Genomic DNA, 72089 nt, shown 5'->3' with positions numbered 1-72089 from the left:
TTGCTTTTAATTTATTTAGTTCAGCTAAAAGTATGTCAGATAGAGAAGTGACAGGCCCTGCACAGGGGAGTGTCAGAGGCGCAAATGATTGTGGCGCAGGCACAGGTCGCAGCAGAGTAAGGGGGAGTGGCAGCAGGGGTTTCTTCCCGAGGCCTCAGGTCCAAATGACAGCTAGCTGTCGTGTCTTGACCAGCAGCCCATCGGTTCTTGATTGATTGACTGGATCTTCGACTTTGTCGCAAGTGACAGCAGCACCAGCAGCCTGAGTCTAGAGTTGCTGATGAGCAGCTTTCTTCACCCGCATAGTGAATAAACTACTCACCAGCAGCAGCAGGTAGACCAGGACCTGAACGAGCAGGTGGTGGCATACTTTGACAGCACCCTGCCAGCCGTCATAGAAGATCCACTGGACTACTGGGCAGCCAAACTGGATTTGTGGCCCCAACTGGCTGAGTTTGCCCTGGAAAAGCTGTCCTGCCCGGCCAGTAGTGTGGCATCAGAGCGGGTGTTTAGTGTGGTGGGTGCCATAGTTACCCCAAGAAGAACTCGCCTGTCCACCCACCCATGTGTAGAGACTTACTTTTGTCAAGGTGGATCAGCCAGGATTTCCACCCACCAATGCCTGATGCATCAGATTAGATCATCCATCTCCACACTATGTCATCGTGCCACTCTGTGGTATCATGCTGCTGTTGCTGCCACCTCCACACTATGTCACCTTGCCACTTTGTGGCCTCCTGATGCTGCCATGTCCACACAATGTCATCTTGCTACTCTGTGATATCATGTTGCTGCCATCTCCACGCTATGTCACCTTGCCACTTTGTAGGCTCCTGATGCTTCCATGTCCACACTATGTCACCTTGCTACTCTGTGGTACCATACTGCTGCTGTTGCTGCCATCTCCACACTATGTCACTTTGCCACTTTGTGGCCTCTTGATGCTGCCATGTCCACACTATGTCACCTTGCCACTCTGTAGTATCATGCTGCTGCCATCTCCACACTATGTCACCTTGCCACTTTGTAGCCTCCTGATGCTGCCATGTCCACACTATGTCACCTTGCCACTCTGTGGTATCATACTGCTGCTGTTGCTGCCATCTCCACACTATGTCACTTTGCCACTTTGTGGCCTCCTGATGCTGCCATCTCCACACTATGTCACCTTGCCCCTCTGTGGTATCATGCTGCTGCCATCTCCACACTATGTCACCTTGCCACTTTGTAGCCTCCTGATGCTGCCATGTCCACACTATGTCACCTTGCCACTCTGGTATCATGCTGCTGCTGTTGCTTCCATCTCCACACTATGTCACCTTGCCACTCTGTGGTCTCCTCATGCTGCTTTCACCTCACTACTATGTCATAGAGCCACTCTGTGGACTTCTCATGCTGTCCCCACCCTCCCAACTCTATGACGGGGTCACTATTGTCCTTGTTTGGCCTTCTTGAAATCACCATTTATTTTTACCTTTCTTCTGATCGGTCAGAAGGAAAGATGAGACTTACAACGGATCCTGTCTGTGTAGCAGCTGTAAGGCCTGTATGGTCTCATCAGAATTGGCTTATGATTTGGTAGCCAAAAGCAGGAGTGGGTACAAAACACAGAAGACATGCAAATATTACAATCACGTGTCATCTCTGTTTTAGATCCACTCCTTTTTTTTTTGCATTACCAATACTGATGGATTACTGACCAAATGCTGACCGAGTGAAGGCGGATGCTCCACAGACAGGATCCGTTTTTTGTGGGTTATTGTTCTGACGGAACAGAGGAAGGGCAAAATAATCAGTGACATCAACACAAACTTACTGCTGACACCCTCTCCACTCTGTCAGGGGGGCTCTACTTGTATAAGCGTTTAATAGAACAGGTTCTGTAGACACCTATGTGGAATCAGCTGAAGACGGTGTAAAAGGAGTGCACATATTTTTGACGGTAACATTGACCTGTAAGGCTGAGTTCATACTTGAGTTATTTGGTCAGTTTTGGCCCCGTGACTGCCCTAATAAGTGAAGTGTGCAGTGATTCTAAGAGCGACGCCTGTCATCTGCATGTCATACGGACTCACAGTATTATTTCACTACCACAGCAGACTCCCTATGCGTGTTACTGCAAGGCACGGTGTTCCACACCGCTATAAAGGCTCTATGCAGCCAGGAAATAGCCGTTTTTTATTGCGATATATTCGGATTGAAGCAAATTTTGGGGGGAAAATTCGGCGACCCGGCTGAATCAAATTTTTTAGAAATTTGATCATTTCTACCCATAGGTCTCCAAGACCATAGCTTTCTAGATTGAAGAATGGGAGTGCAGGACATGTGGAGCCTAAAGAGGCTGTGCAATAAATGTTGCTAAACTAATAGAGCTTTAACTTTTAGGAGACCATGATTAGAGGAATGTGGGAGAAAATGACCAGAATTTATACATCGTTCCCTATCTGTTAGGGGGTGACCCCTCCATCCAATTCAGATATCCCATTTAGAGGCATAGGACGGAATGTACCCCGGGTGCCTGGTGCCAACATGGTTGCCCATAAGCCATTCAGCATTGGCCTGGGCATTTAGATACAGGGGTAAAGCCCTCAGACATTTAAGTTCCCCTTTAAACAGGTGATGGGATTCATATGGGAAATTGATAACCCATTTAATGTACTTACCAATACCATTGTGATCCAACATTATTGCTCCCGCTTTCTCAAGTTGCACATGTTCCATCATCATGATCATTTCTAGAGATGAGCGAATCGAATCCAACGAAGTGGAATTCGATCCAAATTTCAGGATAAATTAGATTTACTGCGAAGCCGAATTTCCTCGTGCTTCAAGGTAGCGAATCGATTTAACCTGAAATAGTGTAAAAAACTAAAATAAATCATACTTCCCTCCTCCATTTGCTAGTGACTGGCCGGCCACCGCCGCCATCTTGAGTGAGGATCTCGTCTGACGTGATGACGTAATTTCGGGCCGCGTGAGATTTCGCACAAGATCGTCAAGCAAGATGTCGGTGGCTGGCCCATTGCGAGCAAATTGAGGTGGTAGGTATGATTTAAATAAAAATAAAAAATGTTCATTTTAAACTGTATTATTACTATCGTGTATGAACGTGGCATCTGAGGGGTACAATGATGGGGAGCGACTCCTTGTCATTGTAACCGCTACTTAGAAAAAAATGCTCTTCGTGACGAAGGAAGTGATTTGTAACGAAGCTAATTTTTCTGTAAAATTCAGCGAAGCAGATGATTCAAATTTTCCAAAACTTTGCTCATCTCTAATTATTTCCAAAGAAAACTGGCTCCGGATCCAGTGAAGAGCAGCGGAGAAGGAACAGAGCATTTTGCATGTTATGGCCACAGGAGTAGTTGATGGCTAAATGGAGAAGGAATGTAAAGAAAGTCTGCAGTAGATCAAATGAACATAGAAGTAAGTGCATGGGCCAGTCTGCGAGGAAGCTGGACAAATGCTTATTACTAGTAAAACATAATACTTGAGCATCTCTGGAGCCAGGCCTTTAAAATCTTACAAATACGATTATATTGATTACTATATTGTTCTTTTTATTTAATTTTTATTGCATTCTCGTTAGGTAAGGCTGCTTTCGCATCAGTGCTAATCATTTCCATTGCTATGCTCTATTAAAAAAGCAGAATAACAAAATCACCTCGCCAGATGGACCTCACTGTCCACAATAGGATCTGTCAGGTCTCTGATAGGGAGTCTGGCAGTTTAGTAGACAAGGTGGGTCTGCATACAGTAGTAGTATTTTTTATGGACTCAGATCCTTCAACGCAAATATGAACAAAGGCTAATATTTATGCCTGTCTTATATCTAATGATCAGGAACATTTGTCCATGGAATGGACAAACCAGATGACTTTTAAAATAATTCTTCTGAATTCCTATGATAATGGAGTAAACTGATTAAAGTTAGGATCACAGATTGTATATATGTTGCACAAATACAGTGCCTTGCAAAAATATTCACCCCCTTGGCTTTTTTCGTATTTTGGTGCCTCACAGCCTGAAATTAACATGCATTGTTTGAGGATTTGCATCATTTAATTTACAGAACATGCCCACAACTTTGAAGATGTTTTTTTAAATTTTTCATTTGTGAAGCAAACAACAAATAGGACAAAATAACAGAAAAAGTCAATGTGCATAACTATTCACCCTCCTAAAGTCAGTACTTAGTAGAGCCACCTTTTGCGGCAATCACAGCTCCAAGTCGCGTTGGATAAGTCTCGATGGGCTTACCACATCTTACCACTGGGATTTTCGCCCATTCCCTCCCTGCAAAACTGCTCCAGCTCCTTCAAGTTGGATGTTTGCGACTGTGAACAGCAATCTTTACGTCTGACCACGGATTTTCTATTGGATTGAGATCTGGGCTTTGATTAGAGGCCATTCCAACACAATTACATGTTTCCCCTTAAACCCCTCAAGTGTTGCTTTACCCGTGTGTTCGGGGTCATTGTCCTGCTGGAAGGTGAACCTCCGTCCTCGCCTCAGATCACGCACAGAGTGGGGCAGGTTCTGCTCAAGAACATCCCTGTATTTAGCACCATCCATCTTTCCCTCAGCTCTGACCAGTTTCCAAGTCCCATCCCCCCAGCATGATGCTGCCACCACCATGTTTCACTGTGGGGATGATGCTCTTGCGTTGGCATAGCATTTTCTTTGATGGTTGAAAAGTTCAATTTTAGTCTCATCAGACCAGAGCACCTTCCTCTATACATTTTGGGAGTCTCCCACATGCCTTTTCGCAAACTCACAACATGCCTTATTGTTTTTAGCTGAAAGTAATGGCTTTCTTCTGGCCACTCTGCCATAAAGCTCAACTCTATGGAGCGTACGGCTTATTGTTGTCCTGTGTACAGATACTCCAGTCTCTGCTGTGGAACTCTGCAACTCCTTCAGGGTTACCTTAGGTCTCTGTGCTGCCTCTCTGATTAATCCCCTCCTTGCCGGGTCCATGAGTTTTGGTGGGCGGCCGTCTCTTGGCAGGTTTGCTGTTGTGCCATGTTGTTTCCATTTGGTTATGATAGATTTGATAGGGCTCCTGGGGATCATCAAAGAATTGGATATTTTTTTTATAACCTAACCCTGACTTGTACTTCTCAACAACATTATCCCTTACTTGTTTGGAGAGTCCCTTGGTCTTCATGGCAGTGTTTGGTTAGTGATGCCTCTTGCTTAGGTGTTGCAGCCTCTGGGCCTTTCAAAAAAGGTGTGTATATGTGATGACAGATGATGTGACACTTAGATTGCACACAGGTGGACATCATTTCACTAATTATGTGACTTCTGAAGGTAATTGGCTGCACCAGAGCTTTTTATGGGCTTCCTAACAAAGGGCGTGAATATATACGCACATGCCAATTTTCTGTTTTCTATTTCTGAACAATAGTTCTATTTATATATTTTTCTTATTTCACTTCACCAACTTAGACTATTGTGTTCTGATCCATCACATAAAATTCAGATTAACAAAACATTGAACTTAAGGCTGTAATGTAACAAAATACAAAAAAAGTCAATGGGGTGAATACTTTTGCAAGGCACTGTATGCACATATTTAATGGAACTTTTGACTTAACATCTACAGTTCTTGCATAAAAGTATTTTTTATGGACCATTGTGCTCTTCAAACCTACAGTTGTTTCATGAAGGCATCCTTAATGGACTTTTGATCTCTTTCATAAAGGTTTTTTATTGACCTTTTGGTTCTTACGTGAGGGTGTTAATCACAGACATTTCTACCGTCCAAACCGACAGCTTCTTTTATGAAGGTGTTATTTATAGACTAGTGTTGAGCGAATTAAAGTATCTGAAGTGCACTTTGATCCGGATTTCAGGAAAAATTTGATTTGCCGAATTTCCTTGCCATTCAACGAATCAATTTTTCCTAAAATGGTAGCTGAAAAAAAAAATATAAACTCACATCACCTCATCCACTTGCTCGTGGAGAGGACTGCAATCAAGAAGGGAGCGGATGGCCTGTGTGCATGAACAAGTGGATGAGGTGAGTATTAGTTTTTCTTTTTTAACCCCTGAAAGGCTGAACGCGAGTAACAGATGCCGTGATCAGCGCATACAATGGAAAGCGATTTGACGAAGTAATGCGTAAGGAATCAAATTTCTTGTTGAAATTCTGCGAACCAGCCGAATCAAATTTTTTCAAACTTAGCTCATCTGTATTGTAGACCTTTGTAACCTCCAAACCTACAGCTCCTTCTTGAAGGTGTTATTTGCAGACCTTTGGACTTTCCAAACCTACAGCTCTTTTATGAAGGTGTACTTCATGTACTTCTGGTGGAGACTATGGACGCTGCACCTCTAGTCCAACACTTCATTGAATATCCTTCACAACTATAGTGAGTGGTACCCAAACAGTTTTTTTAATTGCTTTCCTCCATGGGGTTGCCCTGTGTCGATAATGGTTTGTTCCAATAATCCCCCTAAGAAAACACTGCCATTAGCCATACAGTGAATAGTTAATACAAATTGATAGAATAGTAAAATATTTTTATGAAATGCCACATTTCCATGAGAAAGACAATCTTTAAAAAAATATCTTTGTCAAAAAGATTCAATTCTGTCTTAAAATCCTTGAACGTTTGAAGACTCTTTTGATTTGGACACTGGTGACTCACCAGAACCGCACACGACTCAGCCTTTTTCTTACATTTTTTTGGGTTAGGTGAATCTCGAGTTTTTAATCATCCAGGTTTTTCCAACATATGTCAGACCACACAGACATTCCAAAATGAAGTTCCTCAGACAGTAACACACATGGTCTTACCCTGAAGTGGTGTCTTCTTTTTCCAGTCTGTGGGTGTTATAAAGATGTTCCTGTAATCAGTTTATTGCAGACGCAGCTTTTCAAAGCATCTGCAATGTTCATTCCCTGTCACTGGTAGAAAGGGAAGGACAATCTGGACACTGGTATTTTCCATTAGTATATTCTTAAGGTGCAGTCGAGACAGTTAACTGTTATGTTCCATAGTGCGGATTTGTCATGCCCTTAATTTACTTACAAACATTTAATAGATGGATCTGAAAATATGAGGTAGAAGCATGTTACTATAGTATGCCATATTATTACTCTAAAAATGTAATTGAATAAACAACATAAACAAACTATGGACATTCTGAAACTATTAGGCCTCTTTTAGACATCGGTGAACCATGGACAGCACACCTACTCAGACTCACATATCAGTGGGTTTTCCTGCACCATGGCTCAGTGGTGACACCATGGATGCATATCTTATTTTGTTTATGATTATGGATCCCCCCCATGCACATTATAATCTATGGGTCCCTGAAAAACCACGGACACAACACAGACGACATAATATTTGCATGTACCTGTACTGTAGGGGTTAGGTAATATTTGCATGTACCTGTACTGTGGGGGTCAGGTAATATTTGCATGTAGCTGTACTGTGGGGTCAGGTAATATTTGCATGTACCTGTACTGTAGGGGTCAGGTAATATTTGCAGGTACCTGTACTGTAGGGGTCAGGTAATATTTGCATTTAGCTGTACTGTGGGGTCAGGTAATATTTGCATTTAGCTGTACTGTGGGGTCAGGTAATATTTGCATTTATCTGTACTGTAGGGGTCAGGTAATATTTGCATTTAGCTGTACTGTGGGGTCAGGTAATATTTGCAGGTACCTGTACTGTAGGGGTCAGGTAATATTTGCAGATATCTGTACTGTAGGGGTCAGGTAATATTTGCATGTACCTATACTGTGGGGGTCAGGAAATATTTGCAGGTACCTGTACTGTAGGGGTCAGGTAATATTTGCATGTAGCTATACTGTAGGGGTCAGGTAATATTTGCAGGTACCTGTACTGTAGGGGTCAGGTATTATTTGCAGGTACCTGTACTGTAGGGGTCAGGTAATATTTCCATGTAGCTGTACTGTAGGGGTCAGGTAATATTTGCAGGTACCTGTACTGTGGGGGTCAGGTAATATTTCCATGTAGCTGTACTGTAGGGGTCAGGTAATATTTGCAGGTACCTATACTGTAGGGGTCAGGTAATATTTGCAGGTACCTGTACTGTGGGGGTCAGGTAATATTTCCATGTAGCTGTACTGTAGGGGTCAGGTAATATTTGCAGGTACCTATACTGTAGGGGTCAGGTAATATTTGCAGGTACCTGTACTGTGGGGGTCAGGAAATATTTGAAGGTACCTGTACTGTAGGGGTCAGGTAATATTTGCATGTACCTGTACTGTGGGGGTCAGGTAATATTTGCAGGTACCTGTACTGTAGGGGTCAGGTAATATTTGCATGTACCTGTACTGTGGGGGTCAGGTAATATTTGCATGTACCTGTACTGTGGGGGTCAGGTAATATTTGCATGTACCTGTACTGTGGGGGTCAGGTAATATTTGCATGTACCTGTACTGTGGGGGTCAGGTAATATTTGCAGGTACCTATACTGTGGGGGTTAGGTAATATTTTGATGTACCTGTACTGTAGGGGTCAGGTAATATTTGCATGTACCTGTACTGTGGGGGTCAGGTAATATTTTGATGTACCTGTACTGTAGGGGTCGGGTGATATTTGCAGGTACCTGTACTGTAGGGGTCGGGTGATATTTGCAGTTACCTGTACTGTAGGGGTCAGGTAATATTTTGATATACCTATACTGTAGGGGTCGGGTGATATTTGCATGTACCTGTACTGTGGGGGTTAGGTAATATTTGCAGGTACCTATACTGTAGGGGTCAGGTAATATTTGCATGTACCTGTACTGTGGGGGTTAGGTAATATTTGCATGTACCTGTACTGTAGGGGTCAGGTAATATTTGCATGTACCTGTACTGTGGGGGTCAGGTAATATTTGCATGTACCTGTACTGTGGGAGTCAGGTAATATTTGCATGCACCTGTACTGTAGGGGTCAGGTAATATTTGCATGTACCTGTACTGTGGGGGTCAGGTAATATTTGCATGTACTTGTACTGTGGGGTTCAGGTAATATTTGCATGTACCTGTACTGTGGGGGTCAGGTAATATTTGCAGGTACCTGTACTGTGGGGGTCAGGTAATATTTGCATTTAGCTGTACTGTGGGGTCAGGTAATATTTGCATGTACCTGTACTGTGGGGGTCAGGTAATATTTGCATGTACCTGTACTGTAGGGGTCAGGTAATATTTGCATGTACCTGTACTGTGGGGGTCAGGTAATATTTTGATGTACCTGTACTGTAGGGGTCGGGTGATATTTGCATGTACCTGTACTGTGGGGGTCAGGTAATATTTGCATGTACCTGTACTGTGGGGGTTAGGTAATATTTGCATGTACCTGTACTGTAGGGGTCAGGTAATATTTGCATGTACCTGTACTGTGGGGGTCAGGTAATATTTTGATGTACCTGTACTGTAGGGGTCAGGTAATATTTGCATGTACCTGTACTGTGGGGGTCAGGTAATATTTTGATGTACCTGTACTGTAGGGGTCGGGTGATATTTGCATGTACCTGTACTGTGGGGGTCAGGTAATATTTGCATGTACCTGTACTGTGGGGGTTAGGTAATATTTGCATGTACCTGTACTGTGGGGGTCAGGTAATATTTGCATGTACCTGTACTGTGGGGGTCAGGTAATATTTTGATGTACCTGTACTGTAGGGGTCAGGTAATATTTGCATGTACCTGTACTGTGGGGGTCAGGTAATATTTTGATGTACCTGTACTGTAGGGGTCGGGTGATATTTGCAGGTACCTGTACTGTAGGGGTCGGGTGATATTTGCAGGTACCTGTACTGTGGGGGTCAGCTCTCTCTGAGAGGCCCCTTGCACTTAGATAATGTTTAGGAGAAATCAGGGTCATGAATGATCACTCCATCATTCCTGGCGCTGTCAATCAAAGTGCAGAGGACGCGGTAGTTGCAGAGAGAGCAGAGCCTCTAGGAGTAACAGCGACGCCCCCGTTGTACTGCATGTTTACAAAGAACATGTTTCATACAATCACTTATGGACTTAAGATCTAGTTTTTCTACCAAGAAACCTTCTTCATTTATCTCGGCTTAAGCTGCGTTTCCAAAGCTCGAAGTCATGAAATTCATTGCAATCCGGTTTCAAAATAAATAATTGTATTAGTTCATTGTTAATGTAACGGTATGTCTGCAAATGCTTTGTGCAGCGTTTTATTCCTCCTGTGTGCAATTTATTATATCATGTAACACAAATCTGCAGCAACGATCCATTTTTACATGGAAGTCCCTTTCAAGTTACATGATTAGCCCTGAAGAAATGTAATGCTAAATTCTTGCAGAGATCAGTGGCTGCTAATAGGGCATGCAATGTCTCATTTCCATCTCATTTACCTTGGCAGTCTTCAAGAGGAAACCGTATGGTCACCCCAAGTCATAAAAAGTGCAACCACTGACGACCACTCTGTGACCGTTAGATAAAATAGACCTAATATTTATAGGTCTATAGATCTAAATGTGCAGTCTTTTTATATGTAAGAAGTGATGTGGGTTTAGATTTTGAGTACAAAAACATCTGTAACAACATAACAGAAAGATGAGACATTATAAATCTTATGTGACCCCTTCTTGTTATGATTTTTTGAATTTCTGTGTTCTCCTAAATCTTTGTTCATTATTTTTGCATTGTGACATCACTTTGTTTATTATGTATACTTCTGTATGAAGGTGGCGGGCTGCCACTGAAACGCATAGCTTGTATACTTTGTTTTATATTTTGTATATGTTTTTAATAAATTCTTACTTCTGGTGCAGCGCACTGTTTTGTGCACCTTTGGTAGACTCTATTATCCCTGTTCTGTGACATCACTGTGTGTATTATCCCTGTACTGTGACATCACAGTGTTTATTATCCCTGTACTGTGACATCACTGTGTTTACTATCCCTGTACTGTGACATCACTGTGTGTATTATCCCTGTACTGTGACATCACTGTGTTTATTATCACTGTACTGTGACATCACTGTGTTTATTATCTCTGTACTGTGACATCACTGTGTTTATTATCTCTGTACTGTGACATCACTGTGTGTATTATCCCTGTACTGTGACATCACTGTGTTTATTATCCCTGTACTGTGACATCACTGTGTGTATTATCTCTGTACTGTGACATCACTGTGTTTACTATCCCTGTACTGTGACATCACTGTGTGTATTATCCCTGTACTGTGACATCACTGTGTTTATTATCTCTGTACTGTGACATCACTGTGTTTATTATCTCTGTTCTGTGACATCACTGTGTGTATTATCCCTGTACTGTGACATCACTGTGTTTATTATCACTGTACTGTGACATCACTGTGTTTATTATCTCTGTACTGTGACATCACTGTGTTTATTATCTCTGTACTGTGACATCACTGTGTGTATTATCCCTGTACTGTGACATCACTGTGTTTATTATCCCTGTACTGTGACATCACTGTGTGTATTATCTCTGTACTGTGACATCACTGTGTTTACTATCCCTGTACTGTGACATCACTGTGTTTATTATCTCTGTACTGTGACATCACAGTGTTTATTATCCCTGTACTGTGACATCACTGTGTGTATTACCCCTGTACTGTGACATCACTGTGTTTATTATCCCTGTACTGTGACATCACTGTGTGTATTACCCCTGTACTGTGACATCACTGTGTTTATTACCCCTGTTCTGTGACATCACTGTGTTTATTACCCCTGTACTGTGACATCACTGTGTTTATTATCCCTGTACTATGACATCACTGTGTTTATTACCCCTGTACTGTGACATCACTGTGTTTACTATCCCTGTACTGTGACATCACAGTGTTTATTATCCCTGTACTGTGACATCACTGTGTTTATTATCACTGTACTGTGACATCACTGTGTTTATTATCTCTGTACTGTGACATCACTGTGTTTATTATCTCTGTACTGTGACATCACTGTGTGTATTATCCCTGTACTGTGACATCACTGTGTTTATTATCTCTGTACTGTGACATCACAGTGTTTATTATCCCTGTACTGTGACATCACTGTGTGTATTACCCCTGTACTGTGACATCACTGTGTTTATTACCCCTGTACTGTGACATCACTGTGTTTATTAACCCTGTACTGTGACATCACTGTGTTTATTATCCCTGTACTGTGACATCACTGTGTTTATTAACCCTGTACTGTGACATCACTGTGTTTATTATCCCTGTACTGAGACATCACTGTGTTTATTAACCCTGTACTGTGACATCACTGTGTGTATTATTTCTGTACTGTGACATCACTGTGTTTATTATCTCTGTACTGTGACATCACAGTGTTTATTACCCCTGTACTGTGACATCACTGTGTGTATTACCCCTGTACTGTGACATCACTGTGTTTATTACCCCTGTACTGTGACATCACTGTGTTTATTATCCCTGTACTGTGATATCATTGTGTTTATTACCCCTGTACTGTGACACCACTGTGTTTATTACCCCTGTACTGTGACATCACTGTGTTTATTACCCCTGTACTGTGACATCACTGCGTTTATTATCCCTGTACTGTGACATCACTGCGTTTATTAACCCTGTACTGTGACATCACTGCGTTTATTATCCCTGTACTGTGACATCACTATGTTTATTATCCCTGTACTGTGACATCACTGTGTTTATTACCCCTGTACTGTGACATCTCTGTGTTTATTATCCCTGTACTGTGACATCACTGCGTTTATTATCACTGTACTGTGACATCACTGTGTTTATTAACCCTGTACTGTGACATCACTGTGTTTATTACCACTGTACTGTGACATCACTGCGTTTATTATCCCTGTACTGTGACATCACTGTGTTTATTAACCCTGTACTGTGACATCACTGTGTTTATTATCCCTGTACTGTGACATCACTGTGTTTATTATCCCTGTACTGTGACATCACTGTGTTTATTATCCCTGTACTGTGACATCTCTGTGTTTATTATCCCTGTACTGTGACATCACTGTGTTTATTATCCCTGTACTGTGACATCACTGGGATCATTATCCCTGAACTGTGACATCACTGTGTCTATTATCCCTGTACTGTGACATCACTGTGTTTATTATCCCTGTACTGTGACATCACTGTGTGTATTATCCTGTACTGTGACATCACTGTGTTTATTATCCCTGTACTGTGACATCACTGTGTTTATTAACCCTGTACTGTGACATCACTGTGTTTATTAACCCTGTACTGTGACATCACTGTGTTTATTATCCCTGTACTGTGACATCACTGTGTTTATTATCCCTGTCCTATGGCATTACTGTATTAATTATCTCTGTACTCTGACATCATTGTATTATATCTGTACTGTGACATCACTGTGTTTACTATCCCTGTACTGTGACATCGCTGCGTTTACTATCTCTGTACTGTGACATGAAGCTGGGGGACATTGTTTGGGTCCCAGAAACATGAGGTTGGAGACATTATCGATAAAAGTTCTCTATAGTGTTTTGACCCCTCTTCGTAATTTTTTTGTTTTTCTTTTAGACGCATTTACTTCATTTGCACTCTTCCTATATTTGGGTGGAAAAATTGTTATTGCAGAAATCACATTTAGATGCTGTATCTGCAGTTCTCCTGTCATTCTGCGGCAAATATGATTTGTGAACAGCAGGGGGTGAGTAGAACATTCGGTCAGTACAGACTGTAAAGCCAGAGGCTGCAACCAATTGTCTGGAAACTGTTCCTTGCCAAAGTGTCTCTTAATTTCAAGACTCTGTTGGCGTTTTATCTGCATGGGGGAGATCCTCAGAAACAGAGAAGAAAACATATTTTTTTGTAAAACAAATTAAATGAAACAATAAACAATGTGAATTTTACCCCACACATACAATTAAAAGAAAAACAGAAAAACGCTTAAACATTCTGCTGAGCCCAAGAGGCATTTTTGAAAACCCTTGTGTTATTAAAAATGCACAATAGTTTTCTTTCACAATACAAACATGGTCAGAAATTATCTCCCACAAATACAGTCTATTAAGCTGTACAAACAGCTGCAAGCAATAAAATGGTAGTCAGATCGACCCTATTGTTACTTTGGGCTGCTATGATTGCAAGGCTATGAATTTCAATAGACTGATATTGTAACCGCAAAAGACTGCTGCATGTATTTATGTAGAGTAAAATTATTAACATTGGAGCATTCAATCTCAGACACAGACTTAAAGGGAACATTCACATTTTAGCACCATGTAGGTTGTACTCTCTCTGGCTGACGTGTTGCTTGTGTGCTTGGCGGCTGAAGCCATCTGTGTTGGTCCCATGTTCTTACGTGCCCACATGCCTGAGATGTTTCAATATATGCAAATGAGCCTCTAGGAGCAATGGGGGCGTTGCCGTTACACCTAGAGGCCAAGCGCACATTCAACAGGTCAGCCAGTTTGATAGGTACCAAGCTGCTGACTGATACTCTTTAAAGACATTAATTGTCCTTGTATAAGGGGTTCTAAAGATTACATGGTATCAGTAAGAAATGTCTCTTTCATTCCTTTCATTCCCTGTTAGGTAAGGATCTGTTTCCTCTACAACAAGTTGCTGACCAAGAACATGTATGTGGAGAAGTCTCTGCTCCAGAGCTTACTGGCGAATGAAGCATACAAGAGCCACACCAAGATCCTGCTTATTGCAAACTTGGCCATCAGATCACAAATGAAAGCACTGGAGACAAGATGAATTGACCTTTAAGGTACTGTGGGCGATTGGAGGGGAGGGGGGGGGGGCATTATGGAGGCGACAAGTTCCCTTGATATTGCCTAGGAATTTTGCTATACAACTAGCTTAACCTGAGCTTTGATTGGTTAAGTTTCCTTTAAATGTTGTTGCTTTCTGTTGTTTAGTTGATGAGTATAGTGTGAATTCTGCATTTGCGTCCTACCGTCCTTTTTCTAACCTTTATTTCTTGTGTCACTGCAACTTGGTCCTTCTGCCATACACTGCTTCACTGTGGACTCTGTTATAGTCTATTTGCTGAGTTTCATTTTTGATTTATCCCTGGGTCAGATCCTTGTTGTCTGCCTTGGTTAGTATTGCAGAATGGGGTCGGTGTTTGTCACTGCCTATATTTCTGTTCACTATAATTCATACACTCTCAGCCTGTATATCGTTACCTTCTCCTTTCTGCTCCAATGCCGGACTGCCATCTCCTTCATCCATTTGCTACCATCATTCAGTTCCCGTCCTCTATCGGTGAGTTACTTCTGTTGATACATACCTTATAATGTATTTTTGTGACCATACAGTTGTTGCATAATTTGGAACTGCTGTAAGTCCTTGGAGTTTCTGAGACACTGCTAGTTTTTTCGGAAAGGTGGCTGCTATAGGTGAAGTCTCATGGACAACCGACGTCCTTACAGGTGGTTGATGGACACAACAGGGAGTTCAGGAGCCCCGAGCACTTTCATATCTGGGGTCCAGATATTTCTGATGATGGCCCTGATTTAAGGTTATATTTTGGTTCTGCTTCTGATTCTTAAAGAGCAATTTAACTGTAAACCTAAAATTGACTATTAGTAAATGAGAAGTTAGACCGAGAACTAAAGTTTGACACTTCTACTTTATTGATTTACATATTGTCGTTTTCTAATCGATTTCGGAAATTTTTTGCAAAAATATAATTGTAGCCATATTTGCTGTGACTTACCCAGACATCTCCCATTCACTGCAATGGTCCCACTACTGTAAATGGGAAATTTCTAATGATTACATAAAAATATGATCACATTTCTATTTAATAAAAAAAAAAGAATCATACATGTAGACATTTCAGATTCACCTTTTTAGTTTTTTCCCCCGTTCTTACCCTGCTCTCCTATCATAAAACAATACAAAAACAGCACATAAGACAAGTACAGTATGTGTTGTTTTTTTAAAAAAAAAATCCCCATCCCCTCTGAGGATAGATTTGCCAGCCAATCTGTTCTTTCATTCTGTTTTCATTTACATGGGCCCAACACTTTATTAAAACATTCATCAGGGCTTCAGGACAGAAGAATGTCTCTTCCCAGAGATGGCCATAAAATAAAACAACAGTATTCGACAGTCTTGCGCCTGGGGCAGGAAAACAAGATGAAGCTGAGGAAAAGGAAAAGTTTGTTCATGAGCGCGAGTGGTTCATGTTGGAGACCGCCTCATGGTGTTATTCTATGAACTTGTGACCATCTGATAAAGACAAACACATACACGGGGAATGTTGGCACTTTTACCAAATGTTATTTTTTAGGTAATAAAGTCTCTTTTTGCCTGCAGAAAGTACCATTTAAGGATTTAGGTTGTAGGTCTGGAGACAAAAAGGGTGTAAATCATCGATGGAGCTGCACCGTCTGTACAACACATGTAGAAGAGGAGAAGTAAAATGGCCTACCCTCGAAATCTTGAAGGGGTCCAATGTTTTTCACCAGTGAGAAGATCAATCTAATAATACAGTGAATTGTCTTTGAGATGACCACCCAAACTTGCATTCAAAAATAGACATCTGTAGGGGACGTCCTCTCAAGGAAGAGGACTAGTCCTGGTTTTATCTCTGTAATTTGGACACTAAGGTATGGCGCATCCTACTGCTGCTTGATTGCAGCCTAACAGGACATTTCTGGAAAAAAAATAATAGAAAATAAAAACCGTTTCTCATTCTCTTAAAGGGACACTACCGTCAACAATATGAAATCACATATTAGCAGTCTACATATAAATATTCCTTGTAATTTTTTTATTTATTTTTTTAAGCGATGAATGGTTTTCTGTATATCATTTTTGGAAGTCCCTCCATGAATTCCACTTCCTGTCCTGGCTCTATAACATCCTCCTTTGTTTGGACTTCTAACATGGCAGACAGTCTCTCTAGACTTGCTCAATCAGACCATTCACTCTGACCAGAATGGAAAGGGGATGAGTTATGGTCCGGATCTAGCAGATTGTCAGGATGAAAGCGTTCCTTCCTGACAATCTGCTGATCGCTAGCAGAACAAACCAGTGCATTTTCATGTACCGATCTCCTCCAGAGTATTGGGGGTAGTGATCGCTAATGCCATCGCTCTTCCCCATACTGTCTCGTTGTTTCCCAGCAGCAGATTGTGTTTACACAGCACAATCAGCTTCTGGGAAACAATGTCCTATTGTGCTGCACAAAAGATACAATTACCCAATGAACGAGCATTTTGCTCATTCATTGGATAATCGGCGGTACAGTTACACCGCCAGATCATCGCTAACAAGCTTTACTAGTAACACTGGTTACCCATGATCTGTTCATTTGTTGGCCCTTTACTCAAAGTGCAATGCTCTTCTGTTGACATCTTTATCTAGACTTGCCATAGAGAACAATAGACTTGCCATTCTGTTATCCTAATTCCACCAGTAAACGATTTTACTAACAGATAACATTTTCCCATTACAGCAGCAATAAAGTGTCAATGAGTTTTAACTCTCAGCGCTGACAATAAGGACAATATTTTGTATTCAATTTTCAGTGATATAGTACTGGCGACGTGAAAAAAAAAACAGCCCAAAATTATTTTTCAAAACTGTTTTTGATGAATATTGAGTTAAAAAAAAAATTCTGAATGAAGTATCCCTTTCGATGGGACTAATGGAGGTGATGTCGGCAGACCCCCACCAACCTAATATTAATGACCTTAAAGGTCGTCAGTATTGAAATCCCGGAAAAACTCTTTAAATTTGAGGATAACACTTTTCTTTTTATTGTAGGAAGGATAATAAAACTTGAACATGAAAAATGAAGCAGGTTATTTAATAGGTAAAGTGTGTCACTGCTTTGACGTGTGACCATTGTCCATTACATCTGATTAATATTTCCTTTTCAGATATTTCCCAGATGTCCTTGCTGAATAAAATATTAACACGTTCTTATAAAACCATTTGTTACAAATGGTTATCTTTTCAATATCACAAAAGTTTTAAGAGCAACATTCAGACAGGCTAGTAAATATCGAGGACGTGGAAGAACCGTGAACTTTCTGAATGGAAGTACACAATTAAAGCTGTCTATAGTTCTCAGGTCGAGAAGGAATGCTTTATATAATATTTATAAAGTGGGATGACAACATCCATTCTGAATGTAAATGCTACAGTTGTGCTTAAACAGGACCTATCACCACTTCTGACTTGTCGGTTTTACTAAATCCTTGCATTCCACATCATCTACATCTTTTATTTTGACTCTGTATTGTGCCTCTGTTATCCCTCCTAAAAGTTTATGGATAATTGACCACTGGGTATTAACATTCCTTCTGTCAAAGGAAGTATCCCTACATAGTCTGATGGTGTCAGCTCTATCTACTGTGCTTTTTTATCTATATTTTTTCTTAAATGGGCTTTCGTGCTCCTGATATTGATGACCTATCCTCAAGATATTGTCACAGAAGGTGTACAGAAAACTAGAAGACACAAAATGAAGATCCGACTGACTGGATCCAAAACTAAGGAACCAAAGGGAGAGCCCTGCAACAGACCTGGCTCTCTCCCTAACTGCTCAGCCTATGCAAAAATCTCAATGGTAGATGATCGCATATCTTCGACTGTATGACACCTGAACACCCAATAATAGTGAGGGGACACGACCACCGGCTCCCTACACTTGATAAGGAGGGAGTCAGGGTCACCTGGGATCTAGCAAACAGGAAAATACAAATGAATGAACAAAACTTATCTGTAGAAGACTCAGTAGTAGCATCCAGCATGCACACACTCCAGGAAGTTGTATAAACCGCAAAGTGATGCAGTATGGGAAGGGATTTAAAGGGATGCAATCAGTGCAACTACATGACAGCTGAGAGAGGCTAACGAGATGAGAAAACGAAAGCAAAACAAAAGGAACCTCAAGGAGGAGGTTCTGAAGAACGTCTGTCAGAGCTTCTCAGATGTCTGGTGGTGACAGATATCTATCTATCTATCTATCTATCTATCTATCTATCTATCTATATCTCAATCTCATATTATATCTATCTTATAATGTTTATCTATCTTGTTTTTTAATCTTTCTTTCTTTCTTTTCCTCAATTGGTCTATATCTATCTATCTATTAGTGTTGAACGAATCGTAGTCCACAAAGTAGACTTTGGTCCAAAATTGAGGGAAAACTTGTGGAACGGCAGTAAAAAAATAAAATAAAAATTCTTACCTCATTCATTTGAACGCGACGAGCCGGCCGCCGCCATCTTGATTGAAGATCTCACACGAAATCCTGTGCACGGTGACGTATGACATCACCACTCCGGCCGACGTGATAACATCATCATGGGCTGTGTGAGATTTCGTGCTAGATCTTCAAGCGAGATGGCGGCGGCTGGCTTGTCGGTAAGTATGAATGAATTTTTATTTTTTTGTTTATTTTATACTCTGTTATCAGCTATCTGAGGGGTACAATGCCGTTCCCTGTCATTGCACCCACCACTTACAAAGACATGCACTGACGAAGTAATTCATCACAAAAGCAATTTTTTTTGTAAAATTCTGAGAAGCCGCCAAATCGAATTTTACAATACTTCGCTCATCTCTATTATCTATCTTTCTATGTATTTATTTATTTATTTTTTTACAACAGGCTTCACTTTGCAAACAGAACAGTTTTTACACTTCATCCTTTCTGCAGTTTCATGCAGAAAAGAAGCGTAAAAGAAGCATAAGGAGATGTCTTGACACAGAAGAAGAGGTCAGTGGGCACATGTTGAGTGACAGGACATGCCACAGCAGATGACTTCACTTTTAGACTCTTGTCTCTCTCAGGCTGTTCCTCTGTACAGAGGAGAATTGAATTGATTTTCCAGATTGGGTCTGGTGGCCTCACATGTTGACACAGCAATAATTTTTAATGAGAATTTTTTCAGTATTTGTGTGGGGGAGAAGTGAGTGTTGTATACACAGATGCAGTTCTGCCCACCATGCTGAGAGCCAGGGCACTCCCTAACATGCTGAGTTCAGTCCTAAAACAGATTCCTTTCAGGCTAAAAGAAACATTTAGGCTTACTCACCTTTGAACTGCTTGCAATTATGTTTACTTTGGCAAAGCCAAGAGGCAGCTTTACAGATATTAAATACAGTCCAAAGGGGAATCTGGAGGCCTTCCTAAAATTTAATCACCCAATTTAGCAGATTTTAGCAAGGGGTTACTAGCAAAGAGCTGCTTCTCATCGCACAAAATAAGTTAAGCCTGTGAAGTGTATTTATTTATCTCTTCCTAGGACTGGAACCACATTAGAATTCTGGATCCCAAATACTTGGATGGATTTAAGCAGCAAGATGTTATTCTTGGTAACAGTTGTGCTATCAAGTCATGTACATGTCAGTCTCCGTTACATCATACACCGGGAACAACGGTTAGGAAAATAAATCCTGACAGATAGGAGATAGATCTGAGATAAATAGATTTGAGATAGATATGAGATAGATATTAGATAGATATGAGATAGATATGAGATAGATATGAGATAGATATTAGATAGATATGAGATAGATAGATAGATATTGTGGGGATTCGCTCAGGTAGTTGGGATAAGCGGGTGCAGTACAGAGGCAAAGTACAAGTTCGTAATTCAAATGTCCGTGTTTATTCACACACAAGGTCAAACAAAAAACACTGTTTGCAAGGTTTGGAGTAGAAAGTTCATGCATAACAAAAAAACATCACCCTGTCGGTGGTTTTGCCTCCAGCAGTCTAAATGCAGGCTTTAGGCCTCAGATCACAACACACAGGGTGTTCTCTGCTTCTGAGCCCAGCTGCCTTTTTAAGGATAGCCAGGTGCTGTCAAAACCCCGCCTGGAACGTGGTGAATAGTCACCCACCCAGCACTTTGACTACTCCCAATAAGAGCCGTCCCGGATCAGCTATTTACAGCCATACTAAATAGCATTAGCTGCCGCTGACACATGAAAATACCGGCTCCTACTTCACTGAGGCTAGGAACCTCGGTGACACATACCTACCATCAATGACGACCCCTTGTACCTTCCTACAATATACATGAGATAGATGTATAATAAATAGATAAATGTGAGTTAGATTTAAAATACTGTAGATGAGATAGATAGATAGATAGACATGTTGCCCTTTGTAATCAAGCAGTGGCTGCCGACAAAGTTTCCATATTAATAAATAAAGTTTTCATACTGACAACATCTGCTCCCGCTTTTGTTTACAGCAGATTTGTTACAAGTTTGTGTGTTTATGTTATGCTATCACATACACTGTGTTATATTGTAACCTTCTTTAAATCCCAGCTTTCTCCTATGCTTTGAATTAGAGGTTATTTCTGTAATTGTTGCTTAGTGCTCTCGGTTTAACTGTAATGGTTTACCTCAACAAGTTATTTGAACCTGGACAACTCTTCCACTGAATAAGTACCTTTTAGAGATCATTTGTCCAGAAGATGGAACCCACAGCGATCGGCTGATGTCTGCAGAATGGTTGCACACTTTTTTTTTTGCAGTGACCACTGCTGGAGAAATGTGGTATTGCATAATATTCATGAAGTTATCGGTGTAATATATAATTAATCAGACTGGTCCTCCAGAGCTGAATCTACTCTTTATAGAGATTCTCTGCTATTGCTTATAGAGTGGTTGCCCAAACAGGAGATACCCCCTCTGTGTTTCTGTGTAACATCCATATGCCCAAATAGGATATTTAGACAGAGGTTGCAATACTGGCATATCCCAGTATGACAACCTCTGCAATCTGACACCCAGTGGTCTGGAAATCTTGCCTCCCCATTAAGGCCTGTTTCACATCAGCATTATGCAGATCCGGCAGGCTGTTCTGGCCGGGAACAGCCTGCCGGATCCGTCACTGCCGGAATTGTGTCCAGCCCCATTCACAATAATGGGGATTGGCGGAGATCCGACACAGCAGGTTTCGTCCGGCCGATTCTCAGCATGTCTGCTGGGTTGTGGCTGGATCTCCGCCAGTCCCCATTATAGTGAATGGGGCTGGGTGGTATCAGGTAGCATCCATCAGTGCCGGACCCAGACATCTCCAGCAGGCTGCTCCCTGCGAAACTAGCCTAGCCTGCTATACTTTATATACCTGACAGCTATTCCTCTCAACTTTATCAAAAACATGCATGTTTGGTTCATAAGTGTTTTTTATTTTTACACTTTTTTTCTGGCCAAATTATTACTTTGCGAAGTCGCGCGAGACTTCATGTAATAACTTCAGAAGTTAATTATTACTGTAAAAATCCTTGGTACCAAACTCCAAAAGATTTGGTACCAAGGTTTTTTTTACAGTACTAATCAATTCCTGAAGTTATTACACGAAGTATTAGAACTAAGTTTTTAGTGAATCAACTTTGGATGTACCATCTAAAGTCAATTAGCTCATCTCTACTGATGACCTAACCTCTGGATAGGTCATAAGTATCTGATCGGTGGGGATCCGACACCCGAGATCCCCACAGATCAGCTGTTTGAGAAGGCACCAGCACTGTTTTACCATGGCCATCTCCGTGCGTACCGAGCACAACGCGATAGATTGTATAGTGGCGGTGCTTGGTATCGCAGCTCATTCCCACCCCTTCAATGATGCTGAGCTTCTCCAATACCATGCGACCGATTAACGTGTCGTCACTGGCCTAGAAAAAGCTGTGAGAAGGCCGCAGAGCTACTACGAGCACCGATGATCGGCGGAGGTCCCAGGTGTCAGACCCCCACCAATCTGAGGTGTCTGCCAACAGCTTTCTCCTCTCTTGCCATTGAAAACCCATGAACTCTAATAAATAACTTTTATCCCAACATGGTTAAAAAATAATTACACTGTGTCCATTGTGAGGCAATGACAGGCCTCATAGCTGTTAGAGGAGATGTATGTCAGGATTTTCCATATCTTCCCCATCAGTTGCCAGGTCTGAGGCAATACTAGGTGCCACAATCACCTGAGAATTAAGGCTCGTTCATACAAACCTTTTTTGAGTTCCATATACGGACCATTCATTTCAATGGGTTTGCAAAAGATGCGGACAGCACTCTGTGTGCTGTCCTCATCCGTTGCTCCGTTCCGTGGCCCCGCAAAAATTATGAGTCATGTCCTATTCTTGTCCAGACAAGAATAGGCATTTCTATAATGGGCCTCCTGTTCCGTTCCTCAAATTGCGGAAGGCACACGGGCGCCATTTGTTTTTTGCTCAGACCGCAAAAAACGGCACGGTTGTGTGCATGACCCTCAAAAGATACCTCAGAGTGAGAGAGGGTGGAGAGTGGGATCCTGGGAAGTGTGATCTTGGAGAGTGTGGAAGCAGAGTCTGGCAAAGGCTCTGTATTGGGATCTGAGGCTTGTGCTGGGCTTGGGGGTCTGAGACCAGCGTGAGGGTAAACAGGCCGCCCAGAGTCTGTTCATGGACTCTTTGAGGCAGAACTGCCAGCTGGGTGTAAACTAACACCAAAACCAAAAGGTGACTATTTGTTTATGAACTGCCAAGAGTTTGAATAAACACTGAACTGTTTGATTTAAGAACTGGTTGGTGCCTCTGTACTGCGTCCGCTTATCCTGTCTACCAGAGCGAATTCCCACAGTTGGTGGAGGATGCGGGCAAGACAACAGGTTGCTAGGAGCAATGAAAAGGCAAGGTGTTGCTGGGATCAACGACAAGACAGAAAGAGCAGGTGCTGCTGAAAACTGCTGTGTGGTGGTTTTAAGGGCCAGATGCCCAAGTGAAAGAGACTGACCCGTGGAAAAAAGTTTTGGTCAAAATGGTGACCTGGGTGAAAGATGGTCTGGTGTGGCGGAATCTTCTCATACTGGAGGTGATGTCCTCTGCGAGAAGGGGTCCGGTTTGGCGGAAAACCGAGGTCACAGAGAAAGTAATGCAGCAGCTGGTGCAGGAAACAAATTGCTTGTTGAGGAAGCCAAGTGCTGCACTGGGAGAGGCTGCTCTGAACCTGGCTGAGAGTTGAGTGCCGGAGGAAAAGATGATAGTGATATGTGCCATTGCCAAGGGCAACCATTGGGAAGAAAAGGAGGTGGAGAGCGGCTCTCAGGAATTCCTACGCTTCTGGCATGTGTGAGCAGAGTCCTAGAAAGGATGTGCAGAGGGTCCACGAGGTGGTTGCTAGGGGGGACCAACCACAACAGCTTGCAGCTGTCCAGCAGTTATGGAGCGGAGAAAGGAAAGGTCTCCAGAGAGTTTGAATCCCCGTCTGGAAGGAGGATGGAGTTACGGCGTTTCTCATGCCACCTCCTTTTCTTCCTAACGGTTGCCCTTGGCAACGGCACATATCACCATCATCTTTTCGTCCATCACTCGACTCTCAGCCAGGTTCAGAGCAGCCTCTCCCAGTGCAGCACTTGGCTTCCTCAACAACACTGCAGTAAGGAGTCTGCAGGTGATCGTGTAATGGAGTATCCTGGAGTATCCTCGTCTCCCGGGACTGCCGAACCCGTGACAACAATAGGTAAGATTGTTCCAAATTTTGCATGTGTGGCAAGTACAGTGACAGTGAGCTGGCAGCAGTTGCTACCTGCTGGGCCGGTAAGTGATAACTCGATAGTTGTGAGGGACAATTATGCGGTTACTAAGAACTATCCAGTGGTTCTCGCTGAGCGTGAGACTGCAGTGAGAACTGGGATTTATGGACTTGCTGGTAAAGTACTCGTTCATGAGGTGAAGTGGAGCAGTGGTTTCCTTTTGGCATGAGGACTGTGGGGAAATAGAAACCCCCTCTGCAGAACCTGTACCTGTCCCTTTAAAGTAAAACAGTAGTACCCCTAGGGTGCAAGGTAAAAGTGCCCAGTCGGCTGCAGTTCATAATGAAAACATGATGTCATGTGATGATGTTGATGACATGCCCTTTCCATTGCAGGTTGTAGTCAGGGGAGAAGCGCCCCCTGGTGGTGAAAAGGTGTATGATGAAAAAATGTTGGTTGATGTAAGAGCATTGTTAACTGCTGAGAGTATACAGCTGGGTCAACCCACAGGGGAAAGTGTGGCAGTGCTAGAAAGTGTACCACACGTACCAGAGGTGGATGTGCGGTATCCACAAGTTTCTATGGTTAACGGTACACACTCAGATTGGGTCACTGTCACTAGTGGAGTATCTCAGGGGTCAGTATTGGGCCCTATTCTCTTCAATATATTTATTAATGATCTTATAGAAGGCTTGAATAGTAAAATATCAATTTTCGCAGATGACACTAAACTGTGTAAAGTAATAAACACTGAAGAGGACAGTATACTGTATATATACTACAGAGGACAGTATATTGTATATATACAGCCAGGTCCATAAATATTGGGACATAGACACAATTCTAACATTTTTAGCTCTATACACCACCACAATGGATTTGAAATGAAACGAACAAGATTTGCTTTACCTGCAGACTGTCAGCTTTACCTGCAGACTGTCAGCTTTACCTGCAGACTGTCAGCTTTAATTTGAGGGGATTTACATCCAAATCAGGTGAATGGTGCAGGAATTACAGCAGTTTGCATCTGTGCCTCCCACTTGTTAAGGGACAAAAAGTAACAGTGGGACTAAATAATAATCATAAATCAAACTTTCACTTTTTAATACTTGGTTGCAAATCCTTTGCAGTCAATTACAGCCTGAAGTCTGGAACGCATAGACATCACCAGACGCTGGGTCTCATCCCTGGTGATGCTCTGCCCGGCCTCTACTGCAACTGTCTTCAGTTCCTGCTTGTTCTTTGGGTATTTTCCCTTCAGTTTTGTCTTCAGCAAGTGAAATGCAGCTCAATCGGATTCAGGTCCGGGGATTGACTTGGCCATTGCATAACATTCCACTTCTTTTCCTTAAAAAGCTCTTTGGTTGCTTTTGCAGTATGCTTTGGGTCATTGTCCATCTGCACTGTGAAGCACCGTCCAATGAGTTCTGAAGAAGCATTCGGCTGACGAAGCCTACGTGGCGAAACACGTGTCGAGGTTGAAGCAGTGGGGGAATCGTGTTACCATTCTACAGCAGCAACATGGGTAGGTAACTTGGTAGCTGGATCAGGGTGGGACGAGAGGTTTGCAGTTCATTGTTATATGCCATCTTTATTAGTAGTACTGCACCGTCCACTCAGGGCCGGAATTAAGAGCATCATGGGCCTGGTGCTGAGGATTTTGCTGGGCCTTTTTATGGAACTGCACTCAGTGTCTTAATTACATATATATTTTATCGATACCATTAAAGTATTTTGTTCCTGCAACTACCCCTTCATTTGGCGTCTATCTTAGCAACATGGAGGGGGACCACGGGAGGGGGACCCTGAGGGTGGGGGCACCCTCAGGGCACTATAGTGTCAGGAAAACCGCTTTGTTTTCCTGACACTATAGTGATCATTTAACATGACTATGAAGATTACTGTTTTTAAGCTGCTGTGGACTGTGGACAACAGCAGCTAGAAACAGTAATTTTCATAGAGCTGTGTTATGATTTATGGACACAGCACTCAGCATGCTTAGCCAGTCAGATAGAAGGCTGAGAGCTGTGTCTAAATAACATAACACATTAAAGGGATTCTGTCACCAGGTTTCACCTGTCAGCTAAAAATATGCTGATGTTCAGGGCGTCTTCACGATTCCTAATGTGGGCTTATAAATGTCATCTGTGGGCTTATTTAGCTAAAAAAACAGCTTTTACTAACCTGTCAGTCAAACAAATAAGGTGCCCAAGGGGATGTTAATGGATGCAAGGTGCCGTCTGCACCCGCCGCCGTTCGTGCCCAGCGCCGCCTTTCCGGACTTCTGCGCCGCCTCCTAATCCTCTGTGCCGCCTCTCGCCCTCCCTCTCTCCCCCCTCCTCCTGCTGTAAGATCTCGCGCATACAGGGGTTGAGCGAAGTGCTGGCGCATGAGCACTTCACTGTAAGAAGCCAAATGGAGAAGTCCGCACGGCGCATCAGGCAGAGCCCTGTGCGAAAAATCTTACAGCAGAAGGAGGGGGGAGGGAGGGAGGGCGAGAGGCGGCACAGAGGATTAGAAGGTGGCGCAGAAGTCCGTAAAGGCGGCGCTGGGCACGAACGGCGGCGGGTGCAGACGGCACCTTGCATCCATTAACATCCCCTTGGGCACCTTATTTGTTTGACTGACAGGTTAGTAAAAGCTGTTTTTTTTTAGCTAAATAAGCCCACAGATTACATTTATAAGCTCACATTAGGAATCGTGAAGATGCCCTGAACATCAGCATATTTTTAGCTGAGGGGTGAAACCTGGTGACAGAATCCCTTTAAAGAAATTACTGTTTCTAGCTGCTGTGGACTAGCAGCTAGAAACAGTAATTTATTTATGTGTTATGTTATTTAGACTGAGCTCTCAGCATGCTTAGCCAGTCAGTAATTTTCATAGTGCTGTTATGATTTATGGACACAGCTCTCAGCATGCTTAGCCAGCCTTCTATCTGGCTGTGCTTCTTGAGAGTCACAGTCCACAGGCTCAGAAACAGCCTGTGGACTGTGACTCTCAAGATGCAAAGCCAGATAGAAGGCTGGCTAAGCATGCTGAGAGCTGTGTCCATAAATCATAACAGCACTATGATTGCCCTCCCTTCCAACTAGATGAGTTTGTCTGATACCTGCAGCCTCCAGAAGCTCCTGCTGCTGCCTGTCTCCGTGTGGCCGAGCGCTGTGGGCCGTCACCGTCCGTGTGCTGGCCTGGTCGAAACTGCTGTGGTGCAGGAGGGATAACCGCGGGCGCACTCAGTTCATATCTGGTGGGCCGGCATTACTGGAACCGCACCAGCTGCTCTGAAGTCCTGCCGCCGGATATCCTGTGACGTATATCCGGAGGCAGGACGTCAGAGCAGCTGGTGCTGTTCCTGTAATGCCGCGGCCCGCCGGATATGAACTCAGTGCGCCCGCGGTTATCCCTCCTGCACGCTGCGCTGTGTACAAACTAACAGAGGACTTTTAGCGCCGGCCGCTCCCGACGGCCTTTTGGCTGGCGGATGGGCCTATTTTATGATAGGGGCCTGGAGCTGCAGCTCCATCAGCCCCTACGTTAATCCGGCCCTGGGTCCACTGACACCTCACAGCATCCTCGGACAGAGGTTGTGAGCAATAGTCAGTAGTTGTTTTATACTAGGGGATTAGCAATTGCACCCGCAACTACACTTTTGCTCACGGCCTCTGGTAAATTGTTGTTCTCTGCTGGGTATGGTCACATTATCCCCCATTGTGATTCTCCACATTGTATAGCCCTTTGTGGCTCAGTCTCCATGTCCTGTCCCATTTGAGCAATACCTGTAATGATCATGTGATGTATATTGAATAAAATGAGATTTTTTACCTTGTAAAAATCCTTGCTCTTTTTTTGTACAAGTTGCAGTAGGTTGGGGAGTGAGGTACTGTTTTTGGGTTATTGTAGGCTCTAATTGTATACTACAGAGGACAGTATACTGTGTATATACTATAGAGAACAGTATACTGTATATACTACAGAGGACAGTATACTGTATATATACTACAGAGGACAGTATACTACTACAGAGGGATCTGGATAGATTGGAGGCTTGGGCAGATAAGTGGCAGATGAGGTTTAACACTGACAAATGTAAAGTTATGCACATGGGAAGGAATAATGCAAGTCACCCGTACATACTAAATGCCAAAACACTCGGTAACACTGACATGGAAAAGGATCTAGAAATGTTAATAAACAGCAAACTAAGCTGCAAAAACCAGTGTCAGGCAGCTGCTGCTAAGGCCAATAAGATAATGGGTTGCATCAGAAGGGGCATAGATGCCGGTGATGAGAACATAGTCCTACCACTTTACACATCTCTAGTCAGACCACACATGGAGGACTGTGTACAGTTTTGGGCCCCTGTGAACAAGGCAGACATAGCAGAGCTGGAGAGGGTCCAGAGGAGGGCAACTAAAGTAATAACTGGAATGGAGCAACTACAGTACCCTGAAAGATTACCAAAATTAGGGTTATTCACTTTAGAAAAAAGATGACTGAGGGGAGATCTAATTACTATGTATAACTATATCAGGGGTCAGTACAGAGATCACTCCCATCATCTATTTATCCCCAGGCCTGTGACTGTGATGAGGGGACATCCTCTGCGTCTGGAGGAAAGAAGGTTTGTACACAAACATAGAAGAGGATTCTTTACGGTAAGAGCAGTGAGACTATGGAACTCGCTGCCTGAGGAGGTGGTGATGGTGATTATAGCTACTAGAGAGGGGTCGTTGATCCAGGTAGTTATTCTGATTGCCTGATTGGAGACGGGAAGGAATTTTTTATTCCCCTAAAGTGGGGAAAATTCGCTTCTACCTCACATAATTATTTTTTTTGCCTTCCTCTGGATCAACTTGCGGGATGACAGGCCGAACTAGATGGACAAATGTCTTTTTTCGTCCTTATGTACTAATAAGAAAATGTCCCAGGTGGGGATTGACTCATCGGTGCCTCTAAAGATCAGGATTAATGATGACACATGAAACATGAGCTGTAACTAAAGGCAACTCAGTGAGTGAGCTTGCGACATCTAAGTCCGGGGAAACGAAGGTGGTTGCTAAGGGCAACCAGACGTCTGTAGTATGTGACGAGATGAGTGGCAAGACGGTGAGCTTGGTGTTTGTGATAAACTGGGCTGTGCTGGCGTGGTTGTGGATGAACCAGTGGAAGACTGTGCTTAGTGGAGATGCCCTCTGACCAGTCTCCCGTGTTTGTACATGTGTTCACCCTCACGGGTTTGAACAAAGGGTGGGGGGGGGGGTGTGAGGCAGTGACAGGCCTCATAGCTGTTGGGGGAGATGTATGTCAGGATTTTCCATATCTTCCCCATCAGTTGCCAGGCCTGAGCTAATACCAGGTGCCACAATCACCTGAGAATAAAAGAAACCTCTGAGTGAGAGAGGGTGGAGAGTGGGATCCTGGGAAGTGTGGAAGCAGAGTCTGGCAGAGGCTCTGTATTGGGATCTGAGGCTTGTGCTGGGCTTGGGGGTCTAAGACCAGCATGAGGGTAAACAGGCCGCCTAAAGTCTGTTCATGGACTCTTTGAGGCAGAACTGCCAGCTGGGTGTAAACTAACACCAAAACCAAAAGGTGACTTTTTGTTTATGAACTTGCCAAGAACTGTTTGATTTAAGTTACTGGTTGGTGCATCAATACTGCGTCCGCTTATCCTGTCTACCAGAGCGAATCCCCACACCATGTACAGGAAAATAGCACCAATCTTCTGCGTTTCCGACCCATTAATCAAAGATGAGATTATCAGTTTTAGCGTCATGGATGCGACGGGTCAGCATTATGTGATCAGAGGCAGATGAGCGCGGAGGTAAGGAGCAGCGGAGTATGACATAATTACATCAAATAATTAGCCAGGTTATAATTAACCCTCGGTAAATATCCGAGGTTAAAAAATAAAACTATCCGACTGGTGTCAAGGTTGGATTTCAGTAAAAATAAGAGAAAAGCGTTCTCAGCAAAGCACACAAACAAAATCTCTGCGGATGTTAAGAAAACATTAGTCTGCCAGTGACTCCCTCCCACGCAGTTCTCGCCTCCTCGCCGTAAACTTCTCCTTTGTTACTTACTGTCTGCCCCTGGATTTATAAACAGGTCCCTTTACGCATCCCAAATTATGGGCAGTCACATTACATTAGGATGAACACAAGAGCATAACCGGTTATGGTGCACAGTTTACTGCAGCAAGAATCCAGTCCATAAATCATAGTTATGTGCGGGGTCTATATACTCCAATATAACTTAATAATGTCCGCACATGTTCTCGCAGCGGAGCATTCATCCACATTTCTACAAACCCTGAGGCTGGAAGGACAGTCTTGTGTGAGGTGGAGCAGGCTTGGGATTTTGCTCATATACTTACCATGATACAATGTATTGTACTTCCTTGAAGCAATGCTACATGTGTTATATGGCATCTCGTAGGATATTACATCTTTTGTCATAAGTTCTGAAAGAACATATGAGAAAAAGCTCCAGCTGCTTCCCTATTCCTTAGACTTCGAGCAAAGCTATAGTATGGCTCCAGTCAGGGGTGGACTGGGAATTTAAAGTGGCCCTGGAAAAAAAACTAGAAGTGGCCCCATGTTGTAGGTGGGTTCAAACTGACAGAAGATGGCTCAAAACAAGTAGGCGGGGACAACCGATGTAGGCAGGGCCTGCAATACTGCAGTGCAGCGCAGAATACCGCCCCAGCAGAACCAAATACTAAAGGACAGCACAAAATACTGACGCCCACGCCACAGTATTCCACTGTATCACCATCATGAGGACAGTAATACAGTTGAGTTCAGGAGGGCACCTGCGGCTGTTGAGCATCAGATCATTATGTACCTGGCCTGTGGCCATCAAGAGGGCTTGAGTGGCCCCCTGGGCATCGGCCCACCGGGAAATTTCCCTGTAGGGTCAATGGCCAATCCACCCCTGGCTCCAGTCAATAACATATAACATACATGGTCATTACACAAGGTCGGTATTTTTGAATTGAAACTGCTGTTTTTGTTGGCTGTCACTGGGATATTGTGATGAAATGCCATGGTTTTTCCCAGTTGCAGCAAAATCACAGCATTTTGCCACAGTTTCGCAGTACTTATGGCCATATGTGAATGTACCTTTGGTATTCAGCTGATCTCCGTGGGTCCAGGTCCTTAGAGTTCATCTGTCTACACATCACCGTTGCAATGAGCACTACAAGGGACAATAAGTACTCGTCTGCCATTTTCATTAAATATTTTTTTTTTTTACAGGTTGCCTGCACTCACAGGACAGTTATGTCCCAACCATACATCCTCCTTACAACGTTCTTAAGATAAGAGGACGTCCCAGAGGTAGAACCTGCATCTCACCGTTTAAGGTTTCTGGTTCCTGTAGTTGCACTTCTCCTGCAGACTGTGGCAGATTTGTTTCTCTGTATTGTGGTCATTTATTTTAAAGGTCGACTGTAACCACCTCTTTCTGTTTTAAACTGTTCCTGGTGCCCTGTAGACATATGTATCTGGCACATCTGAACTCTGAGCAGCTTGGTATTATCCTGCTAATACACTGCACTACAGCAGTTTTCGCAGGAAATACACCAGCTATAGTGTACCGTTTTTTTTTATACAGCGTTGATAATACATACGCTGCAGGTCACTATATATGGTAGCCATTGAATCCCCACCAGTTACGTTACACTGAGTGGTGGTTGGGCAGCCATTTATAGATGGTAGGGATTCACATATACTCCCTAATTTTAACGCATATCCAATAAAATATTGAAGTTTTATTTCACTTACAACATTTCTCTTTGCATGACATGTTCCATTGACATGACATAAAAGTGGAAAACCCTTTAAACATTTTTATCTACTGTGGGGATTCGCTTTGGTACTTAGGATTAGCGGGTGCAGCCCAGAGGCAAAGTACAAGTTCTTGGTTCAAAACATCAGTGTTTATTCACACGTGAAAGCAAAATAAAAACGTAAGTTGCTTGGTGATCGTTCACACACATGAAAAGTTCAAATACAAAACAGTCACCTTTTCTCCTGGGTGTTACTTCACACCCTGTTGGATGTTTTGCTTTGTCAACTCCACAGCCAGGTGTTAGGCAAGGGTCTGAGCCCTCCAGCCCGGCTCAAGCCACAGATCCCAACACAGCCCTCAGATCACAGCACACAGACCTCCTGAGCTCCACTGTCATACAGAGGTAATCCTCCGCAGCTGGCAGTGCTGGCTGGTTTTTATGCCTGGCAAAACCCAGCCTAGAACATAGGAAGTAGTCACCCACCCAGCACTTTGACTACTTCCAGTAAGAGCCGTCCCGGATCAGCTATTAAAGCCATACTAAGTATCAAGGTGTCAAACAGCAACTACTGCTGACACATAAAAAACGGCTCTTACTCCACCAAGGCCAGGAACCTTGGTGACACATACCTATCATCCACTATGATTCCTTGTACCTTCTTACACTACACACAAGATAGGTAATAAACATATGATTGCTGGGGTCCCATCGTTCTCTAAAACGGGGATCCCTCCTTATCGGGTGACTGCAGTGAGGAGGATTCCACCAGCTGCGTGTATTACTATTACTCCAATGAAACGTCACTTCACTGTTGTCCTGCCCTGAAGATGAATGGAGGCTTGGGGCCCCTTTCTAGTGATCGTCTGGGGGCCCACTAGTGAGGACTCCAGAAATCATATACTTATTCTTTATTTTGTGGATAGGGATGCATGTTTTCATGAGATAGTGCAGCAGATTATCCTATAACATATTGTAACAGTAACTCACTGCTAATTGGTCTCCCCATCACTAAACTTTCCCCTCTCCAAACTAACTGCTCATTCTCAACTATCCAGCCCCTACATCTCCTCCCCCATTTCTGTCTACCATCCTACCCGTGCTCTACTCTCTGCAAATTATTTACTACTAACATCTACCATAATCCGAACCGCTCACTCCCATCTTCAAGACTTCTCCTGAGCTGCACCAGTTCTCTGGAATGCCTTACCCCAAGCAATTAGGTTAATGCCCATCATCCACAATTTTAGGCGCTCCCTAAAAAACATTTTTTTAGTGGTGGCCTACCACATCCGCTAATCAAACTCTTCTCCTGTCAACCTCCAGATAGGTCAACGGTATCTGATCGACACCTGGGAACCCCGACGATCAGCTTGAGAAGGCACTGGCAATCACAGTAGCGCCACAGCCTTCTCACAGCTTTCTCTAGGCCGTGTGACAACACGTTAATCAGTCACACTGAAGTGAATGGGGCTGAGCAATGATACCAAGCACAGCCGCTATACAATGTACGGCGCTGTGCTCAGTGAGCTGCGAGATGGCCGCGGCGCACCTGCGAGTGCAGATGTCATCTCAAACAGCTGGGAGTTGGACCTCCACCAATCAGATACTGATGACCCATCCAGAGAATAAGTTACAGTGCATGTCAGTCGGCACTTCAGTTGTGGCGTTGGGGTGCACGTGTTTTGGGGAAGGCGTCCCGTATGAACAATAGTAGTAAAGGACCGACACTCATTGGTAGTCTGCTTGCATCAGTTGTTAATTATGTGCCTTCCTCAAACAGTAACTACTATCATCTAGACTCTAGAGAATAAGTCATTAGTTAAAAAATCTCGGAAAAACCCTTTAAGATGGCTGGACTATTGTACAAAACAAGATTTTTTTTTTACCTAATGTGTCACCGCTGTCTTCTCATAGATTGTAAGCTCTTGCGAGCAGGGCCTTATTCCTCTCGATTGTTGCTGTGTAATGTATGATTCTGTTTGTACATGAACCCCCTGATTGAATATGTTGCCGTTATATAGATAAATATTATTATTACTATATTGTCATATCACAATTGGTTGGGAGTAGAGTTGAGCGAACACCTGGATGTTCGGGTTCGAGAAGTTCGGCCGAACATCCCGGAAATGTTCGGGTTCGGGATCCGAACCCGATCCGAACTTCGTCCCGAACCCGAACCCCATTGAAGTCAATGGGGACCCGAACTTTTCGGCACTAAAACGGCTGTAAAACAGCCCAGGAAAGGGCTAGAGGGCTGCAAAAGGCAGCAACATGTAGGTAAATCCCCTGCAAACAAATGTGGATAGGGAAATTAATTAAAATAAAAATTAAATAAATAAAAATTAACCAAAATCAATTGGAGAGAGGTTCCATAGCAGAGAATCTGGCTTCCCGTCACCCACCACTGGAACAGTCCATTCTCAGATATTTAGGCCCCGGCACCCAGGCAGAGGAGAGAGGTCCCGTAACAGACAATCTGGCTTCATGTCAGCAGAGAATCAGTCTGCATGTCATAGCAGAGAATGAGGCTTCACGTCACCCACCACTGCAACAGTCCATTGGCATATATTTAGGCCTAGCACACAGGCAGAGCAGAGAGGTCCCGTAACAGACAATCTGGCTTCATGTCAGCAGAGAATCAGTCTGCATGTCATAGCAGAGAATGAGGCTTCACGTCACCCACCACTGCAACAGTCCATTGGCATATATTTAGGCCTAGCACACAGGCAGAGCAGAGAGGTCCCGTAACAGACAATCTGGCTTCATGTCAGCAGAGAATCAGTCTGCATGTCATAGCAGAGAATGAGGCTTCACGTCACCCACCACTGCAACAGTCCATTGGCATATATTTAGGCCTAGCACACAGGCAGAGCAGAGAGGTCCCGTAACAGACAATCTGGCTTCATGACAGCAGAGAATCAGTCTGCATGTCATAGCAGAGAATGAGGCTTCACGTCAGCCACCACTGCAACAGTCCATTGGCATATATTTAGGCCCAGCACCCAGGCAGAGCAGAGAGGTCCCGTAACAGACAATCTGGCTTCATGTCAGCAGAGAATTAGTCTGCATGTCATAGCAGAGAATCAGGCTTCATGTCAGCCACCACTGCAACAGTCCATTGGCATATATTTAGGCCTAGCACACAGGCAGAGGAGAGGTTCATTCAACTTTGGGTAGCCTCGCAATATAATGGTAAAATGAAAATAAAAATAGGATTGAATGAGGAAGTGCCCTGGAGTCCAATAATATATGGTTATGGGGAGGTAGTTAATGTCTAATCTGGACAAGGGACGGACAGGTCCTGTGGGATCCATGCCTGGTTCATTTTTATGAACGTCAGCTTGTCCACATTGGCTGTAGACAGGCGGCTGCGTTTGTCTGTAATGACGCCCCCTGCCGTGCTGAATACACGTTCAGACAAAACGCTGGCTGCCGGGCAGGCCAGCACCTCCAAGGCATAAAAGGCTAGCTCTGGCCACGTGGACAATTTAGAGACCCAGAAGTTGAATGGGGCCGAACCATCAGTCAGTACGTGGAGGGGTGTGCACACGTACTGTTCCACCATGTTAGTGAAATGTTGCCTCCTGCTAACACGTTGCGTATCAGGTGGTGGTGCAGTTAGCTGTGGCGTGTTGACAAAAGTTTTCCACATCTCTGCCATGCTAACCCTGCCCTCAGAGGAGCTGGCCGTGACACAGCTGCCTTGGCGACCTCTTGCTCCTCCTCTGCCTTGGCCTTGGGCTTCCACTTGTTCCCCTGTGACATTTGGGAATGCTCTCAGTAGCGCGTCTACCAACGTGCGCTTGTACTCGCGCATCTTCCTATCACGCTCCAGTGCAGGAAGTAAGGTGGGCACATTGTCTTTGTAGCGTGGATCCAGCAGGGTGGCAACCCAGTAGTCCGCACAGGTTAAAATGTGGGCAACTCTGCTGTCGTTGCGCAGGCACTGCAGCATGTAGTCGCTCATGTGTGCCAGGCTGCCCAGGGGTAAGGACAAGCTGTCCTCTGTGGGAGGCGTATCGTCATCGTCCTGCCTTTCCCCCCAGCCACGCACCAGTGATGGACCCGAGCTGCGTTGGGTGCCACCCCGCTGTGACCATGCTTCATCCTCATCCTCCTCCACCTCCTCCTCATCCTCGTCCTCCTCGTCCTCCAGTAGTGGGCCCTGGCTGGCCACATTTGTACCTGGCCTCTGCTGTTGCCAAAAACCTCCCTCTGAGTCACTTCGAAGAGACTGGCCTGAAAGTGCTAAAAATGACCCCTCTTCCTCCTCCTCCTCCTCCTCCTCCTGGGCCACCTCCTCTTCCATCATCGCCCTAAGTGTTTTCTCAAGGAGACATAGAAGTGGTATTGTAACGCTGATAACGGTGTCATCGCCACTGGCCATGTTGGTGGAGTACTCGAAACAGCGCAACAGGGCACACAGGTCTCGCATGGAGGCCCAGTCATTGGTGGTGAAGTGGTGCTGTTCTGTAGTGCGACTGACCCGTGCGTGCTGCAGCTGAAACTCCACTATGGCCTGCTGCTGCTCGCACAGTCTGTCCAGCATGTGCAAGGTGGAGTTCCACCTGGTGGGCACGTCGCATATGAGGCGGTGAGCGGGAAGGCCGAAGTTACGCTGTAGCGCAGACAGGCGAGCAGCAGCAGGATGTGAACGCCGGAAGCGCGAACAGACGGCCCGCACTTTATGCAGCAGCTCTGACATGTCGGGGTAGTTGTGAATGAACTTCTGCACCACCAAATTCAGCACATGCGCCAAGCAAGGGATGTGCGTCAAATTGGCTAGTCCCAGAGCTGCAACGAGATTTCGCCCATTATCACACACCACCAGGCCGGGCTTGAGGCTCACCGGCAGCAACCACTCGTCGGTCTGTTGTTCAATACCCCGCCACAACTCCTGTGCGGTGTGGGGCCTGTCCCCCAAACATATGAGTTTCAGAATGGCCTGCTGACGTTTACCCCGGGCTGTGCTGAAGTTGGTGGTGAAGGTGTGTGGCTGACTGGATGAGCAGGTGGAAGAAGAGGAGGAGGAAGCCGAGAAGGAGGAGGTGGCAACAGGAGGCAAAGAATGTTGCCCTGCGATCCTTGGCGGCGGAAGGACGTGCGCCAAACAGCTCTCCGTCTGGGGCCCAGCTGCCACTACATTTACCCAGTGTGCAGTTAGGGAGATATAGCGTCCCTGGCCGTGCTTACTGGTCCACGTATCTGTGGTTAGGTGGACCTTGCCACAGATGGCGTTGCGCAGTGCACACTTGATTTTATCGGATACTTGGTTGTGCAGGGAAGGCACGGCTCTCTTGGAGAAGTAGTGCCGGCTGGGAACAACATACTGTGGGACAGCAAGCGACATGAGCTGTTTGAAGCTGTCTGTGTCCACCAGCCTAAATGACAGCATTTCATAGGCCAGTAGTTTAGAAATGCTGGCATTCAGGGCCAGGGATCGAGGGTGGCTAGGTGGGAATTTACGCTTTCTATCAAATGTTTGTGAGATGGAGAGCTGAACGCTGGCGTGTGACATGGTTGAGACGCTTGGTGACGGAGGTGGTGGTGGTGGTGTTGGTGGTACATACCCTGTTTGCTGGGCGGCAGGTGCCAACGTTCCTCCAGAGGCGGAGGAAGAGGCCGAGGCGGCAGCAGCAGAAGAGGCCGAGGCGGCAGCAGCAGAAGAGGTAGCAGGGGGAGCCTGAGTGACTTCCTTGGTTTTAAGGTGTTTACTCCACTGCAGTTCATGCTTTGCATGCAGGTGCCTGGTCATGCAGGTTGTGCTCAGGTTCAGAACGTTAATGCCTCGCTTCAGGCTCTGATGGCACAGCGTGCAAACCACTCGGGTCTTGTCGTCAGCACATTGTTTGAAGAAGTGCCATGCCAGGGAACTCCTTGAAGCTGCCTTTGGGGTGCTCGGTCCCAGATGGCGGCGGTCAGTAGCAGGCGGAGTCTCTTGGCGGCGGGTGTTCTGCTTTTGCCCACTGCTCCCTCTTTTGCTACGCTGTTGGCTCGGTCTCACCACTGCCTCTTCCTCCGAACTGTGAAAGTCAGTGGCACGACCTTCATTCCATGTGGGGTCTAGGACCTCATCGTCCCCTGCATCGTCTTCCACCCAGTCTTGATCCCTGACCTCCTGTTCAGTCTGCACACTGCAGAAAGACGCAGCAGTTGGCACCTGTGTTTCGTCATCATCAGAGACATGCTGAGGTGGTATTCCCATGTCCTCATCATCAGGAAACATAAGTGGTTGTGCGTCAGTGCATTCTATGTCTTTCACCGCTGGGGAAGGGCTAGGTGGATGCCCTTGGGAAACCCTGCCAGCGGAGTCTTCAAACAGCATAAGAGACTGCTGCATAACTTGAGGCTGAGACAGTTTCCCTGGTATGCATGGGGGTGATGTGACAGACTGATGGGGTTGGTTTTCAGGCGCCATCTGTGCGCTTTCTGCAGAAGACTGGGTGGGAGATAATGTGAACGTGCTGGATCCACTGTCGGCCACCCAATTGACTAATGCCTGTACCTGCTCAGGCCTTACCATCCTTAGAACGGCATTGGGCCCCACCATATATCGCTGTAAATTCTGGCGGCTACTGGGACCTGAGGTAGTTGGTACACTAGGACGTGTGGATGTGGCAGAACGGCCACGTCCTCTCCCAGCACCAGAGGGTCCACTAACACCACCACGACCATGTCCACGTCCGCGTCCCTTACTAGATGTTTTTCTCATTGTTATGGTTCACCACAACAACAAATATATTATTTGGCCCAATGTATTGTATTCAAATTCAGCGGGATATAAATTTGAGGCCTAGTATTTAGGCGCTGGGTGACCGGTATGGATTTAGTGACAGAATTAGACTTGGAAATGCACAGAAGCGTGTGTGTGTGAAGTTATTCTGAATGACCCAATGTGCACCTTGAATATTATATACCCTTTTAGGGATAGATTTCAAATAGCTCTGATATAGCAGAAACCACTAAATTATGAAATTGTTAAATTGGGAATTGTATTTAAACCCAGAACAAAAAATGTGCTTTGACGGACACTAAATAACTTTCCCAGCCACAACAGGACAGCGTTAACGAGAGATTTAGCAGGATATAAATTTGAGGCCTAGTATTTAGGCGCTGGGTGACAGGTATGGGTTTAGTGACAGAATTAGACTTGGAAATACACAGTAGCGGGTGTGTGTGAAGTTATTCTGAATGACCCAATGTGCACCTTGAATATTATATACCCTTTTAGGGATAGATTTCAAATAGCTCTGATATAGCAGAAACCACTAAATTATGAAATTGTTAAATTGGGAATTGTATTTAAACCCAGAACAAAAAATGTGCTTTGACGGACACTAAATAACTTTCCCAGCCACAACAGGACAGCGTTAACGAGAGATTTAGCAGGATATAAATTTGAGGCCTAGTATTTAGGCGCTGGGTGACAGGTATGGGTTTAGTGACAGAATTAGACTTGGAAATACACAGTAGCGGGTGTGTGTGAAGTTATTCTGAATGACCCAATGTGCACCTTGAATATTATATACCCTTTTAGGGATAGATTTCAAATAGCTCTGATATAGCAGAAACCACTAAATTATGAAATTGCTAAATTGGGAATTGTATTTCAACCCAGAACAAAAAATGTGCTTTGACGGACACTAAATAACTTTCCCAGCCACAACAGGACAGCGGTAACGAGAGATTTAGCAGGATATAAATTTGAGGCCTAGTATTTAGGCGCTGGGTGACAGGTATGGGTTTAGTGACAGAATTAGACTTGGAAATACACAGTAGCGGGTGTGTGTGAAGTTATTCTGAATGACCCAATGTGCACCTTGAATATTATATACCCTTTTAGGGATAGATTTCAAATAGCTCTGATATAGCAGGAACCACTAAATTATGAAATTGCTAAATTGGGAATTGTACTTCAACCCAGAACAAAAAATGTGCTTTGACGGACACTAAATAACTTTCCCAGCCACAACAGGACAGCGGTAACGAGAGATTTAGCGGGATATAAATTTGAGGCCTAGTATTTAGGCGCTGGGTGACCGGTATGGATTTAGTGACAGAATTAGACTGGGATATGGCCAAAAAATAACCACACTATTGCTGGTTAAATGCACTTGGTGACGGGCGCAGCTTGCCCCTGATTTAGTATATGGCCAAAAAATGAACAGACTATTGCTGGTTAAATGCACTTGGTGTCACAGCTTGACGCACCACACTACTGAGGGTTAAATGCACTTGGTGACGGGCGCAGCTTGCCCCTGATGTAGTATATGGCCAAAAAATGAACAGACTATTGCTGGTTAAATGCACTTGGTGTGACAGCTTCACCCTGATGTAGGCTTTAGCCAAAAAACAACCACACCATTGAGGGTTAAATGCACTTGGTGACAGGCGCAGCTTGCCCCTGATTTAGTATATGGCCAAAAAAATGAACAGACTATTGCTGGTTAAATGCACTTGGTGTGACAGCTTCACCCTGATGTAGGCTTTAGCCAAAAAACAACCACACCATTGAGGGTTAAATGCACTTGGTCGCAGCTTGGATGCACTTGGTCGCAGCACCGCACAAGACACAAAATGGCCGCCGATCACCCCAGAAAAAAGTGACTGACAAACGGTCTGGGCAGCCTAAAAACAGTGAGTGAGCATTTGAATTTCAGCAGCTCAATGATGCACAGCTGCAGATCGATCGATTAATCAAGTGAAGTCCTTTGGAGGAGTTAATCTGCCTAATCTCGCCCTACTGTCGCATCCGCAACCTCTCCCTACGCTAATCAGAGCAGAGTGACGGGCGGCGCTATGTGACTCCAGCTTAAATAGAGGCTGGGTCACATGGTGCTCTGGCCAATCACAGCCATGCCAATAGTAGGCATGGCTGTGACGGCCTCTTGGGGCAAGTAGTATGACGCTTGTTGATTGGCTGCTTTGCAGCCTTTCAAAAAGCGCCAAGAAAGCGTCACAAAAGCGCCAAGAAAGCGACGAACACCGAACCCGAACCCGGACTTTTACGAAAATGTCCGGGTTCGGGTCCGTGTCACGGACACCCCAAAATTCGGTACGAACCCGAACTATACAGTTCGAGTTCGCTCATCCCTAGTTGGGAGTCAAATGAAAAACTCAGCCCTTCTATATCTCTACCGTTTCTCTTGTTGATTGTAGCTTATTGCTTAGCCACAAACACAAGTGATAAGGTTAATAAATATCTGACAGTGATACATCTCATGAAATGAAATACTAAGTAACAATGTGTTTGCCTCCTTGTACAAGCAAATAAAAGGTCACGTCCTAGAATGCTCATACACACAGGCAGAATACCAGTCAAAAGCTTTTTATTGGATTTTCATGTAAAATACTGGACTTACAGTCTGATCTTCAAACCCCTATTTCTAGGCTTGATTGACATCCCTCGGCCCACTCCATGCTACTAGCCTCTTTATTGAGCGCCTTCAAAGGCCGCTACTGTCTGGAATCGACAGACACTTCCAAGACGAACACACTCTAGGGTCGTCATTCTCAATGCTTATTGATCTGCAACAACGTATCTAAAACCTTACGGAGGCTCATCCAGGTCACCATGTAGGCAGCAATGACCTGATAATCTCCTTCCTCTTTTTGATGTTTTAGCTTGTTATTCTAACCTTGTTATAAGCAAAATGATGTCCTTTCCCAGAGAACTTGTGTTAGGCTTGTTGGTTGAGATCCAGGTTAGATGAGATAAAAAATTCTCACATTTTCTGAGGTGCATGGGTATAAGCATAGGAGAAGAGTCCCATGGTAAAGTAAAAGTGCCACCTTCCCCATGAAAGGCTTAATCTTGGTAATCCCCCCCCCCCTTCCATTCTACCCGCTCTATAACAAAAAATGTCGCTCTCCCAAATTAACATGGCTGCTATAGTATACTTTTGCAAGTTACTTTTAACAGGTAGTTCATTACAGTTTTGAACACTATGGTGGACATTTATCAAGCCCCATGAGCCAGTTTTATGGCATCAAAATAATTGACTTTTTGTGCAAAAAATTTGCAGCTTTTTTCTTTGGAAATTTGTAAAAAAAAAAAAGTGGGCTGGCATTAGCAGACAAGGTGGGACGACCATCACCTAGAAAACTGGTATAAATTATAGCTTATGGCTGGCAAAGATGTTAAAAAGGACCTTTCACAGGTCCTGATATTGCAATATAAGTACCTGGCAGTGTGGGGCATATTGAGGAGATGTGATATTGCTTCTTTTATTTATTTTTGATGGGTTGCTCCATTTGCCTGCTGTGCCCCATTGTCCTGGTTTCCCACCCTGTATGCTAATCCATACCATCGGTACAGGGAGGAGGAAACGGCCATGTTTCTCAGGGGGCATCTCCTTCTCCCTGGCTGTGAGCTGGCCAATCGCAGTGGAGAGCATGAGAAGGAGACCCCCCTAAGAAACATGGCTATCTCCTCCATCCTGTACCGATGGTATGGATTAGCATAGAGGGCGGGAAACCAGAACGGGGGGCACAGTGGTGGAACGGAGCAGCACACCGAAAAAAAAAAAAAGTGATATCACATCTCCTAAATGTGCACTAAACTGCCAGGTACTTATATTGTAATGTCAGGACCGGTGAAAGGTCCTCTTTAAGTTCTGGTCTACAGAGAGAACAAGATGCAACACATTGATTAAGAAGTCTGTGCACATTTGGTTCATCTTACTGCACTGGACTTTTGCTAGGGGTAAAACCACACGGTCAGGTTTCTGCATGCACTTTTGGGAGCCAAAACAGGTGTGAATAAAAAAAAATAAAAAAAAATAGAGAAGTCATATGTGTCCTTTATACTTTCTCTCCTTTTATGATCCACTCCTGATTTTGCCTTCCAAAAATGCATCAAGAATCTTGACCATGTGGCCGTGCCCTAAGGCCTCTTGCACACAAATGTTTTTTTTTTCCGTTTCCATTCAGTTTCTTTGCGTTCCGTATACGGAACCATTCATTTCAATGGATCCACAAAAAACCCGAAGGTACTCCGTATGCCTTCCGTTTCTGTATTTCCGTTCAAAGATAAAATATGTCCTATTATTGTCCGCATAACAGACAAGGATAGTACTGTTCTATCAGGGGCTAGCTGTTCCATTCCGCTAAAAACGGAATGTACACTGACGTCATCCGTATTTTTTGCAGATCTGTTTTTTGCAGACCACAACATACTGAAAAAGCCATACGGTCGTGTGCAAGAGGCCTAAGACTGGTGCATGAAACGCCAATGAATCTGCCCCCATATGATAAATGTAGTAGTGTGTGGCCCAGCCCCATACAGTACCCAGCTGTGGTCTGACCAGTGGGATAAGTTCACACCTGGTGCCCATACCTGTAGAAAGAAAGCTACAAAGGTTTCCATTGATACCTTACAGCATTAAGTGAATATTTGGGCATTATACAGTTATCCCGGGCTGGGCATATACACATAAAAAGAAAAATAATAGTAGCGGTAATTATACCTTTAAAAGAAATTCTCAGCGGACAAAACTCAGCAACTGATGATGTCTATTTTATGGATTTCTCCTGACTTCCAAAAACATTCAGTTCATAGTAAATTAATAGTTAGTCAGATGGATCCTAAAGGTGAAGACTGGAATTTCAGCCTGTGGTGCAAAGTGGAATTTTTCAAAAAGTAAAAAAAATAATAATAGAAGCAGGAAAGAGACAAAAAAAGATATTTCCTATAAGTCAGAGATCTGGCTGCTGAGAGCTTCAGCTTCCCCGACCTGTCAGGATTTTCTCTGCGGGAACACTATCCATGTTGATTTTACTGAGATGGTTGTTATCCACATTTCACTCCTGATTTATTGGTTTTTAACCAGCTCCTTATGTTGAAACCATAAGAAAACAACTCGGTGCAACTCAAGAAGATGCCACAAATGGACACTCATCACATTAGAAAGGGAGAAGATAAGAATCTGTTTTACAAAGTGCTGCTGAAGTGAGGAGACGTCTACACACTGATGCTTTGAGTGAAGAGCTTGCAAACTAGATTCTGCTCAGTCCAGGTGAAATGTGTGATGTCATTTGATTGATAACCCAACCTACCAATTCCTTTTTGTGTTAGAAGGGTCTCTCGACTATTAACGGATTGCAGGCTTATTCTGCTATTTATTTTTTGTCTATAAAATATTCACTGGGGGCGACCATATTGAATCCACAGACATTTCCTTCCTCTATTTCTTGCAATGAAGGAACAGCAGGATGTGTGGGCTTTATTGCAGATAAAATGAATGGGAGTCAATTGACAGAATAATTTCCAAGGAAGTGAAACCAGGGGCAATGCATATAGTGCCTCATCTGCAAATACAGTGCATAGGACTCCAGCAGTACAGAAGAGCTGTCAATAATTTGCCCACCCTCTAATAATAATGTTATGACTCTCCCCATTCTTTCCCAGTCTACACAGCAAAGCACACTATGGAGAAGAAGAAATAACTTATTTTGATTGCCCTAGTGGTCAGCATAATAATGATATTAATAATAATTATATTAATAATACTAATAATAATTATAAATATTTAGAATACCATCTTTATTTATGTAACATACCATTTTCTGAAGGAACATCCCCTTTCAAAGCAAAAGGTTGGCTGTCATCATGAACATCCTCCAGAGTGAGAGATGTTCTTCTTAGTCACTCATCACTCTTATAGGGTTCCTGTTTGGAGGCCCCAGGGGCGTAACTACCATAGTGGCAGACCATGTGACTGCTACGGGGCTCAGGGCAAGAGGGGGCCCAGTCTTAGTTGGAATTATCTCCTCCTCTATTGGAGGTGAAAACTTGGTCAGGACTCTACCCTCTAAAGGAACAACCTTTAGCAAATGAGGCAGTGGAAAAATGGCCCATGGTTAATTGAAAAGGGGTTTAGGCGAAGACCCTTCTGTCCTGTGTGCGGGGCCTGGTTTGATCCTCGCTATGGGGCCCTTACGTCCCCATGTACACCACTGGAGGACCCCCATATATTAATTTCCCTAATAGCGTGTGTGAGCATAGGTTCACTTTGGCAGCTTTTAAGAGTTTTGAATGTCACAAACATAGAAGAACATGGTATTGTGAACAGGTTTAAATAATGAACAGTGTCAAATAATGTAAGAATATAATTTTGTAAGGAGAATTTACCTGATCTGCTCAGGAATAAGGGGTCCAGTTATTTGGTTGCTGAGCTTAACCATTCCTAACCATATCAATCTAATATATAAATCTGAGTGAATGTGTGTGTGTGTATGTCCGCTAAAGGAATCCGCACCGTCGTATTTACAGTCACGAAATTTGGCACACGGGTACATCAGGTGTCCGGGAAGGTTTTAGACTGGGTCTCCACTCTCTAGCACGTACCGTTCCTGAGATTTTCCCAAAAAATGCATTAGCCAATAGAAGCCTGGTCACATGACCCTTATCAGCCAATAGAAGCTCACAGGCCCTTAGTCTCCACATACACACAGTTTTACACCAGGTTTCCATAACAACCGAGCCATTTTTCTTCACTGCTGTAGGTCAGCTTTAAAGGGGCAGGGCGCTGTGGATGACACTGTTAAGGGAGCAGAGTGCTGTGGAGGTCACAGTTCAGGGGCAGCTAGGGTAGCCATTCAGGCCACCCTCAAAAGACGGACTTAAAAACCCTGCACCCAGGTCCACTAAGCCACACCCTGACCCTGATAGGCGATGCCCCCTCCCACTCCGCAGTTGACGGGGATTGAAACAATGAAGGTAAAAATCAACTTTTGTCAGCTGCAGGGGTGGGAGGGAGAGTGACTTTCTACCTGCAGCTCACGCTTGCACTGCACAGTGCTGCTGTCTGAGAGTGAGCTGTTCAAAAGACATCCCTGTGTCCATCCAGGCCCTTCGCCAGACGGAGGACGGATCTCTGGCCACCCTGGGGCCAGGTTGCTGTGAAGGTCACGGTTAAGGGGACAGTCCGCTAAGGAGGTCAGTGTTAAGAAGAGGCCACTATTAAGGGGACGGGGTGTTGTGGAAATCACTGTTAAGGAGATGGGGTACTGTGTAGGTCACTAATAAAGGGGCGGCTGCTATGGAGGTCACTGTTAAGGGAGCTGAATGCTGTGGAGGTCACTGTTAAAAGGGCGGGTTGCTGTTGAGATCACTGTTAAGGGGGTGGGATGCTGTGGAGGTCAGTGTTAAAGGGGCAGGCGCTGTGGAGGTCACTGTTTAAGGGGCAGGGAACAGTGGAGGTCACAGTGAAGGGGACGGTTCACTATGGAGGTCAGTGTTAAGGGGCAGGGTGCTGTAGAGGTCACTGTTAAGGGGGCGGGGTGTTGTGGGGATCACATTTTAATGGAACAGAGCTCTGTGGAGGTCACTGTTAAGGGAACGGGTTATTGTGGAAATCACTGTTAATGAGACAAGGTACTGTGGAGGTCACTAATAAAGGGACAGCCACTGTGGAGGTCACTGTTAATGGGGAGGGCACTGTGGATGTTACTGTTAAGGTCGCAGACCGCTGTGGAGGTTACTGTTAAAGGGGCGGGCACTGTGGAGGTCACTGTTAATGGGGAAGGCACTGTGGATGTTACTGTTAAGGTCGCAGACCGCTGTGGAGGTTACTGTTAAAGGGGCGGGCACTGTGGAGGTCACTGTTAATGGGGAAGGCACTGTAGATGTTACTGTTAAGGTCGCAGACCGCTGTGGAGGTTACTGTTAAAGGGGCGGGCACTGTGGAGGTCACTGTTAATGGGGAAGGCACTGTGGATGTTACTGTTAAGGTCGCAGACCGCTGTGGAGGTTACTGTTAAAGGGGCGGGCACTGTGGAGGTCACTGTTAATGGGGAAGGCACTGTAGATGTTACTGTTAAGGTCGCAGACCGCTGTGGAGGTTACTGTTAAAGGGGCGGGCACTGTGGAGGTCACTGTTATAGTGGATACTATTGATATCTTTTAACGACACACACAAAAATGAAATGAAATAGATGAAATATACCCGTGCGAAGCCGGGTCCTTCTGCTAGTCTAATATATAAAGCTGAGTGTATGTATGTAAGTATGTTCGCTAAAGGAATCCGCACCGTCGCATTTACAATCACACAATTTTGCACAGCCGCCTCCTGTGATTTGGGGAACGTCATAGACTATGTTTTGAGTGGAAATTTTCACCCCACACTTTCCAATTATTTGCCCAAAAATATGCTTAGTAACCGAACCGCCAAACTCCAGGAGCCATTGTCTGTTGGCAGTTGTGGCAGTTAGCCTGGATATTCATCAGGTTGCATATAGCAACCAATCACAGCTCAGCTTCTATTTTGCTACAGGCCATTAATATGAGCTCTGATTGGTTGCTATAGGCAACAAAGAACATTCTTAGGATAAGACAGCTTATGTATTTAGCCAACGTTGCTGTAGAGGCTTATGTAACTCACAAGACCCTGAATGTATACTAATTCTGTGGGGTTTTATATACTGTCAAATAAACGGGTTCTCCGGGAATTAAGAAAATGAAAATCCGTAAATATTACTATATTATAGATATATTCTCAAATACATTTCATTAGTTTTAATGGCTCATTTTGTCTAAGGAGCAAAGATTAGGAGAAACAAAATGGCCGCGGTCATATTATTACACACCAAGCCTGTCCTAATCACACCGGAGGACAAGTTACTTCAGGACACTGAGCTAATGAGCCGCCTCAGCCTCCTCTCCTACTTGTCAGGGATTATGATCCTGAAAACAGGTGACAAGATCTTCAGCTGATCTAGTAATGAGGAGACATGAAGTACAGAGAGGACGGACAGGACAGACTGTGGTAATGTGGGGCTATAGTAATGGAGACTGCACACAAGTGCTGCTGCTCATTAGCCACATCTACTCATTCCTACAGAGATTCTGCTAAAGTTCAGCTGTGTTGAGGATCACAATCCCTGACAAGTAGAGGAGGATGAGGCGTTCTTTACCTCAGTGTTGTCAAGTAACTTGTCCTCCTGTGTGATTAGGACAGGTTTTGTGTGCACTAATAGGATGGCGGCCATTTTATGTCTTCTAATGATTGTTCCCCAGACAAAACGAGCCATTATAACTAATGAAAGGTATTTGGGAATCTTTTTATAATTAAGTAATATTTAAGTATTTTCATTTTCTTAATTCCCGGAGAACCCCTTTAAAGACAATAATGCCCCATAAGAAAATAAATTTGATTGGACGATTGTCAGGCCACTGTGGAGGTCACTGTTAAAGGGGCGGACACTGTGGAGGTCAATGTTAAGAGGTAGTTTGCTGTGGAGGGTTACTGTTAAGGAGGCGGTCCGCTGTGCAGGTCTTTGTTTGGGGGGCGGGTGGGGTGCTGTGGAGATCACATTTGAAGGGGGCGGGGCAGTGTGTAGGGGCAGTGTTAAGGGATGGGCTGCTGCGGAGGTCACTGTTATGGGGGACACAGTGGATATCTTTTAACGACACACACACAAACATTAAATGAAATAGTCAAAATATACCCGTGAGAAGCCGGGTCATCCTGCTAGTATATGATAAAATCCAAGGGGATTGGACCCTTTACCAATTTCTGTGGCATCCTAGGACATTGGGAGGTGTTATAACTTTAGGGTATGAAGAAAAACGTCCTCATTTTGGCTGTGGCTCTTTATAGTTGTAATAGGAGAAAATAAAAAAAGAGGTTGAGTGGTTCCACCAGGACTTTAGGACCTTGGGAGTGGCGGCTTTTGTAGTGTTTTCTTTTTTGAATCACGTCCGGTTGGATCCATTTGGTTTATTTGGGACCACCAGACTAGGTTCACCCGTCACTGGTCTTTATAGTTGTTACATGTTGCTTTTTGGGGCCCACAATAATGACGGCTTTACTATTGGTTGTAGTAGACTAGGCCTATGTTACGACTGTGACCATTGCTGTATTTCTTCAATAAATGTCTTTATATTTCCAAAATAGTAAATGAGGTTCCTACGACTTCCACCGATTAGCCAGAGCAGACAGTGGCTACTAAGAGAGTCTTCTGCTCTGGAGGACCCAGTGTGTCCATGCATTATACAAAAAGTGCATTGAATTCAATGAGAACTTTGTAATTCTTCATTCCCCCTGTGATAGTGTGGTAGAGAAATTTTTACAAATTACACCTATCTCTGAAGGTCACACCCTGCGATCAGCTTAAAAAGGGGGCTGTCCAAAATTGGACAACCCTTCTAATTTTGCTTATTGTTTTCACCCTAAAAAGCTTACCCTGTATTCTCTGGATTTACAATAGGCACAAAATATTAATAATTCAGATTTATTACTGCCTTCTGATGTGTTTATTAGCTTTGAAACTGCAAGAACCTATGAACAGGATTTACACATGTGCAAAACATTCAGTATTTATGGGAAGCAGACGCCGAGTCAGACACCAAACCTGATGTGTGCCATGGGAGCAGCCATAAAGCTGTTTCTCAAGAACTGTCATGTCTTCATCTTTGGAAATAATGTTAGGCAAACAAATCTTCACGCTTGACATTGTGATGGGTTAAACCTTTATCATAAAGAGAGATTATTGTCAAGTGTCGTTACCTTAGTCCAGTTCATTTACCGAAAGCAAAGTGCCCTAACTTAATAAAGGAGAGAGACATAATATCTCATTTAAAATACACATATGTTTCATATTGAACATTTTGGGAAGGAGCCTTTAAGAGGTGTATATAATATAAAGATTTCCTGAGAAACTGTGACTACTAGGTAATTCACATTCATCTAGGCTTCATAGCTCTTGCTGTAGTGGACTGATACTATGCTGATGGTGTGTGCCAACCAACCCAGGAGAAGCAGAGCATGGGAGTGGTAGTGGCTCTGGCTGGAGTACTTATTCACAGTGGCAATCCTCACACCAATGCTCCCTAGGGCCAGGTATTTCTTCATTCAGTGCACGCCCTTATGTTGGGGCTCCTGCCTGATGGTAGTTAGGGTGCCCTTGGTGTTGTGGGTTTGGTGCGGTTGAAAGGCAAATGTAAGTGCTGTGGCCGGCGAATGGTGCTGGAGTCAGTAACCAGGCAGATTGCAGAAAACTAGTCTCTTTTTACTAAAGTGCATAATGGGAGTTGTAGTACACCCAAGTATATCAAGACACAGCTCTAAGGCAAGTCAAAGTAGAGTCTCTTCTCAATAGCTGTGTATAGGAAAATGGCAACAATGATGATAACAGGGGTAGTAGTATCTGAGCTCCTTCTAAATACTTTGCAACCTTTCCAAGATGATCAAAGCCATGCAAAACTCTAAAAAATTTAGTAGGCGTCCCAGACTACAAACCATCCATACACATAGCAAGAAAGTGCAGTAGGTGCCAGAAACTACAAGCCATCCACATGCAAAAAGTCTCACAATCAGTTCTGCACTACCTGGACTGAGGGGCGCAGATCGTTAGTCTGTCAAACCATTATATAGGGGGGAAAGTTGGCATTAGCTATTAATCCTTCTACAAAGTCTCTATCGGCCATAACCAGCGAATACCTTGCTAGCACACATGGCCTTGTGTTTCAAGATGGTCTATGAATGTCCTCTTCACCTTTCACTCAGAGATTGTTCCTCAACAGGAATTATGTTTCACCTGGAACCAAACTGAACTAGCGCCTGACCTGAACAGCAGGCAGAGCTAAACAGAAGTGGCTAATGCTATACTAACTAGCACATTCCACCCTTAGAGGGGAAAGCCAGTTTCCTCTGCTGAGTTGGGGCATAATTAACTAAACAGTGCCGCCTATAGACAGCTTTTTGAAATACATACAAAGCATTAGTCGTTTTAGTAATGTACCAAATTAACCCTTTGCAGGGCCCCTGTCCTTGTGTAATGCAGGTGTATGATGGTATATCTAGGGTAGGGATGGGTATATTGAGTCTAATGAATTGATTCATCTCATTAGCAGGAGCTCTTCACAGGGGCTGTCCCCAAAGAAGAAGAAGCGCCCTCCTGCACCAGGCACAGAAGCTAAAATTTGGCTTTGGAAAAAGTAAGTGACTGTTCATGGGACAATATTGGGGATTCTTTTTAAAGTTATTAATTTCCACTTGCCACCAAGATATTTTGCAGCACTTTACCAAAATTGTTACCACTTAAATTATTCTCTGTCCCCAATGGGGTTTACTTATTTCAGAAACATACAGTAGGTTTAGTTTCATAGAAGGACAATTATTCTACCAGTATGTTTAAGGACAGGAGGAGAGACTAGAGAAAACCAACACAAATATGGGGAGAACAAAAAAAAAAATATGCTTGCAGATACTGCTCTTGTTTGGACTGGAACCCAAGCTAGGTAAGAATGGCATAAAAAGAAAGGAAAAAAAGGGATACTCAGCTGACTGACCTACCTGCTGCCCTCCTTTGGATACTTCCCAGGTACCTGCTGGTCTGTACATCCTGGTCCTTCTTGACAAACAGAATATGACCACTCAGCAGATCACTGGCCACAGGGGTGACTAACCTTTGACAGTATTTGGCTAAGCAGTCGTTTCCTGTGTGTTGAGGAGGATGAGGAAGTAGTCTAAAGACTGGCTAGGGATCCTGGAAGCATCGGAAAAGGAGTGGTGGTGGATTGGTGAGCATGCACTTTGTGCATTGTGCCCTCTTTTTTAAAAGCATTTTTGTCATGAGGGTGTCAAGAGCCACGTCTGACTCCGTTATACCCGGGGTCAGGCAGTCGCAGCTGGTGGCTGCGCGCTCTATGTCTAAAGATAGTGCTGTTACTTAATGGTAACTTTCTGGGTTTGCCTTGCAATCCTTTTTGGCTCACTCAGGGATCCGTAGCTTCTTCTCCTCAGCTGTTTCTTGTCCAGCACTCCCAACCTCCTTATATTCCCCTCTCCCACTTCTCTGGTTGCCAGATATAGAGCTTCCTGCCTGGACTTCTATACTGACCCACTGGAGCTGATTTGCTGTTATCCCTGGTTGTCGTACCAGAGCGTTACCCTCCGGATCCCTGTTGGTTGTTTGTTGTCGCCCACCTGGGACTATATGTTTTGTCAGTATTGTCTCCCTAGTGTTTCCCTTTAGTGTTAGTGGTGCGGACTAGTGTTCCCACCGCCCTATTCACTACGTAGGGCTCATCTTAGGGAAAGCCAGGGTTTAGGCACGTGATCGGCGTACGGGTGAGGAACCCGTCTAGGGACGTGAGGGCAGTCAGGTGCCAGCCTCAAGGTGAGTTAGGGTTCACCATCTTTCCCTCTCCCTTGGACAGGGCCTTCCTTTTCCCTCCCTTTACGTCACGTATGTGATCGGCACGCCGGTCGTGATCATTTTCTGGCTAAACAACCGTTTGGGAACAAAGACATGTTCAAGTAAAACATGATTGATCCTTTGTGAAAAGCATTCTGCTGTCTAGAAATAATGGACCTCTACGAAGACAACCAATGTCAGTAGCCATTGCTTGTCCCTATACAGTGGAGGTAATTGCTACATGTAGATGCAGCTCTTCACCTTAGCTGATGAGCAGGCAATTATAAGGAAGGAATGGTCCTTTCTTGAAAATTGACTGCTTGGCCATCTAAATCCAGCATGTGTTATGGATTTGCAGTCATAGTATTTTCTTCCAGGGCTTTCCATTTTTCAAGTTGTTGCGTTAAAGGGTTTCTACCACTTGCTTTGCACCCATTTCGTTTTCAGACACTAGCGATCCGCTAGTGTCTGATGTACAATACAATCTAAGTATTATCTTATTCTGTCCGGCCGTTTTGTTTAAAAAAGCACTTTTATATTTATGCAAATGAGCCTCTAGGTGCTATGTGGGCGTCTTTCCAGCACCTAGAGGCTCCGTCTACCTTCCTAAACTGCCGCCCAGCTCGTCGCCCCAGACCGCGCTTCTCCTAGCGAATTCGATCCTCCCCCTGCTCCTGGCGTCTGAAATCTCACGCCTGCATTCGGCGGCATTCAGCGCAGGCGCAGTGGAAATGTCTGAGCAGGGAGCGCTCAGACATTTCCACTGCGCCTGCGCCGAATGCCACCGAATGCAGAGACGGACGGCGCAGGCGCAAGATTTCAGACGCCAGGAGCAGGGGGAGGATCGAATTCGCTAGGAGAAGGGCGGTCTGGAGCGACGAGCTGGGCGGCAGTTTAGGAAGGTAGACGGAGCCTCTAGGTGCTGGAAAGACGCCCACATAGCACCTAGAGGCTCATTTGCATAAATATAAAAGTGCTTTTTTAAACAAAACGGCCGGACAGAATAAGATAATACTTAGCTTGTATTGTACATCAGACACTAGCGGATCGCTAGTGTCTGAAAACGAAATGGGTGCAAAGCAAGTGGTAGAAACCCTTTAAAAGTAATTTTGAGATCCTGTTTCTCAAAGGTTTCTCCTGGAGGTTGGTCTTCTGGTTGTAGATTTAGATCTTCTAAGGTATCTTTATGATTTCTCTCTCTTCCTCCTTTCCATTCATTCATTCCATAAGCTGAGATATAACATCTCTAATAGAAGATAAAGCTTAACTCTGGTCATTCATGCCTCAAGTAGAAGATCAGACTTGATTTGGTCATGGATTCCCATGTTTGCTTTCCTTTCAGTTTATGGTAGTCTCGAAAGCCTTTGTCAACACCTAAAGCATCGGTTATTTTCCTGCCCTTGTCCTTCATTGTTCAGTTGTCTATCTATAAATTCATCATAGCTTAGAAAATGACACAAACAACACAAACCTCTGAGCCAACCACTTAAATATGCCCAGAAAAATAGTATTTTATGGGGGTGGTCCTTTCAAAGAAAAAGTGTCTAATGGAATCAGCATTGTAAGTATTCAGCTCTTGCTTGGTTCTGGAGATGCGGTGCAGAAGGGACCTGTATTGAGAGAATTCACAGAACATGTACGTGGTCTTCTCAAACAGATTCCCACTGAAATATTTGTTCAAAAAAGTGGTCCTTCCTCAGATAGAAAGAAGAAAGCTTCCATAGAGTATACTGGAAGGAAAATTGGGTACAGAACAAAAATGGTTATAAAGGGGGTGGGGGGTGCTTCTCAGGAGGCAGGGGAGATGACTGTATGTGCCAAAAATTCATACAAAGTTTGAGATCATACACACAGGCTGACATTTTGATTTAGACGCCGATCTTCGTCCCTTCTGCACTGGTGGTTTATCCGCCGGCCTCTACATAACTTAGGCGGACTTTACACTTTGCTAATTCTACGTAAGCTCCCTTGCTGGCGTAGATTTAGATCATTTTCTACACCTAAAACAGGAGTAGAAAATGATAAATGAGACGGGCCTGCCCACCTGCCCTTTTCACTGCCCGCTCTACGCTCCCTATTTTAGTGGTAAAAGTGGCAGATTGCAATATGAATAACCTAAGTTAGTCAAAGTGTCACATCTTCAGTGTTGTCCCTTGAAAAGCTATAATACAATATTTACATAAATGTGAGGGGTGTACTCACCTTTGTTGCCAGCGGTTTGGACATTAATGGCTGTGTGTTGAGTTGTTTTGAGGGCATAGCAAATTTACACCGACTGCGGTATCAAAGTGTCCTATCGTCAGTGTTGTCCCATGAAAAGATGCCAGATGCAGAGCAATCTACTGATATCCTAAATGTGTATTGTGGGATAACCCTTTAAATCCTGACATAGTGTATATACTATGCATATGCCATTTAAAATATAAAAATGGTGTGAAATTTTTTGTTAGCCAAGGGTTTACCTTTCAAGGACAGTTATATGATTAGACAAAAGCTATAAGTGTTTCATAACTTGACTATAGTCTTTCAAACAAGTTGACAGGTCCATGACTCATGATGATCTCTGGGCTCTTAACCCATTGCACTATTGCAAATGCCCTTGATCCATAATGGATTTCCAGCAATAGTCATGAAGACTATTGAATGTTCCATACATTTTCACATATGTACCATTGTGCGTAGACCTTCTACTGTATTAGAGATATTACTAAATGAATGACATTGAATCATGTTCTCCGTGACCATAATACAAAACACATCTCATAAGGGCTATTTTATTGTTATAGGTAAACCTCATGTGCTGGTACATGTATAATATACATGTCATCATTTTATGGGTTTTTTTGTTGCTGAATAGTGATGAGCGGCAGGGCCAATATTCGATTTCGCGCTATTTCGCGAATATTTGGTAGAATATTCATCATATATTCGAGAATTTGCAAATTCGAAATTATTTTCTTGAACGTGAAAAATCAGCAATGTAATATTCATGTAATGCTCTCAAAATACCGGCGTGGGTCACTTTTGCTACATTTTTCAAGCTACAAGAAGTTTCCTGAGACTGGAGAAAATGGTTGGCCCGGCAGAACATTACAATAGCTTTAAATGCAGATAGAGAGCTCCAGTATATTTGCGATTGCGAAATCGTCCCTAATGATGCGAATATTTTGGTGCAATACGTGCAACTTCACATTTTAACAGGTCTGACTACATATTACTGATTGGTGCACTAAGTATTGTCGTGACATCACAGCACTGTAGCATGTATGTATGGAGAGCATAACCTCACACTACCTAACACCCTGCACTGGAACCTATCAGCTCCACTATATCAGGATATAACCCTCACTGACTATCTCCACTATCTGTATTATATATATATACGATAACTAACTAACTAACTAACTAAATATCTAATGTAATGACACAGGAAAGCACAGAGCACAGTAATGACACTGCTCTCTCTCTCTCTCAGATCTGAAAAATCCTGCATACAAGCGCTGCTGGGGAGGTTCCTATATAGTAAGGGGTAGGCAACTTTCCTATTGGTTGCTAGGGATGTTGCTAAGTTCAGACAAAGACACTGCAGCCTTCTCATTGGCCCACAAGCAAGAAGGGAGGTTAATGATGAAAAAAAAATCTAGAATATTCGAAATTATGAATATATATCACTATATAAAAAATATTCGCGAATTCTCGAAGTGCCGATATTCGAGATTAATATTCGCTATTTGAATATTCGAGCCCAACACTATTGCTGAATGATGGAGCCTGATGACAATTGATTACATTATATATTTATGCAATGAGTGTGGCTCTTTTACAGTGAACTTGGGTCTGTTTCTATAACTATGCAGTAAGTGCAACGTACCGCCCCCCCCTCCTGGGGCCGACATGTCCCAGTTTTATAGGAATGCCGAGTGGTGTGGTGCGGCCTTATTAGTCTCTGTTGTTAGATCTTCGGTGGTTGCGACATCCATTGTCAAATTTACTTTCTTCATTAAGCTTTAAAGTATAATTCATAGAAGACAAAGTCAGTCGCTAAAGACTTTAGGCTTTCTGTGGCGTGAATTCTCTGGATCCGGAATGCCCTCTGGTCCCATGACGTTTTAAAAATAAAATAAAATAGCACACAATATAGATTTGTGTGCAGAGAGTCTGCAAGAAATCTGCACCAAAACCGCACAAAAAAACGCACATAACAAGTGTGCTGCAATGTCAATATCTCTTAGGCTACTTTCACACTAGCGTTTTTTGCTGGATCCGGCAAAGATCAGCAAAAACGCTTTCGTTACTGATAATGCAACTATCTGCATTCGTCATGAACGGATCTGGTTGTATTATCTTTAACATACCCAAGACGGATCCGTCGTGAACTCCATTGAAAGTCAATGGGGGATGGATCCATTTTCTACTGTGTCAGATTGCTCCGCATCCCAGGATGAAAAGCAAACTGCAGCATGCTGCTCTCCGATATGAGAATGGAACAAAATGCATTTTGGAGCGTTCCGTTATGTTCAGTTACGTTTTGTCCCCATTGACAATGAATGGGGACAAAACTGAAGCGTTTTTTTTTCTGGTATTGAGACTCTATGACGGATCTCAATACCGGAAAGTATTAACACTAGTGTGAAAGTAGCCTTAGACAGGTTATCTCCACAGTCTGAACCTTGCATGCACCTCCTCTTGACACTGGCATGCTCCACAACATGCTCTTTTTCTCTTTCTCTCCAATTGGTTTTCAACTCTCTACATCTTTTGCTTCTTTTTGGCTGGTTCTTATCCCAGGGCAGTTTTCTAGCTTCTGCTGACTGCTCTCCCTCACACGGTTCTGTTCTACCCTTAGGGTTAATTCACACGACAATATAAATGGGTCCGCGTCCGTTCTGCAACCGTTGCGGAACCGGTAAGGACCCATTCATTTCATGGGGCTGCAAAAGATGCAGACAGCACACCATGTTCCGTTCCGCGGCCCAGCAAAAAGTATAGAGCATGCCCTATTTTTGTCTGAAATTGCGGTCAAGAATAGGCATTTTCTGTATAGGGCTGGCTGTGTGCGTTCCGCACATGGGCCGGTATCCATGTTTTGCGGATCCGCAATTTGCATACTGCAAAACACTCACGGCCGTCTAAATGAACCCTTACCCTAATCCTCCCTTTGGGGAGGGTGACACAGTCCCACCCACCAACGGTTGCGACAGCAGGTTAACTTCTTGTGCCAGGCACATACAGAAAATGCATAAAATACATTTTTAACCCTTTAGGCAGTAGACCATAGCCATAGCAGTGGGATGCTGCACATGTGCCGCGTATGGCAAGTGGTCCTATCTAGCTGAATGAAACGAAACTCACACGTGTGACCAATTAGTTGTGAATAGAATTACTCAAAGATGTCCATGTGCACAGCTGTGTTCACATTTTCAGGATATATTAGTCCCATAATTTACGGACCCTTTGCCGTGCACCAAATGGCAATTGTTCATGACGTGGTTGCTGATCAATGTTTGTGTGAATCAGTAACGTCCACTTCTGGGTAGGGTGTAGATAAGTTCCACCTATTTTCAACCTCAGACAAGCCGATTTTGTCAAGATTGTCTCTGAAAATTCAGGACAATCCCAGCAAATTCGGGACTGTTGGCAGCTGTGGGGTTGTCACCGGTTTCTTAGATTTGTGTCTGCCCTTAGGAGGCTATGATCAGGAATTGAATGGAAGTGTATAAATCCATTTTTTATTGCAGCCATTTTTAGGGTCCATGTGCACATTTTCTAACAGATTCACCCCCGACCCGCTACATTGAAAGGGCTGAAATCTGCGATAAAAATTGACATAATGCTAATTTTAAAATCTCTACTGCATGTCCATGTGGAAAAAATCTGCAGAATATGGATGAGATTTGTAAAGTTTCCTCTACTTGCCTGGTGCTGTGGATTTTACCTGCACAAATCTGCAGCAATTCCGTCCCATGTCCCATAGCCTTAAAGGGGGTTTCCCATCTAAACCAGTGATGGCATATCTCTAGAATTTGCCATCAATGTCAGATAGGTGCAGGTTCCACCTCTGGGACCCTCTCTTATATCCAGAATGGGACCCGAAAAATTAAACAGATAGCAGCCGAGCATGCACAGCCTCCCTCCATTCACCACTATGGGAGTTCTGAAAATAGCTGAGTGCTGGCTTAGCTATTTCCAATAGTCCCATAGTGGTGAATGTAGCGGTGGCTGTGCATGCATGGCGCACTCTCCATTATCGCTATGGGAGTTCTGAAAATAGCTGAGTGCTGGCTTAGCTATTTCCAATAGTCCCATAGTGGTGAATGTAGCGGTGGCTGTGCATGCATGGCGCACTCTCCATTATCGCTATGGGAGTTCTGAAAATAGCTGAGTGCTGGCTTAGCTATTTCCAATAGTCCCATAGTGGTGAATGTAGCGGTGGCTGTGCATGCATGGCACACTCTCCATTATCGCTATGGGAGTTCTGAAAATAGCCGAGTGCTGGCTTAGCTATTTCCAATAGTCCCATAGTGGTGAATGTAGCGGTGGCTGTGCATGCATGGCACACTCTCCATTATCGCTATGGGAGTTCTGAAAATAGCCGAGTGCTGGCTTAGCTATTTCCAATAGTCCCATAGTGGTGAATGTAGCGGTGGCTGTGCATGCATGGCGCACTCTCCATTATCGCTATGGGAGTTCTGAAAATAGCTGAGTGCTGGCTTAGCTATTTCCAATAGTCCCATAGTGGTGAATGTAGCGGTGGCTGTGCATGCATGGCACACTCTCCATTATCGCTATGGGAGTTCTGAAAATAGCCAAGTGCTGGCTTAGCTATTTCCAACAGTCCCATAGTGTAGCGGTGGCTGTGCATGCATGGCGCACTCTCCATTCACCACTAACGGAGCTCCGAAAAACAAACGAGCGCTGGCTTAGCTATTTCCAGCATTCCCATAGCGGTGAATGTAGCAATGGGCGTGCATGCATGGCATGGCGCACTCTCTATTCACTGTTGTGCAACTTCTGAAAATAGGCAAGCGTGCTCTCTTGTCTATTTTTAGAACCACCATAGTAATGGATGGTGAGCACGCCGCACATGCACAGTTTGTTCTCCTTCACTTTGGGGCCTTTGTTCTCTAGACAAGGAGCGGGTCCAAGAGGTATGATCTGCACCTATCTGACATTGGTGGCAAATTCTAGAGACATGCCATCAATTAGGACAACCCTTTAATCCAGGGGTTCACAACGTTTTATGTTCAGTCTCGCCACATTGCCAGACTGAACTAATGACGAGGGCCGAAAATAAATAAAATTTAAGGGGGTGTTAACAACTGAAATACTGTATTCATGGCATATTGAATACACAGTATATATCAATAATGTCTAGTTACAATTCCAGGAATCCCATTTAATGGTAGAAATACATGAAAAATACATGTGAGCAGCCACAAGACATAGGCAAACATGTCTGTTACCGGATAGTTGGGGGCAGCACAGAATGGTATCCAGGGCCACATGTGACCCTGGGCCGCAGGTTGTGAACCCCTGCTTTAAATCTTTCCTACCATGGGCGCAGCATTCTCACACCATGTACAACTGACACCTTATATAGTGAAACAGTTTGCATTAAATTAGAAAAACACGGTTGCTCTCTTCCACCGCCACTACTGTCCAGACTGGATCGGGTACTGCAGCTCAGCTCTATTCAGGTTAATGGGGCTGCAATACCAAAAACAGCCAATGGATGAGAGGGTCGCTGTTCAAAGAAAGGAGCAGCTGTGATTTTCTAATTTCATATGACCCTTTAACAAATTGATTACTCATTTACTATATAGTGTGGTAAAATCTTCTCATATATAAGGGAATCCACCCTGTCACATTTACAATAACGAAATTTGGCACACAGGTACATCAGGTGTCAGGGAAGGTTTTAGACCGGGTTTCAGCTCTCTAGCACATACCGTTCCTGAGATATTCCCAAAAAAATACATTAGCCAATAGAAGCCTGGTCACATGACCCTTATCAGCCAATAGAGGCTCGTAGGCCCTTAGTCTCCACATACACACAGTTTTACACCAGGTTTCCATAACAACCCAGCCATTTTTCTTCACTGCTGTAGGTCAATGAGAAGAAATCCCCCTTTCTTTCAATATTTCTTCCTATGCCATTCGGTAGGTGTAACTACCGAACGAAGACCACTCTCCCTGGCTCATTAAACCTGAAAACCCGCTTCAATTAAGCCCTCTTCGTGTGCGGCCAGCGTTCGTACTACCGAACGCCACGTGGCTGAGGAGACCGCGGCCATCATTCTTTCAGCCGAACAAAGGCAGCGGGACTTGGTCGTCGAGTGTCTGGAACTAAAATCGGACACTCGTCTCCCCGAACACCGGTCTCAAAACAAACGAACGCTGGATCTATATGTACCGAATAGCTAGAAGAGCGCTATTCAGTACTTTTGTGCATACGAAGGAGGGGGAACAATCGCTGCTAGGAGCCAGAGGAATCCATGCGGTACTTTATTCATTTTTCCCTTTTTCTAAAGTGATTGGCAAAAACACCCAAACTTATGGAACTATTTTGGGCAGCCCACCCAGGGTGAACCGGTCACAGAAGACTTCCATGTCTCTTTAAGAAGCCCTAAACCGATCTGGGTGAAATTTGAATATGTTGATCACCCAGATCGGGGCTCTCAGGGGACATATGATTTGTGGGGATACCTCATGTATAAAGGGGTGTTCCAGATATTGGGGAAAACTGTGACTTTTCTGCCTAGAGATAATCAAGTTGTTACTTTATCAGGCTTATTTATCTCCAGGACTGTATGTTCATGCTGGAAGGGTTTTATGTTTCTATTGTACTTGATTGGCTATACTGTGTCCCTCCCTGTGGGATGTCCCCTTGCATGGGGACTTGCATAAAAAGCCTGTGTGTGATAATTAAAAGGTGTTCTGTTTGTACCCTTCTTCTTGACTTCAGCTGATGTTTGGAGATCCGCATGCTTTATTAAGGGAATCATCTTATAAAGTTATTGGCATTTCCGAGGGAATTCGTCTACTTCAACTCCTGAACGGAGCGCTATATTCACCAGGTTCTGGCGGTTTGGGAGGAAACTACAGAATGTGGTTTAAATATACTTGGTCTCCTTACAGTCAGCTTTAAAGGGGCAGGGCGCTGTGGATGACACTGTTAAGGGAGCGTAGTGCAGTGGAGGTCACAGTTCAGGGGCAGGTAGGGTGGCCATTCAGGCCACCCTCAAAAGACGGGGGGCGGGGTGTTGTGGAAATTACTGTTAACGAGACGGGGTACTGTGGAGGTCACTAGTAAAGGGGCAGCCACTGTGGAGGTCACTGTTAAAGGGGAGGGCGCTGTGGGTGTTACTGTTAAGGGGGCAGGCCGCTGTGGAGGTCACTGTTAAAGGGTCAGGGTACTGTAGATGTCACTGTTATAGTGGATACTGTCGATATCTTTTAACGACACACACAAACATTAAATGAAATAGATAAAATATACCTGTGTGAAGCCGGGTCCTTCTGCTAGATGAAGCCGGGTCCTTCTGCTAGATGAAGCCGGGTCCTTCTGCTAGATGAAGCCGGGTCCTTCTGCTAGATGAAGCCGGGTCCTTCTGCTACAATGCAAAAACCATATTGTTACAGTGAATACAGGGAGTTCAAAGCCTTCCGATTCTTCAGTGGTGACATATGTATAGACACTATGTCATAGATGTATTTTCATTGACTTTGTAGTATAGTGGGTGTAGTATTAGGCTGTGTTCACATGGTGAAGTTAACAATAAGAACTGAAGTTTTTATTTTCATCCACTCCACGATTGGCAATTTTTGATTAAAATAGCTCTCCAAAAAACTTACGGTACATTTGGTGGAAACACAACTTGTTACAGTTACAATACATTGGGGTTGGGTTTTCATGTTGCGGATGAGGTGTGGTAAAAAAAAAAAAAAAAGCAACAAAAAAACGTATTAAATACACATGTTGTAATGTCATTTCCGCTGTTTTGATTTTAAAGGTGAAAACACGTAAAATGAATTTATTTCACATGGAAAACAATTGTGTGGATAATTCATAGCAAAATTGTGTTAAAAATACATGCATTTTTTGCAATGTTATTTTTGCAGCAATTTTTAAAAAGTGAATTGTCCACAAAAGTGTAAACTCAGTCTAAGCGAGCATTCACACGACCGTATTTTCAGTCCTCGGCCGATTTGTATTTTTTGCAGATCGCAGGCGGACCCATTCATTTCTATAGGGCTGCAAAAAAAATTAGGATATGTCATCTGTGTGCTGTCGTCATCCCTGCAGCTGTGCAGCAAATTATAGAACATGTCCTATTGTTGTCCATTTTGCAGGCAAGAATAGCCAATATCCAATAAGGCCTGCAGAAAGTGCGGGATATATACCACCGGGATCCGTGTTTTGTGGATCAGTGGTCTGCAGTCCGCAAAAAGGATACGGTTGTGTGGATGTCGCCTTATTAGCAGATCTACGAGTCATGCTTGACGGACCTGCGTGTCCATCAAGTAACCAGGACCACATTTTCCCTTTTTGGAGTACACAATGAAGGTTCCTCTTGAATGACAGCAAGCAGAGATATTAAAAACCATGTGAAATTGATATGGAAAGTACTGTATATTCTTTAAAAATATGACTTTTGGGAAATCTGAAGGGAGATTACTGGGAAAACCCCCCTTTCAAAAAAAATTATATTTAGTTTGTTACATTTTTTTATGTTTATATCTAGAAAAGTTGCTATTTAAAGGGGTTGTAACATCCCAGACATTGAGGGCATATCGCTAGCATATGCTCCCAATGTCTGATAGGAGCGGGTCCCACCTCTGGGACAGGCACCAATACTCAGAATGGAGCCCGCAAAGTCCCGAATGGAGCACCACGTATGCATGGCCGACCCTCCATTTATTCCTATGGGAGCTCGGAAGTCCTATTGAAATGAATGGGAGGCGCACCGTGCAAGCACGGCTACCACTTCATTCACTTCTATGGGGCTGATAAAAATGGACTGATGGACTTTGCAAGCTCCATTCTAAGTATAGGTGCAGGTGCCAGAGGTGGGACCTGCTCCTATCAGACATTGGGGGCATATCCTAATGACATTCCCCCAATGTCTGAGATGGTACAACCCCCTTAAGCTGCCCCTTGAGGTTGTCACTCAGCTTGTATGCACTTTCATAGACTTTGTAGCCAGGTCAGAATATGGTCAGGTGGGTAACTGTCTCTCTAAAAAAAGGCGGATATGCCGATCAGGAATCTAGAAAAGCGGAATAACAACCCCTTCTTGAGATGACGACCTATCATATGATTTTTAAACCCAACTTTCCTGGAAACAGATTTAAATGTAAGAAATTGCTAAAATATTTAAGGCCATTTGATGTGTACCTTTTGGGCCAATATTACTAATATTAGCATTGGGTCACCTTCTCAAGTTCCTGTAGGGACCCCCATGATAAAAAAAAAAAAGTAATCATTTACTTGCAATTCTCAAAATTGCATGACAATTTCAAAAGTGGAACTTTGTATGCTTAAAAAAACTACTAAACATAACATAAATTCTCCCAGTCGCTGACACATGGGGATAGAAATGTGACCGAAATGTTTCCGAAATCTTTCCCCATACACATGAGCGCATCAATCCCAGTAAAGCCATCAACTCACATAATACCGCTGTGTGAGTGTCTGTCTTCTCCACCGCTGGCCACCAACTGCTGGGCCCAGTTGTCTGACCACCTGCAATGTTTCCTTAGAATTTGTCAAGACCCTGAGAGGCGTAGATAATGCGGAATAATAATATATGTGTTCCACATTAAACCGCCCCGGCCTGTCACACAGGAGGGAGGAACAGTTGCCAACATCGCCAATTATGCAGGGAAACTGGACGAGATGAGAAGCGCGATGGAAGGATGGAAAAATAAAATATTTGGCTTTCAGTTTAGCACTGATGCAAAAGTTTACACACTGGAAGAAGGAAAACAGAGCGGCCGGGATGCAATTACATTTTGATAAGAAGAAAACGTGGGATTCAGTGTCAAACATTGCACGCTCCCAGCCACACATCTCCCCAGCAGCTTATCTTCTGCTGTGGCCAGTTTAACTGGGAATCGCTTTCTGAACGTGGTGACACCATGTGCTGTAGAACTGGGCCAGAGCCGCCAAAACAGACAGACGTTCCCTTTGTTTATTTGCTTGTTAGAGTAACAACCCAAACCTGACTCCTGCCTATGGTGCCAAACAAATTTGGCGTCGAAGGAGCTTATATCACGTAATAGGGGCTTCTCTGCAGCCTCTGTCATTATAAACAGTTTATGCTTGGCTTTCCTTCTGCAAAAAGTAAATATGGTCCCTTGCAAAAGTACATTCTTTGCCCGGAAAATTCCCTGCAATAGTAACCAACACTTTTGTCCGGATTGCACCCATAGATTGTTCCAGACAGTATCTCCATTACAAACTTGGATGCCTAGAAAGAAAATGTTCAGACTTTTCATTATGTAAAAGGAAAAATTGTAACATGCAGGCTACAGAACGCAGATGAAAAATATTGCACTTGGCTCTCGATTGGCCACAAAAAATGGTCAGCTCTTCTGCTCACAGTCATTAGCATCGGGCTGTCCCCAATGGGGCTCACAATCTAAGGTCCCTATCAGTATTTCTTTGGCGTATGGGAGGAAACCGGAGAACCCGGAGGAAACCCACACAAACACAGGGAGAACATACAAACTCCATGCAGATGTTGTCCTTGGTTGGATTCAAACCTAGGACCCCAGCCCTGCAAGGCCACAGTGCTGCCCCATGATTATGTAAAGATGCTATGTCGTTGTAAAGGGGGATGTCAATAGCAGGTACTGTATTTGAGGTGTGTGCATGATCTGTCATTATTGGAGGTTGTGCCACTCACCTTCAGGGGCAGACTGGGAACTCAAAGTGGCCCTGGAAAAAACCTAGAAGTGGCCCCATGTTGTAGATGGGTCCAAATTGACAGAAGATGGGGCAAGACATGGGGCAACACATGTAGGCAGGGCCTGCAATACTATAGTGCAGCACAAAATACTACCCCAGCAGAACCAAATATTACAATGCAGCCTGTGGATGGTGGAGCTCAGTAGGACTCCTGTGGTCGTTGGCCAGGTGCACAAATACCTAATGCTCACAGCAATACTTAATGCTGAGAGCATGAGATCATTATGTACCTGGCCCCGGCCATGAAGTGGGTTAGGGTTACCTTCTCGCATCTGCCCATCTTGAATTTTCCATGTATGGTCTCTGGCCAGCCCACCCCTGATCACCCTGATGTCCTGGTCACCAGAGGCTTGCACCCACAATCCTCACACTTGGTACTACAACCTATGGGGAGGCAAATACCCAGGTTGCAGCTTCGTTCCCAGTTTTATTGATTGGTCAGTGCTATGTCTGCATTTTTATATGGGCTCTATACATTTGGGCACTAAGTGGTATACCATAGAAAGGAGAAGGGGGTGTCAAAGGACAATTGACCCACGATGCATAGAGAACTAAGTTAAACAACTGTTGGCCCCATAGACATTAAATGGAGTGGATGGGTGCATGCATGACAAATGCTCTATTCAAGCTCTGCCTAATGCGTTTCTGAAGCAAGATGAATGGGTCTTTTAGGACCCCCGGTTTAGAGAGGCCCAGCAATCAGATATTTATCCCTTATACTATGGCTAGGTGATAAATGTCCTTCATGGGGTAATCTCTTAAAGGGTTTTTCAGGAATGATCTTCTGAAAGATTCATACTTACCCCTTCCCTGCTGCCCCAGTTCGATGCAGTGGTTCCGGTTCCTCCTTGTTCCGGTCACCAGCTTGTGTTCTTCTGGCTGGGGCATGGACATGGCCATGGGTGCGGTTGAGGCCAATTACTTTCTCCAACCTGGACTGGTACTTAGGACCATACCCAGCCAGAAAAAAACAAGCTGGGGGCCAGAAGATAGAGGAACAGGAGACAGCGCATAGGACTGGAGCAGCAGGGAGCAGGTAAGTATGAATCTTTAAGCATGCAATGCAGGCTAGGGAACTTTTGTTAAAGAGCATCTGTCAACATGATCTGCCCTAGTAAACCAGGCCTTCAACCTGATAGGTTAATAACACTGAGTGAAAGGACCCCTGTCTTGCAGCAATCCAATGCGTCTTTATTGAGAAATTCCTACTATTATTAAGCTAGTGAGGTGTTTGGAGCACTGAGGGGCGGCCTGGACTCTTGGAGCACCATCTCATCTCCTTTTTTCTGCTTTAGCCACTCCTTCTCTCTCAGTGATTTACAGGGCCAAGCATCACCAGTGTTTCAAAGCCTGTCACTAAACTCCTGTGCAAACTGCGCCGATTGAACTCTCGACAGCTCATGCGCTAGATTTCAGGGTCTTGAATAGGGAATATTCCGATCCCAGAAGTATGTTAGAAAATTGCTAATGTATAGGAAAACTACAATGTAAATAATTGCAGCATTCCCTCAGCATGATACGCTAGGGAAGGTTGTGGTGTCCCTGCTCCTTTAAGGATAGAAGACATTTCTCTAAGTCTTATTAACAGGGACATTTTTATGGAGACACGGAGCAAAAGAATCCCGGTCTCAGGCCTGGACAACTTCCGATGGAGTGAGATGGGTATGTAGAAGACAGTCGGCTTAAGCCCTATAGAATTGCTGTGGCCAAACGAGGAGTTCGGAGAACATCTGCAGAATTCATTAGGCCGGTTTGATTGGTCCATGTTAAACAAAGATGGGATAGGGTTACATGCATTTTCTGTGGGAGTCTGGCTTGGATTTCAGCTTGATGATTTAGTCAGGTGTAAGCATGAAGTTTCCAATTTAAAGAAATAAATCTAAAGTGATTTTATTACCCTCTGCTTTACCCTGACACCCTGCTTCACCCTAGCTCTCTGTCAAAACATATGATGTGTTTATATACCTCGTCCACACTGCTTCAGACTGCACAAGGCATGAAACGCGTCCAGGCTCCATAGGGCTCCAATATTTCATCATGGTCTCTCTTCATTCCTCCTTGGTCATTTAGTCCTCTTCCTAAATTCTTTGCATTTTTGCTTCCTGGAACATGTGCTCTGCCCCACAGCTGGGTATCCCACACGTAAAAAGATTTCTCAAGGAAAACTATTATTCAAAAAATGCAGAGACATTTGTTTCACATTATCCGGCCTCCCTCCGATGGTCGCTGAGGGCACAAGTGAAAAAGAAATCCCACACCATAGGCACCTTCTTAATTCGTCTGGGGGGAAAAAGCACGGTTGCTCCCAACATGGCCACATTACAGCTATCACAGCATGTAGAAAATAAGGGGGACTCATGATAAAGATCAAAATTGGTTCTTCAATATGGAGTTGGGTTTGCCAACCAGGAGAGAAGATCCTGGTGTTTGTTTCCCCCTTTTCATTATCCTTGGGCCAATTGCGCAGGTTCTTGCCACCTAGTAGTATAGGGAATGGGACCAACTAAGTTTGGGTCCTCCTCTCTGCAAGGGCCACTGTGAACGGTAAGAACTTCTACCACCAGCATAGCCACCTATCTTCCTCTATGCACCAACCTGTGGCCCACTGCACTGGTAGACCACACTCACACTTACCGACATTGCAGTTTGTAAATTAGGGAACACCCCAAACATCAGCTTACATAAGCCCAGCCCATTTTTGGCTCAGGACAACCCAAATTCATGGGACTGTCTTTGAAAATTAGAGATAGTACATGCAAATTTTGGACTGTAGACAATTATGTGCACACTGTTAGGTAAATGTGCTGAAAGACCGGATGCCATAGTAGCACCTACAAATCCGGCATGGTCAGGATCCAGGCCTGAGTCCCTTTTCAGTGTAGCTCCCCATTCTGGCTCGTAAGCAAGGGGTCCTGACCAGAGGATCCCCCCTCATTTCTGCAGTCTACATCCACTAACAGGTCATATAGGCAAGAGTGGTCATCATGAGATATCCCCTTTAGGCCTCAAGCACACGACCATAGTTTCTTTTTGTGGATCCAACACGGGCCCATTAATTTCAATGGAACCAGAAAGGTGTGGACAGCACACTGTGTGCCGGCTGCATCCGTATGTCCATTCCGTGGCCCAGCAAAAAAGTCAATTTTGCGGACAAGGATAGGACATTTCTAGAGGAGTTGAAAAAAAATGGTGGCATGCACTTTGCTGGGATCCATGTTTTGCAGATCCGCGACTTATGGACAGCAAAATGGATATGGTTGTGTGCATGAGGCCTTAAGAAGATATGTAATGACATCTCTATATGCTCACAACACTTTTTGTGAAATTCCTTGGGTGATATATGTACAGTTGCAAGAAAAAGTATGTGAACCCTTTGGAATAATATGGATTTCTGCACAAATTGGTCACAACAATAGACAATTACAGTCTGCTTAAACTAAAAACACACAAAGAATTAAATGTTACCATGTTTTTATTGAACACACCATGTATACATTCAGGGTGCAGGTGGAAAAAGTATGTGAACCCCTAGACTAATGACATCTCCAAGAGCTAATTGGAGTGAGGTGTCAGCCAACTGGAGTCCAATCAATGAGATGAGATTGGAGGTGTTGGTTACAGCTGCCCTGCCCTATAAAAAACACACACCAGTTCTGGGTTTGCTTTTCACAAGAAGCATTGCCTGATGTGAATGATGCCTCACACAAAAGAGCTCTCAGAAGACCTACATTTAAGAATTGTTGACTTGCATAAAGCTGGAAAGGGTTATAAAAGTATCTCCAAAAGCCTTGCTGTTCATCAGTCCACGGTAAGACAAATTGTCTGTAAATGGAGAAAGTTCAGCACTGCTGCTACTCTCCCTAGGAGCGGCCGTCCTGTAAAGATGACTGCAAGAGCACAGCGCAGACTGCTCAATGAGGTGAAGAAGAATCCTAGAGTGTCAGCTAAAGACTTACGAAAGTCTCTGGCATATGCTAACATCCCTGTTAGCGAATCTACGATACGTAAAAGACTAAACAAGAATGGATTTCATGGGAGGATACCACAGAGGAAGCCACTGCTGTCCAAAAAAAACATTGCTGCACGTTTACAGTTTGCACAAGAGCACCTGGATGTTCCACAGCAGTACTGGCAAAATATTCTGTGGACAGATGAAACCATAGTTGAGTTGTTTGGAAGAAAGAGGCACAGCACACCAACATCAAAACCTCATCCCAACTGTGAAGTATGGTGGTGGGGGCATCATGGTTTGGGGCTGCTTTGCTGCGTCAGAGCCTGGACGGATTGCTATCATTGAAGGAAAAATGAATTCCCAAGTTTATCAAGACATTTTGCAGGAGAACTTAAGGCCATCTGTCCACCAGCTGAAGCTCAACAGAAGATGGGTGTTGCAACAGGACAACGACCCAAAGCATAGAAGTAAATCAGCAACAGAATGGCTTAAACAGAAGAAAATACGCCTTCTGGAGTGGCCCAGTCAGAGTCCTGACCTCAACCCGATTGAGATGCTGTGGCATGACCGCAAGAAAGCGATTCACACCAGACATCCCAAGAATATTGCTGAACTGAAACAGTTCTGTAAAGAGGAATGGTCAAGAATTACTCCTGACCGTTGTGCATGTCTGATCTGCTACTACAGGAAACGTTTGGCTGAAGTTATTGCTGCCAAAGGAGGTTCAACCAGTTATTAAATCCAAGGGTTCACATACTTTTTCCACCTGCACTGTGAATGTTTACATGGTGTGTTCAATAAAAACATGGTAACATTTAATTCTTTGTGTGTTATTAGATTAAGCCGACTGTGATTGTCTATTGTTGTGACTTAGATGAAGATCAGATCACATTTTATGACCAATTTGTGCAGAAATCCATATCATTCCAAAGGGTTCACATACTTTTTCTTGCAACTGTATGTTGCAGTGTTTTAGAGTAAGACATACATTTTCAGAATTTTCCAGTAACATAGAATTGCCGCCTACTCAACAATTCTCTATGGAAGTTGCACGGCGCACATGTTTTTCGTTGTCTCCTTGTAGACGACGGACGTTCACGTCTTGAGACATTCATCTCCTTGACTAATTACAACTGAAAACCCAAGCTAAATGTTTTTCTTTCTTCCTTACCAGTTCTTCTATCCGAGTCTGCCAGGATGTGGAACGTGCTCGGGGATGGGGGTCAAGGACAGGAGATTGCTGGAATCCGCATCCACGAGACGATTGCTTCAATTAGCTTTTGTTTTGTGTTCGAAATCCACTGATAAATGTCTAACATCCCAGCAAACAAAACCAAGTGATAACGCGGCGGCCATGTTGAAAAACAGTCTTTACTGCAGACAGAAAAAAAACTAATGAAGCAAATGAACTAATTATTGGAGAAGCTTCTAGACTGAACAGTAAATTCATTTCCAGGATTTTTAATTTTTTTTTAAAATTTAATACATTTTTAAACTTTCACTTTTTGGGTTCCGTGAAATTATGAATCACTGACTGATTTACAATTCCAATTGAAATTGGGTTTTATTAACTATAGAATATCTACCATTTTATAATTTATATAAGGTAGTTTAATCTATTTAAATTTTTTTTTACTATCTATCTATCTCAAAATGCAAACAGGCTGCACACTCAAGTAAATAAAAAATACATTTATTCACCCATGTGGACGTCCACTTGGATGAATACATTTATTTTTTTATTTACTTGAGTGTGCAGCCTGTTTGCATTTTTACCTTTTGGGCAATAGTCTAGTCCCGTTAAGCTTGTACCTCAATTTTTTCTGATTTGCTCTTTGTTCTGGTGCTGCCATTTTTCTGCTTTTTTTATCTATTCTTTTATCCACCTCATATCTATCTATCTATCTATCTATCTATCTAAAAAGTACAAAACAAGGGCAGCACAGCAGAAAAGCAGCTAATTTTTTTTGATGTAGTAGTGTGCCAGCGGCTGTGGGGGTGATCCACCCACCTTACTTACAAAAATTGATCAACTGCACGGCACATCCAGAAGTAGAAAAAGTAACAAAAATGTTTATTCACCAGACATACAGCAATGTTTCAATCCTCTCAGTGGGATCTTTCTCAAGCAAATGGTGATGACCATCATCACCATTTGCTTGAGAAAGATCCCACTGAGAGGATTGAAATGTTGCTGTATGTCTGGTGAATAAACATTTTTGTTACTTTTTTTACTTCTGGATGTGCCGTGGAGTATATAGATTTTTATCTATCTAACTACCGTATTTATCTGTTTAAAGGGGTTTTCTCAACAGGCCATTTCATACTTACCTGCTCCCGGCGCGCCGTCCACTTCCTGGTTTCGGCACTCGGCAGGGGGCGGGCTCCATCTTGATTGATGTCTTCTCCCGGCCGGGCCGCGCGCTGTACTGAACGCGCTCGCCGAGTCCTCGCATGCGCCCTGTTGACTTCTTCCTGGCCAGTATAGTATACTTGCCAGGAAGAAGTCACCAGGGCGCATGCGCGGACTCGACGTGTGCGTTCAGTACAGCGCGCGGCCGGCCGGGAGAAGAAAATAAGACGTCTGTGCACGTGTGTCCACCGCGATTCCTGAGAAGAGTGGTGGCCGTAACCAGGGGAGACGGAAGACAACAGTCAGGTAAGTATAGGTTTCTTTTTTTCTAAGGGGTGGGGATTTGTTAATGAAATATATTTAGAAAAATGATCACTGTTAAATCATTAACAGATTTAACAGTGATCATTAAGATGA

At 44.0% G+C, this 72089-nt stretch overlaps 1 long non-coding RNA gene across 1 annotated transcript; it reads left to right on the top strand.

Moving 5' to 3' along the window:
* The first annotated feature begins 51132 nt into the window (after positions 1–51132).
* LOC122944098 lies at positions 51133–70820 on the top strand. The gene is made up of 2 exons (XR_006390942.1): positions 51133–51192; positions 70494–70820. It is a non-coding gene; the product is annotated as an uncharacterized LOC122944098 (long non-coding RNA).
* The last annotated feature ends 1269 nt before the right edge of the window (positions 70821–72089 follow it).

The sequence above is a fragment of the Bufo gargarizans genome, chromosome 7, assembly GCF_014858855.1.
Source record: "Bufo gargarizans isolate SCDJY-AF-19 chromosome 7, ASM1485885v1, whole genome shotgun sequence".
In the NCBI taxonomy this organism is placed as follows: domain Eukaryota; kingdom Metazoa; phylum Chordata; class Amphibia; order Anura; family Bufonidae; genus Bufo; species Bufo gargarizans.
Note: the sequence above shows the minus strand (reverse complement) of the source record. Positions and strands in the feature narration are given on the sequence as shown.